Source organism: Mauremys reevesii, linkage group 26 (assembly GCF_016161935.1).
Source record: "Mauremys reevesii isolate NIE-2019 linkage group 26, ASM1616193v1, whole genome shotgun sequence".
NCBI lineage: Eukaryota > Metazoa > Chordata > Testudines > Geoemydidae > Mauremys > Mauremys reevesii.
The window spans coordinates 1,461,231-1,531,672 of NC_052648.1; the positions used below are offsets into that span (position 1 = coordinate 1,461,231).

The following is a 70,442-nucleotide window of genomic DNA, read 5'->3' on the forward strand; positions in this document are numbered from 1 at the left end:
GCCAAGTGGCGGTGCCAGGACTCAGCGGGTGCCCAGCTGCCTGGCAGCGGGGGTGGGGAGGGAAAGCCAGCTGGCTGTCACCCGGAATCCTCTCCTCACGTCCCAGCGACCCTCCCTCTGGATGAGACACGAGGGTCCTTCTGCCCCAGCCCATGTCTCCCAGTCCCCCCTGCTACCCTAGGCTGCATTACGCCAGGCCCCCCCGCCAGCGAGACACACAGCCCGCCCAGCTGCTGTCCCTGAGGTCAGTGAGTGCGGTGAGGACACACCCCTGCGGGAGCTCCAGCTGGCCCCACTCCCACCCCCAGGACGCTGCGTCACTTGCTGCTTTTTAGCAGCCAAACATGCAGTTCAGGAGCCAGACTGGTACTTGCCACCGCCCCAGGTTGCCAGCCCCATTCCCCCCCAGCTCCCCAGCTGCATGCGCTGGCCTCGGGCCGGTGGGCTCATGTCCTGAATGGGGCTGGGATGCAGCACTGCCCCCCAGGCTCCGCTGGCACACCTGCTGCTGCACTGGCCTCAGGCCGGTGGGCTCATGTCCTGAATGGGGCTGGGATGCAGCGCTGCCCCCCAGGCTCCGCTGGCACACCTGCTGCTGCGCTGGCCTCAGGCCGGTGGACTCATGTCCTGAATGGGGCTGGGATGCAGCGCTGCCCCCCAGGCTCCGCTGGCACGCCTGCTGCTGCGCTGGCCTCTCCATCCAGCCCTTTAGCGCTGGGGGGCTTGGTGAGGGCATGGAGACCACGCGCTGGCAATCAGAGGCAGCGGATCCTGTCCACGGCTGTGTCCCTCCCTGGGCGCTTGAGAGCGCCTCCCCAGAGGGGTTCCAGGCACCAGAGAGGGGGACAGTCGACACAGGCCTTCTCAGTGGGGAGGGGGGCTAGAGCACGGCAGAGGACAGCACTTCCCCCATCCGCTGTCCCACACGTGCATTGGTGACAGGCCTGGAGCCCCGAGGCAGGGCCTGTGGCACCAACCCTCCCTCACCAGCTCAGGGGGCTCGGGGGGGGGGCAGTGAGAGCGTCCTGGGGGAGCTGGGGCAGGCTGGTGCGCAGCTGCTGCGGGCAGAATCGGGGAGAGTAGAGGGGGCTGCAGATGAAATTGGGTGTCGAGAGGAGGGGGTCACACAGCCAAGAACCCCCAGTACCTCAGTGTGGCCTTCTCAGGACTGCGGTGTCCCCTGCTGCTGGCAGAGCCGTGACCCGCTCCTCTGGTTCCCTGAGTCCGAGCTTCCCCCTGGGCAGCCCTGGCACGGCTGCTGCAGCGGAGCTAGGCACACGGCCTGGTTCAGTGACAGCTGTGAGAAGGGAATGGCTCCCGCGGAGGCCATCAGTCATTCAGGGCTTGGGGCAGTGTGGGAGAATAAGGCAGACTTGAGCCTAGCCCAGGGTAGGCAACCGGCGGCACGCGAGCTGATTTTCAGGGGCACTCACACTCCCCAGGTCCTGGCCATTTTAATTTAATTTTAAATGAAGCTTCATAAACATTTTATAAACCTTGTTTACTTTACATACAGTAATAGTTTAGTTATATATTATAGAAAGAGACCTTCTAAAAACGTTAAAATGTATGACTGGCACAGGAAACCTTCAATCTGAGTGAAGAAATGAAGACTTGGCACACCACTTCTGAAAGGTTGCCGACCCCTGGCCTACCACATTCCACTGCTTGAGGGGAGGGAGCCACAGCTGGGGAAACTGAGGCACAGATCATCATCAGCAGTCAGCAGAGCTGGGAATAGAACCCAGGAGCCCTCACTCCCAGCCCCATGCCCCCCCACGGTGACTGCAGGGTCCCACCTGGGAGTTGCTGGCAGGCAGAGTGGGCCCTGCATGGGCTTCTAGCTGCAGCTAGTGCGTTTGTCCCAGTCTCAACCCAGGCAATAGGCTGTGGTAAATCAGGTGACGGGACAAATACCCTCCCGGACCCACGCTGACAGTGCTCCCTGGCACTCTCTGAGGTTGCAGCCCTTCAACCTTCCCCGCTCTCAGGCCACGTCTGCCTGCTCCCCATGCCATCTGCCTACAACCTCTGCCTGCACCGCCTCCTCCCCGCTCACCCCACTGCGCCTGCTCTCAGCACACCGCCATGCAGCCAGGGCTGGGGAACGGTGCTGGAGCAGCAGCCCTGGAGGGCGCAGGCCTCTGCTTGTCCAAGCCCACTCCCTGCAGAGCACAGGACAGCAGCAGGGCAAGTGCCATGCATACAGCCCCTGCCCCCGGGGAGCTGGAAATCGGCCTTGCCTCGGACGTGCATCTCATGTGAAACAGTCACGTCGAATCGTATTCCGAGTCCTTGTGCCCAAGCTCTGTTCTGTGCCAGCTGCTGAATGGACCTGCAGGCAGGCTCCGGGGCCCGCCCAGCCTCCTGCGATCCACGCACAGCCGACCCCCAAGCCAACAGCCACCTGAGCCGTTTGAAACTCAGCTTATGGGCAAGCGAAGAGTCAGGAGAGTGGCAGGGCGCCCCGCGCCGCAGTGGGTTTGTCTGCTGCAGGGCCGTCAGGGTTAACAGCAGTGCCACGTAGGGGAGCGAGGGACAAATTTACCTCCTGTCTGTCGTAGGACATGGTAAAAATAAGTGTCTCCCGCGAGCTGCTTTGCGTGTGGGGAGAGTCTGGCAGCGCAGAATAGAAAGGACTTCACTGGGTGCCATAGCAACGCTGACATCACCCAGCGCACACCTAGGTAAATGATTGATGGTGCAGCGTCAGAGGCTGCTCGGGGCTCAGAGCTCTGCTGGGAGCTCTGCGCTGGGAGCCCTGGCTGGAGCTGGGAGCTCGGAGCTAGGAGCCCTGGCTGGAGCTGGGAGACCAGGGCTGGGAGCCCTGGCTGGAGCTGGGAGCTCGGGGCTGGGAGCCCTGGCTGGAGCTGGGAGCCCTGGCTGGAGCTGGGAGCTCGGGGCTGGGAGCCCTGGCTGGAGCTGGGAGCCCTGGCTGGAGCTGGGAGCTCGGGGCTGGGAGCCCTGGCTGGAGCTGGGAGCTCGGGGCTGGGAGCCCTGGCTGGAGCTGGGAGCTCGGAGCTGGGAGCCTTGGCTGGAGCTGGGAGCCCTGGCTGGAGCCGGGAGCTCTGCGCTGGGAGCCCTGGTTGGAGCTGGGAGCTCGGGGCTGGGAGCCCTGGCTGGAGCTGGGAGCCCTGGCTAGAGCTGGGAGCTCTGCGCTGGGAGCCCTGGCTGGAGCTGGGAGCTCTGAGCTGGGAGCCCTGGCTGGAGCTGGGAGCTCGGGGCTGGGAGCCCTGGCTGGAGCTGGGAGCTCTGCGCTGGGAGCCCTGGCTGGAGCTGGGAGCCCTGGCTGGAGCTGGGAGCTCTGCGCTGGGAGCCCTGGCTGGAGCTGGGAGCCCTGGTTGGAGCTGGGAGCTCGGGGCTGGGAGCCCTGGCTGGAGCTGGGAGCCCTGGCTGGAGCTGGGAGCCCTGGCTGGAGCTGGGAGCTCTGAGCTGGGAGCCCTGGCTGGAGCTGGGAGTTGGGAGCCCTGGCTGGAGCTGGGAGCTCTGCTCTGGGAGCCCTGGCTGGAGCTGGGAGCTCTGCGCTGGGAGCCCTGGCTGGAGCTGGGAGTTGGGAGCCCTGGCTGGAGCTGGGAGCCCTGGCTGGAGCCGGGAGCTCTGCGCTGGGAGCCCTGGTTGGAGCTGGGAGCTCGGGGCTGGAGCTGGGAGCCCTGGCTGGAGCTGGGAGCTCTGCGCTGGGAGCCCTGGCTGGAGCTGGGAGTTGGGAGCCCTGGCTGGAGCTGGGAGCTCTGCGCTGGGAGCCCTGTGACACTCCCAGGAACTTGACCAAGATTTTCCTACTTGGGCGCCTCCCTCTCTGTCCTGAGGCCGTTCAGGCCCCTGACCAAAAGCAGCCTGATTCTCAGAGGCTCTGCACCTGCTGCTCCCACTGAGGCCCAGGGAAGCTGCAGGTGAGCAGCCCCTTTGGAAGCCAGGCCAGTTTCATTTCAGTGCCTAGCTGTGGCTGCCCAGGCGTGGGCCTGGCGCTGGGGGCTCCATGTGCTGGGCTGGGCAGTGCCCCTCGAGGCCGCTCTCACAGCGTTTTCTGTCCTGTAACATGCAGGCGAGTCGCTGTTTTCCATCTGGAAGCTGAGCTGCAGCTGTGCTCGCCTCGTCCCCGTGCACAGCCGGCCTGGCAGCTGATCCTGGCAAGTGCACTGTCAAGGGGCTGGGTGGATGTGAGACTGTATTGCTGCACCCTTGCCAAGTGCCGAGGCAGCTGCTCCCACACCCCACACACCCTGGATTAAAGCATGGAAAATTCTTTGCCTCCCCAACACTGGCCCAGCCTGGGCCCTCGCAGTGGCCCTGGGAAACAGGATTTACGTTTTGGACTGCACTGCATGAATGACATACACGATCAGCAGAGCAGGACAGAGCCCACAGCGCCAGCAGCAGCCCTGAGCGCCCCTGCCCAGCCAGTCGCTCACAAGGGAGAGTTGTGTGTGAGGGTTAAGCGAGCAGTGAGCTGAGAGCCAGGGAGCGAGGGAAAAGATCCCTGTGCACTCCAGCCCCAGGGTCCGGGGTCACTCGGCTGTGAATCTGTCCCGACCCCTGCGCTCAGGATCTGGCCTGTTTGCTCAGGGCTGGGGGGGGGGGCAGCAGCCTTTGCCAGCTGGGTGCAGAAGGGAGCAAGGCAGCCGGGGGTCCGTGGGGGAGCAGCTTGTGCTCTGCCCCAGCAGGTACTCGGGATGCTCACAGTTGACCCCTTCTGGCCCAAGACAGCATTGATGGGCTCCTCCATGTACTCGGGTCAGGCTGGGGGGTGGGACGTGCGGGGACGGATGGCAGGGGGTGCTCCTCCCCTCACGCACCACTGGGCTCCTGCTTTAACCCGTCGCCAAGTTTCCACCCACAGCCACATCCCAGGGAGGCCTCCACGGGCCCCGTAATTACAGGGGCGGGGCTGGTGCTTCCAGATGAGCAGGTTCAGACTTTCCGTCCTGAGAAAACACAGTCGGCGACTCCCTCCATGGCCCGGACCCCCATGCACATGGGAGGCTCCGCACCAGGCGTCCCCAGAGAAGCACTCGGACCCTGCCCCCCTCCTGGGAGCCAGTTCACAGGGCCAGCTCGAGTCCCTGTCCCTTTAATTGGTTTGTCTCCACATTGACGCTGTTCCGGCTGGTGCCAAGCGGCTTTGCCCACCCGAGGTGCACAGGGGGCTGCTTTCCAGGAGCCTGCCCCTCTGGTTTCCATGCCGCCCCCCTTCGCGAAGCTGCTTGCTCTATACCCCACAAATTGCCAGCTGGAGCTGCCGGCCCCGCCGATGTCAGCAAAGCAAAGAGCCCCACCCCGCTGCCTGACGTGGCTGTTCCTTGCCCTGGGTGGCTCCCTGGCTGCAGGCCCACGTCCCCACCCACGAAGAACCAGCCCTGGGCGAGCAGCATCAGGTGCCCTCCTGCTCCAGCCCAGGAGGGCACCTGAGGGGCCCCCCAAACTTCCTTGCTCCTTGTCATGGAGTCCCCGGGCGCTGCTCTGGAACTGCTCCCCACAAAGCCAGGCAGGACTTCGGGGAGCCTCCTCTCCCTGGGAGCAGCCTGTCTGCAGGGCAGGAAGCTCACACGGCTTCACCTCCTGGGTCTCTCCTTGGAGCATTCAGCATGTGCCCCTCCGTGTGCTTCCCACAGCGAGTCCACCCAGTCGGGGTCCTGGGGAAGCCGCAGGGTCCTGCACCCCCACTTCGCAGTCAGACGTGACTCTCAGCCAGCCAGTAACACAGAGGTTTATTAGATGACAGGAACACAGTCCAAAACAGGTCTTGCCAGTACAGACAACAGGACCCCCCTTAGTTAGGTCGATCTGGGGCCCCAGGGAGGCCACCGCCCCGCTGGGAGGCCCGAGCCCCCTCGGGGCTCCCCTCCATCTTCCAGCCAGCTTCCAAAAACTGCCAAAACCCCTCCAGCCCCTCCTCTCCGGGCTGTGTCTCTTTCCCGGGCCAGGAGGTCCCCTGATCTCTCTGTCTCCAACACCTTTAGCATCCCCTTGCAGGGGGGAAGGGCCTGGCCATTAGTTGCCAGGAGACAGAGGGTCGGCCAGAGCTGAGCCCCCCCACCCAGTATTCAGAGGAAACATTAAAACCAGTCCCACTTGGTCACCCCGCTGGAGTCCAGGCTGCGAGGAGGCTGAACGAGAGCCACCCTTGCTTGTAGGTGCTTTAATCAGTTCCAGAGGAGCAAACCAACCCCTGGGCCTCAGTGGAAGGCGGCTGGCCAGCAGCCAGGGCTGTGAGCAGAGCCTGGCCTGCCCAGGCTGGGGATCAGCTGGAACACCAGCATGCGCTGATTAACAGAGGCCTTTCCAGCTAACCTTCCAGGGGACGTCCACCTGCAGCTGACCTGGGCTCGGGCTGTGGGGCTATCAAATTGCAGTGTAGACATTTGGGGTCAAGCCCAGGCTCTGGGACCCTCCCCCCGTTGCGGGGTCCCAGAGCCTGGATAGCTACCCCACAATGTTATACCCCCTAAGCCCCAGGCTGACACGGGCCAGCTGCAGTGTCCACATCCCCTGAGAGAATCAAGGCAGCAGCTGGTATCCATGGCAATCGGGGGCCATGGGACACCTTGCAATCCTCTGCTTCCTGGGCAGAGTCAGGCGGTTGGTTGGGCCCGACAGGAGGGGTCGTCGTGAGACCCAGCGTCTCAACACTCAGTGCCCAGGTCTCCAGACCAGTTCACATCCTTTCTGAGAGCAAAGGTCCTGGCACTGGAGTTGTCAGAGGAGGAAAAGTCCTGGGAGTCGGCGGTGGGCAGCCCCCATGCCAGTGCCGGGGCGGCCATCACCCTCGCAAGAGAGAGAACGAATCCTCCACTTATCTGGCCTTCCCTAGACTTTGTCCACACGCCCATTCAGCCTCCGGCATCTCCACGGGATCCATCCCTGTGCCCAGCGGCCCATTGCTCCCAGGGCCTGCTCCTGGAAGGGGCAATCCCTGTGGAAGGGAGGCTGGCTTTCTGAAAGCCCATTCCAGAAGTTCCAGAGCATCATGCTGGCCCACAGCCTGCCGCCCTTCTGCTCTGTCTCTGCTGCCGCCGTACAGCTCCCAAACCGATTCCCTCGGCCAGAGACGCAGCACCGCTGGGCTATGCAGGCAGACGCTGAAGAGTGGGCAGTTTCTGGAGTTGCCCTGGGATGCAGCCATTTCATACAGACGTTCCCAGAACGTCTCATTGCTGCCAAGTTTTCATCGCTGTCGAGCAGAAATCCCATTGTCATCTGCACGCACCTTCTCTGGGGTTGATTCCCAGTCCCTGGTCTGCAGAGTCAATAGGATTTCCATGCAGGGGGCAGCTACCCAAGTGCCGCCCCAGCCTAGGCCATACCCGGTTCTCAGCGGCTTGGTGTTTTCTAAAACCTTTCTCCTGAAAAAACGACGTGCAGCCAAGTACCTGCCTTGCTGCTCTCTGTGCCTCTCACCACCCCAAGGAGACAGCCTTGTCCAGCGATCTGCAACAGGGCCAATCGGTCTTTCTAACGCTCCTTGTGGCATGGCAGACACACCCGCCTCGTAAGTGGCTTACAGGGAGCTTAGCACTTGATGTGTTTTATGAATGTGTATTTTGTTCAGACGACACTTCAGCCTGGTTCCCCAAGGGCCTTGTGGGGCAGGCAACCTGAGTAGGGCGACCAGACAACAAATGTGAAAAATTGGGATGGGGGTGGGGGGTAATAGGAGCCTATATAAGAAAAAGCCCCAAATATCAGGACTGTCCCTATAAAATCAGGACATCTGGTCACCCTAAACCTGAGCACTCCAGTGAAGGATTTTCCCAGCTGTGTTAGGGCCATGGGAAGCCCTGTGGGAGGAGCCGCCTCCTTATCCATAGACCATAGGAGCTACAGCCATGTTTGGAGTCTCCCAAATCGAATCGATGCCTCACACGCTATTCCTGGAGCCAGAGCGGCCCAGAGCTCACGCGTACCCACTTAGTCACACTTTTGCTCTGCCACCTGCCAGCTATATTTATCTCGTAGGAGTCGGAGAAGAATTCTGCCACTGCACTGAGGAGACGTACAATGGCTCTGCGCTCAGCCGGCTCCAAAACCTCTCCCCTGGGTGTCCCCCTAGTATCGGAGCGAAACCTGGATATCATGGGGAGGAGAATGGAGAGGTCTGGTTTTCCCATGGACAAGGCAGAATCTGTGGTCTCTGGCCCAGCCACTGTGGGTTGAGTGAGCACAGCTGGACCCTGACCCAACTCCAGCTGTTCCTTTGATGCTGATGCAACCATTAGCCTCCCAGCTGGACTTCCCCGTGCTTTGGAAATGTAAAGCATTCAATTACCTTGGAGCTGGCTCCAGCATGCAGAGGGTTCATTTCATTCCACCTGCTGCTGTAAACACCTCCGTTCCTGAGGGCCCTGCACCCCCAGCCCCACAGGCTCCAGCTGCAGGACAGGCTGGGGCTCACCGGGCCTGTCAAACACCCAACGCATGTGAAGAACTTATCACTGCGGGTCCTGGTGCAACACTAACAAAGGGTTGTGTTCTCGGGTGCGGTGCTCCTGGGGCAGAGGGGAATTCAGCTGCCCCTAGTGACAATCTCCTCCACCAGCTTGCAGAGTGCAAGGATGGAGCCCCTCTCGTGAGAGCCACCAACTCCAGAGAGGCCCAGCACGTGCCAATTAATAGATGTACGATGCTGGATGCCCTCTGCAAATATGTTAACACCCTCCAGGGCACCATTGTAAGTTCTAGACACCTCAGTCTTGGGCAAGCTTGGGCCCTGGTCAACCCTACTGTATGAGGCCTCGTTCCCAGCTGTCCCGACTGATCTGTGCAGCGCCGGCAGAAAGCTAGCAGGACAGGGCTGTTGCTTCCTTCTTGGGTCCAGCTGCAGAGCTTCTTTGGACCCACTCATAACCCTCCCGATCTCCCTGCCCTGGGTAAGCAGTCGCTGCAGGGTGGCTGGCATGTGATCATGGCCAAGGGGAGGTGGCACGTTTGTGATAGAGGACAGCGGCGGCCAGTTGGCAGAGCAGGGCTGTGGCTCGCCCAGAAAAGGTGGAGGGGTCTGGCTGGCGGTGGTGGAGGCCATGCAGGTATTTGCAGGCTGGACTCGGCTCTCTGCAGGCCCTAGCTCTAAGGTCCAGGCCCTTCTGCTTGCGCAGAGCAGCGCAGCTGCATAGTTAACACTGCACGTGCAGGCGGGTGGCTCGGAGGTGCTCTTTAGATCTCTGCAACCGCAACCCCTGAATTAAGCACCACAGCTCTCCAGACCAGCCCTTCCCCTGACTGAGCAGGGCCCCACAATGTACCAACCCAGCCCAGCTCGTCTGCCCCTGAGAAATGCTTCCCCAGGCTCCGCCCCAGCTGGGCGAAGAGGACTTGTTGGGATAAGCTCTTTCCCTGTGGGCCCTGGCTCAGGGCCAGGAACCCACTGATGCACAGACCTCGCTCTGGGCCATGATGCAGAGCGCTGCTCGGAGCTCAATCAGTTTAAGAACTTTTTGGGCCTTTATCACCATAGTATGGGCATCTTGCAAGCTAGAATGCCCTGGTGCAGGCCAGTGCCACTGGGCCTGAGTTACAGAGGGGAACTGAGACAGAGAGGTTAAGTGACTGGCCCAAGGTCACCGAGGGAAGCTTTGGCACAGAACAAACGTGAACTCAGGGCTCCTGAATCCCACGTTAGTGCCCTGGGCACTCTCCTTCCTCTCCATTACAACGACAGGGCTAGCAGCTGGGACAGGAGCCCGTCCATTATTCCCCTGGCCAGCCTATAGCCTCATTTCTTTGCCTGCAGGAGGGGAGGGGAAGCCCCTGCTTGGAGTACAAGGCCCGAGCGCTGCAAAGCCAGCTCCCGCAGAGAGCCTCAGCGGGGCTAAGACAGGCTCCATCCAACTCCAGCCTTTCTAGATGGCCTCTGGAGCTGGCAGGAAGGAGGAGGTGTGGAAAACACCTGCTGCTAGTGCCAGGAGGCAGGTTGCATGCAGTTGTGCTCCCCACCTGGTTAATGACTCAACTGTGTAGTAGCAGGACACCCTTAGCTTGGGCTAGTAAGCCTGGGAAGGAGAATTACCCACTGCTGGGATTCACCCACCAACACCAGCAAGGCAGGACTCAGTGGGAAGCAGCAGCTCAGAGACAGCACATGCTTTTAAATTCTTATTTCCTTCCAGAAAACACAGAGAACCTGGCTCTGAATTGTGGAGGGAAAGCCTCAACCACGATGAGCTGTCAGCCATTCTCAGCAGCCTGATAGAGACACATGGAACAATCTGAAATTTAGAAAGGAAAAGGAGGAGGATTCAAAGTGTATTTTTAGTTGCTTAACACAGCCCTGAAATATTTCTGCAGCCACTCCCTCCGGGCTGCAGGCTTCTCCTGTGTAACTATTCCTATGCTGTCTTCCAGCTGAAGGCACAGAAGTTATGAGTCAGAGCTGCTCAGAGTCAACAGAGAGCTGTTTACGCTTTGCAAAATAAGAGTTCTGCTAAAGAGAGATCATGTGTTCCTAGTGTAAACACTTGCCCCATAAATACACACAACTGTATGTTTCAGAACAAGGGGTAGCCCTGGCCACACAGCTGGGCTGTGGAAAAAAGAATAGTTGTATTTCAGGGAAAGGGAAACTCAGAGTCAATTGATCCAGGAGAGAAAGGCGGGTGTGTGTGTGGAATAGCAGGTTCCACGGGACAGCCACCACCCTAAAGAGTAGAACTGCAGGCTTTTCAGAACACCCTGTTCAGTGAGAAAGGGGGAGCCAGAGGAACAGGCTCTGACTGCACACTTCTCCCTGTGGCTAATGTGGTTCCCCACCCCCATTGTGAGCAGACACTGCCATGTGTTTACTGCTCTGGCTGCATCCCAGCTTCATGAGCAAGTCTGACAACTTCCCTCCTTTGCTGCAGCTCCTGCCCCTTCCCGCGCCCCCCCGCCCTTAGCTTTTCCTCACACTGCCATGGCCTTACTGTGACACTGTTCTGTCACACCCCTTACACCCCCATTGCAAACAAGGGAAGAAGTTAGTTTGGATAGCGCTACATGCACAGTAGAGATGTACATTGCTAACACATTACAGCTAGGCCTCCTGGAGGGAACTGCTCCTTTGCAGAAGGCAGGACATGCATATACTGGGTAAGGCCTGAAATATTCCCAACGAGAAGCGAAAGAGGGCTGGGGAGGAGGAACTCCCCTGCTGTAATGAAATGTTAGCAGCACTTCCCAATGACTTTACAGGGTCAAGCGTTTCAGGTCGGTAGGAGTCACCTAAAGAGTGGTTAGTGGGATGCTACTTTGACCTGAAGCCAAAGGACTGCCTGTTGTAACTGCGCTGTGTCTGGCCAGGCCAGACCGTCACTCCATAGGGCAGTGACACTAAGAACCACCCTTTGCAGCACTTCTTTCCTCTTTCACTGAGGCAGCTGCAGCCCTTGAAGGCTCCTGGCTCGAGGCAGGGATGGGAAAGGGAGGGGAGCAGAACGTTAAAGGGGAGAAATCGTTCAAGTGCTACAGTGACGTTTATTTCCAAATGCAGCCTAGAGAGCAGGTCCCCATTTCCCTTTGCTTGGTCTCCGTGTCCTTGGCAAGAGGAGACTTGGCTGCATTTGAACCTCTCTCACTGCTTTTGCTCCAAGGGATCAGAAGATCCACAGGCCCCAGTGATCAAACCAATTAAAGCCAATTAAAATATATAGTGGGGTTTAAAGATGGGCATTTTAGCCATCAACTGCGGCGGGGTTTTTATTTTTAAGTGATAACACTGATTTATAAAAAGTTAACCAATTGTCTAAAACAGCGACACAAAGGTCTTCACCGAGGCCCAGCTTTGTTGCAGACAGCAGGCAAGAGTCATTTTCTACAGGTTAACAATGAATTTATTCCACTCACAACTTAGCACTGGACTGGTTCAATAAAGAATTAAAAAATGTATATATAAAAGCATGTTCTTTGCTTGTTTGCTCTTGTTCAGAAGAGGTGACTGAGGGCATAACAGTGGACATGAACACAGATACCCCTAAAAAGGAAGTTATGTTCTCACCAAGAGCTGAAGGGTAAGTTACCTGTAATATTTTGGGGGGGAAAAAAAAAAAAACTACCTAAGTCTTTCGAGACAAGAAATAGCCGAGGCAAAAGTCTACAGCACCTATTTCCATACTACATGTTTGAACAGGTCAGTACAGTGGTCCCCAACCTTTTCGTGTGGTGGGTACCGGACAACTAGCTGCCGAGGAGTGTGGTTGCCGGACACGCAGCCACCGAAATGCTGTCGAAAAGCGGCGTCATCAAGAGGTGTTGCCGCTGAAATGCTGCCGAAAATCAGTGGTATTTTGGCGGCGGTGTTTCTTCACGTTGCTACATTTTAGCAGCTGCTTGTCCAGCAGCCAGTAGGCGGGCACCCAGATGCCCTGGTGGGTGCCTTGGCACCCGCAGGCACCACGTTGGGGAGCCCTGGGTCACTAGGTTTATTCTAGGACTACTTCTCATTCAGGGAACATTACAGCCTCTGGGACTGAAGACTGGGGAAAATCCTGGCCCTGCTGAAGTCAATGGGGAAATCCTGTCCTCACTGAAGTCAACGGGGAATTCCCATTAACTTCAGCGGGGCCAGGATTTCCCCCTTTTCACCAGTGGCTCCAGGATAAAAAACTAAGCACAGATTCTTACAGGAGGCTTAGAAATGCCAGATATTGTTAATGAAATTAATCTCTACATGCCAAGCAAGAAGCAAGCTGGTGGAGGGGGAGGGGGAATCAGTCTTATTTCAAAAAAGTCGGTCTCCAGAGTGAGGTTAGGGTTAAAGACTAGTCAAAGCACATCCTCCTCTTACCTCACTATTCAATCCTCTCTCAAATAAAGTAATCTGAAGACTAAGTGGTGCATCGGCATTTCAAGCCATTTACAAAGGAAAAGTTTCATCCACAGTCTTAAATTTAAAAAAAAAAAAATCAGTATTTGGGAAACTCACTTACAATGGAGAAGTCAGAATAGTGCATGTGCATAAGCCACTGAAACATTCATTTTTAATTTAAGTGGTTATGACCCAATGAATTATATATAGCATAAAAAGAGCGGTTAGCCTCTTGGTACTAGTACCTCAGGACTTCCCAGTGTGAAATTCACATACAGTAACAAAGCAGACAAAGCCAGGAATTAGTGATGTGATTTGAGAACCTGTAGTAGTAGGTTTATTATTTTCAGTTTTTAAATCACACAACCCAAGAGTGTTTTCCCCTTGGCCTATGGTCCAAGGCATGGTAGAGAGATACACAACTGCTTCATCAGAAACAGAGGGCTAGTTAAAAAAGGAGTTAAAAAAAAAAAAAAAAGAATCTCTGAGACAGCTCTTAAGCAAAGATACAATGTCCTCAATTTTAGTTTTTCTAACTAAAATATTTTGTGGATGCTACAGATGTAAGAAACATCCCAAATCTGGTTTCAAGTATAAAACAAAGAACAAAACCAAACTGTCCTCAAAATGTTTACACAAGTTCTTAAAACATACAAGGGACAACATTTTCGTGTGTATTAAAAATATAGTGAGCCTGAAGAATTAAACAGAATGTAACTCTTCTCAGGAGAGAGTCTACTGAAGTCATCTCCTTTACCAAACTGAAAAGAGAACCCAAATCTTTCCAATTATGGATTTACTGGCTAAAAAAGTGACAGCAATTACCCTAGCTTTACCAGCAGACTAGGATGTGAGGGGCTGGCTGACAAGGTGCATGATGATTCAGAGTTTGTTTAGCTTGATTAATTGAAGTTTAGAAATCTAACACCTTTATACACATGGCAATCCGGAGGTGACAAAGCCAGACAGCCTCCCAACACTGTCTCTGGCAAAGGTACAGAGTCTCATTGCTTTGCAGATTGTCTGCCTGGCTTCTTTTCCTGCTGCCCTCTTCCACTCCCTGGTATCCCTCGGCCACGACCACCAAACACTCCTGGGGAAGAAGAGCAGTGAAAGAATAAGTCAGTTGTAACCTCCAGCGTATAATCTGAGTGCAATACAGTCCCACATGCTTTGCCTGACTGGTAGACTCCTTTTCCATGGCTCTCAAATGAGATGATAGAAGAACTTTAAAACTTACACCTTGCTAATCCACTACACCACCTTTTACAATCAACCATGTAACCTCTCTTATCAGCAGAGTGCTGTCAGATCTCTCTCTGCAAAGACTGTTAGCAAGATACTCACTGCAGCAGTTACTTGTAGAATGCACTAGGATCACAAATTAAAAGTTACGATTTTCAAAATAAGTGGTCCAGTACACGGATTTAAAAACTAGACCAATGTATCAGTCATTTAGTGAGATTAGAAAATTCTACTGTAGGCAAAAAAAAGACACCAACAAGGATGCAGAAATCGACATGATGAAGAAAGTGACTCACTTCAAAGATACGCCAGTTACAAAATGGGACAAGAGTATCCCGCTGTGTTATTACCTATCTACCCATCAGACTTGCCTCAGTTCCACCCAGCGTGCTGACCCAGAAAGCACTCACAATTGGGCTGCTTTGGTCAGGGCATCAGCAACATGGAGCCGCCTTGTAGCGTAGCCCCAATTCCAGCTCTCTCCAGAGCACTGCTCACCAAGCTAAGCTAGTCCCAAATCGAGCTCCTCCGGCCCAACCTTCAGGATTACTGTGGTGTGCTGGAGACAGGGGTGCTCTGGGATTCTCCCTGCTTACACGCCTGCACAGCAACCAGGCACAGCTGGCTCTAGAGCAGCGGCTCCCAACCTTCTTAAACTGTTGTGAAGGGACACCACACTCGCATGCCACTGGTGGGGCACGTACTAGTTTGGGGACCCGGCTCTGCAGCTGGGCTCATTGCAGTAAAGTTAGCCACACTGCTGGCCTGAAAGAAGGAGCTGCCTCCTTCCCCCAAGCAGCTGAAGATGTGGACTACAGTGCCCCCTCCTGCTGGCCAGGAGCAAGAGACCACGGATTGCTGAAAGGGTCATTCTTCTCGACATTACCGGTGCGCCCCATGATACCTTTGCTCCTGCCTGCTAGCTCCTTAGCAAACGGTGTCACCCCTTCTGCGCTGCAGTAACAAGAGCCTTTCAGCTGATAGCTAATGCTACAGCCACTCTTTAAAATATCCCCTGAGCTAATTAAAGTTACACATCAAAGCAGCAGGGAACGCCTCTACCTCCAGTAGAGAAATCAACTCTGCTCTCCACCAGGTGGATACTGCGACGGCACAAGGCCTAGAGGAAATATTTCATGCAAACCACTGAATCCAGAAGCAGCAATGCCAAGTGCTGTGGTCACCGGAGTGCAGGGAAGAGAAATAAAAGGCGCCTTCAGATTTCTAAAGGTCACTTTTGCATTTTGAAGGCTTTCAGAGGCTGAGCAAGAGCAGCAGAAATCCTAGCTTTGTTCCTCTGGGAGGAGATTGACATTCCTAGGGATGCTGCTGTTACAAACAGAATCCCCTTCACGAGCTCCCCAGTTCAAATCTGAAACTGCCAAACTCACTGCAACTCCTCGTGTGATCAGTACGATAGGAAATGGTTCTGGTGACAAGCCTTTAAGGCTGCTCCATCCACATAACAGCCAATCTCTCTCTTCAGTTATTGGTGCACAGAGTGCTAGTTTTGTGTCACAGGTGGCCTAGGCCACCTCACATTTTGCTGTAACAGAATAAACATGAGGTCCAGGAATGTTCTTAACAGAAGCTTCAGACCCTGGCTCAAGAGCAACTCTTGGGCTAAGTAAGGAGCAGTACTGAGTGAATGCCACAGGTTTGACCAAAGCTGCAACTGGCCTCAAGGGTGGCAAACAAGAAGCAGGAGGATAAGGAATGACCAACAATGCTAGGATCCTGGGGCTGGGGCAACCCCTGTATGATCGTTGCAACCTACACGGATTTCTAGAGTGGTTTTCAGGGGATCACCTTATCGCAAACATGAAGCCTTCAGCAGGAAGGGTGAGAATGCTCCAAAGGTTCAGCAAGCGAAACAAAAAGTCGGCAGCTAGGTCTCTTACAAGTAATGCAAAGACTTCCCAAAGGGATGGCCAGATGGGCTTCTCTTAAGCCTCACCTGAGCCGTGCACTGGAAAGAGGCTGCCCTCCCCCACTGCAGTAATGGTCAGAACCCAATGCACATTCAGACAGAACATTCACTCGTTCCCCCAAACGGATTTGCTGACGAAGCAGATAGCACAAACCTCATGTGAAGAGAGGGACAGAACAATTACACGAACGGGCCACAGCTTATTTGGAAGGAGTCTGACACAGCCAAGTTCAGGGACTTACTTATTTGTTAAGGTCATACCCAGCTCCAGTAAACAAAAAGGAACAGTTCCAGCCCTTCCCTTTGTATTCACCTGCCTTACAGGCATGTTTGTGAACTAGGCGAAGGACTTAGTCCTCCTTAGCTGGCTCTTCTGTAGGAATCATTCCAGTGTCTCACACCACACAGCACTATTAGTTTAAAATTGCGGCACAACAACAGTTACACCTACAAGAGATTTGCTAAAGACACAAGCCTAGGCACTCCACTGCAAGCAGAAGAGCAAACAGGACCATTACCTCGCCCGGCACCGCCACCTCCTCGGCCTTTCTGTTGTTTCTGCTGCTGCATGCCACCGCGACCTCTGCCCTTTGACACCACCTCCTCCTTCACCATGTCAATGATTTCATCTGGGATACGCAAATATTTAATTGTGCTGCCGCGAATGTAACACTCTGGCATTCTCCAGAATTTGTCTCCGTCCTGTCGGGGAGAAGCACGTTAGGGCAGAGCAGGTGCACACGTGCGCTCTGACGTCTTTGGCTCAGAAATGTCTACGTCACTTTGAAAATTTTACCACTTATTTATTGTCAGAATAAATGGTTCCTCTAACACAAATACATCCCTTGGTTGGGGGGGGGCGGCGCAGATATTGTACATCTGCCACTAAAGTTTTAACACATCACTTCTGGGATAAATCACACAATATTAAAAGTGCACAAAGTCTGAGTTAAGGTGGAGGGTAAAATCCTTACATCTACTGAGCACTAGGAGGGACTGGAAGTGTACACAGGACTAAGGCAAACTAAAAACAGCTACTCAGAAAGCAGATTCAAAGGCAACAAGAAACACGACTTCCTCACCAGAGGCATATCTGCAACAGGAGATTTCAGCTCCAAGAACATGGGAGATCACCCGCCCATTTTACCCTATTGGGCCTATTAATGTGGCACCTTTAGAGGAGCCCAACAGAGCAGAATGAATGCAGGGGCGGGGTGGCCACCAGACACACATTTCAGAGGGAACAGGTCCCCCCAGGAGGAAGTGGCTCTGAAAAGCAGGTTTAAGATTCTGCGTTATGGGGCTGCCCTTTGTGAAGTGAGTTGCAGAACTTTCCAATTCTGCTGTAGACAAAACCCTGTTAGAACATTCGCCCTTAAGTGATGGATGAAATGGCGAGAAGGAGGGAAATCAGAGGAGTGTCTGAGCTGAACAGTAACCCACAGACTGACCCATGATGCAGTTGGGAGAAGGGGAGAAGAGAGCCCGCCCTGCCTTTTGCTAACTTATGCTAGACAGACAGACAGCAGCCACCAAAAAGGGCCTTTCACCACCGAATCAGCTCACCAGTTTGTCCACACATGGGGTTATTCAGGGATAGCTCCTTGGGTGGACACTTACTCTGCAATAAGGGTGCCTTGCTCCCGTTTAGCTTACTGCTTCCCCCCAACCTCGGCCTTGGATCTTCCTAACTGGACTTAGGCTCAAAATACAGGAAACGACTGAGCCAGTCTCCCTTCACTTCCTTGTTTCTGTACTCAGAGAAGTAAACAAACTAACTAGTTTAGAGCCAGATCCCAGATACAGTCCCATGCCATCTAGTGGCCATTGCCATGAATACCATTCAGCTAACCAGAGATCAGCAGGGTCAGCTGAGGCCTGCTTGACTGTATCCTGGGTGTAATTTTCTAAGTCTGGGCTTGTCTACTGATGTTTTTCTATTGCCCAACTGGAGGGGGATTAAAAAGGCAGCCAGGCAGGATGAGCCACACCCACCATGTGGGTGTAACCCAGCCAGGCATGCGCCCAGTTGTGTAGCACTCTATGGGCTCACTCTGACCACTACAAGCGTCTTTGCGGTGCCATGGGAGGGAGGGACACTGAAAACCTTTTTGCCCTCAACCAGGTGCTCTAACAGCTAACTGTACTCCAGGCTTTGCCTGTCGCCAGTGTCCTTTCCAAAGCATCAGACACCATCTAACTCCAATTTAATATAGGTAAAAAACAGATCCCAGTTCTCTTAAACAAAAACAGTTTCAGACACAGGAAGGAAGAAGAAAGTCAAACAAAACATTAAGCAAAACATGATCACATTAGTGTCTAGGAAAGGTGCACAAAGATTGGCTCTAAGCCAGTGATCTCCAAACTTTTCAGGGTCATGCCCCCTACCCCCACCAGAGCAGGGCAGTGGGGCGGGTTGCAGCTGGGGCCAGGAACGGAGCCCTGCCTCGTGGCAGAGGCTGGAACCAAGGGGGTGGGGCTGGAGCAGAGCAGGTGTGGGTGGCACTACCTCCCCATCCTCTGTAGGGCTGCCCAGGTTGGGCCTCTGCTCTAAGCTCTGTCACATTGCATGCATGGTTAACCAAGGTGGAACCTTTGAATATCGGACCACCCTGACTCAACAGCAGGCTATTATCAGTTCAGATGCAGTCTCTGTGGAAGTCTCCACAATACCTCCTCCCACTTCTCTTCCTGAGCCCCATTTCCTCTTGATTTGGAAATGGGGCACTCACTCCATAGCACACGTTTCCTCCCGTTGCCCAGCCTGGTTAATTTTGGTTCCTGTGATTCCCTGCAAACTGTTTTTCCTCACTGGTGTTTGACCATTTTTGTTTCTATGCCTTTGGTGGCAAGTACACAAACATTTATTTGCATTTAAGAGAAGGTCCTCCTCACTTCTACATAGACATTAAACACTATGACTGAGCATAATGCATGAACACCATGTCAATGGGAACAGCTCAAACAGGCTAGTTCTTACCAACCATCTCTTAAAAGCAGTAACCCACTAAACGGAGAACACAGAATCATGGCCAGGCAGCAGCAATCAGACAGCCAGAGTAAGACGGGGGGTTCCTAGCATGGGGCACCTGACAGTGTAACCTAAAATAGCCAACCTTACCCTTGAGGTGCAGATGACTTCTCTAAGGTTGATGTTCATCCAGTTATCGCAACTCACTAGGTGACCGTTGTACGTTTCACCATTTTTCAATTCCACCAACTGAGAGACAATGGAGAAAGTCAAATACAATAAACCAGCAACTGTGACATTCTCAAGAGCAGACAATATTTGAATCAATTACCCCTTAAGAGCGTATATGGGCAAGTGCAGTCACAGTGCAAGACTGTACAAGAGGAAGTGAACTTCCGAATCAGGGTATATGCTATAATGTAGGCAATAAACAAGACAGGCAAAGAAGTATATCCACCCCACATTACATGCCCATATAACAGCTACCTCCTCGCCTGTTAATGGGAGTTGTACAGGAACAGGGAGAATAGAACCTGAGGTGTGCTAGGAACTTTACTCAAGCTTTAGGATAACAAGCTGCTACCACACTCTAATCCCACCTCAGAATTCTAGTGGCCCTGCCTGTGTTATTACCTGCCACCCGAATTGAAAAGGACTCTCTCTCTACAGGACAGAAACAGCTTTGTGTCCAGCACCACTTTGGCCCTGATCCACTTGGCAGCAGTGACTTGCAGTTGTGCCAAATTGCTTGCACAGTTTGGCACAAGGCGTTCCTGCCCACAGGGACCTGTACTGGGACCACGAGGTTCATTGAATTTAAATACTTCGGGTTACATTTTAAAGTGACCAAGAGACTGTTTTCCTCTGCTGCTTGGGGCCATTTAGACCCAAGTCAGTAAGACACACCAAGAGGTACAGATACAGAAACCAGAGGGTAGGAGACCCACTCAGAAACCACCACCCCAATAAAATAACAAGGAGAGGAAAGAAAACAGGATGAATAAGAGTGCTACTGGGACAAAATATCTGGCCCCTAAGTTTTGTGAGCCTCTTCCATCTTCCCCCACTTACCCTGAGAAGGTGAGGAAAATGCCCCCAAAACACAAAAAAGAAAAGCTAAGTCTAGGCAAGCGCCAAACGATGCTGCATGAGATCAGCATTTATGTAGCATCTCTTCTGTTCTCTCTGCAAACGAGTTTTGCTAACAGAATTTTAGATTTTTATCTTCTGCATTCCAGTAGCACCCACAACGTGCCTGATCTCTCCACATACATACAAAGATGCAGATTCTGCCCTGAAGAGCTCACAATCAAAGACAAACATACAAAGGTATTAAAAAACAGTCAGCAGAGTTGGATAATAAGCAACAGCTGCCCTATCTACACAGCCATAATTACTTGACCAATTCTTGTGTTAATTTTTTAACAGTGACCAGGCAGTGACTACTACAGGCTCTAACATTCATATACAGACTGCCTTTCTAACGTAAAGGTACTTGGGATATTATTGCGCAAGCAGTTCCACAATAGCTGCAATGAACCTTAGAAAGCTCTGTGCAGTAGTTGCTGCACAAACACACTAAATGCTTTGTTAAGTTACATGACTATCAGTTTTAAATTAAAACAAGAGACGAGCGAGAGCCCAAAGACTTGCCTTTAAAACAGTGAGACTTCTGTTAAGTTGAGTGGTGAAAAATGCACCTGATGCTGCTTAGAATCTCTGCTATGTCTGATTCTAATATTATTTCATAAAAAGTCACTCACAAGATTCGGAATGTTTAACTTTACACTAAGTTAATAAGAGAACGAAAAAAGGGCCACCACACTACATTCTGGCTGCAGCATATGGAAGATACAGAAAATACATCTAAGGCACCTCACTTCTTTAGAGCTTCCAAATTCACCTCCCTACCGGCCAACACAGACGCTGACCTGGTGACCGAAGAAGCTTTATAGGGATTGCAAGCATTGCTTGTAGGAAATACCCTTGTTACTCACCATAGGGTGGTTCTGTGCAGTCTTCAACAGGGATAAAGGAAGCTAGAACAAAAGGAAAGAGGATAAGCCTGAGAAACATGTCAGCAAAATAGAGGATAAAACAGTCCATTTACAGACCGAGTTATTTCAGCCACGAATTTACTAGCAAGCACAAGATGACTCTGTTTCACTTTGCAGGGAGGAGTAAGAACCATTTTTCCAGATATATGCTACATGAGCTCCTACCACTCAAATTTACCTTTGAGCTCAGGTAAAACACCGCAGGAACCGTCTCTCACCCAGACACTCCCTCCCCCGCAATCAGCACCACATGCCAGGCGCAGCCAAGCCACAAACCGCTAGTGCCCCCAGCATCTAGCGCACCACACCACAGCCCCGCACACTGGCCTGCCCGGTGCATCATCACAGTAGCCTCTAAGAGCCCACAGTGCTAGGGGCTGTACATTTCAGTGGTTTAGGTGTATTACGGTGGCACCCAGGACCCCTCCAGCCACAGCCCAGGGGCCCATTATGCTGGGGGGGGGGGGGAGTGTACGCTATTAGGTGTACTACGGTAGTGCCGCAGAGCCCCTGGGTCAGGACTCCCCTGGACTAGGCGCTGCGCGCTATTAGCGCTATTAGATGTATTACGGTACCGCTTGGGCAGCCCTGCACCAGGGCCACGCGCCTTCCTCTTCCCTTACCCCCCCGCCCCGGGCCGGCGCCGCCCCGCGCTCCCTTTCAGCCCCCCCGCCCGGCCCCGCGATCCCTCCGCCCGACTCACCATCCTCCCGCTCCGGCCGCGCGGGCCTCGCCGCTCAAACCGCCTCCGCTGCGGCCCCGAGCCAATAACCTCTGAGCTAACCCGGGGCCAGCCCAGTCCTCAGCGCGAGCCGCAAAGCGACAGCCGCCGTTTTACGACGGTGCCGCAAAGGGCGGCGGGCGCAAAGGAGGGAATGGCGCGGGGCGCCGGCCTTACCCACAATCCCCCGCACCTCCAGGAGCCGGTATTACCCACAATCCCCTGTGTGGCGCTCCAGCTAGACAGGGGTTCGCAAACGTTGATGCTGGTCACGTGACCCCTTTCCCACAGCGAGACTCGGAGTGTCGCACCCCCCCCCCTTGTAAATTAAAAACTTGTTTCTGTACTTAACACCATTATAAACGCTGGAGGCAAAGCGGGGTTTGGGGTGGAGGCTGACACCTCGCGGCCCCCCAGTTTGAGAACCCCTGATCCAGAGAGCCCCCAAATGCCCTGCCCAGCTCATATTCCAGTAACCCGCTCCTGCTTGTTCTGCGCACCTCACCCCCTGCCCCCTGCTAGACTGGAAGGGCTCAGTCCAGATCCCCGTGGGCTGTTCTCCGTTGGAAGCCGTGTGTGTACAGGTCGCTGGCTGCCCCCATTGTCTAAACATCTTGTTTCCCAGCCCTGCTTAGAGATCTAATCAACACAGCAGTTAAAATTGTGGCAGTCCACCACAGCTCCTCTGATGGAGATGAACCATCATTGGCAACCATGAGAAACTACAATCATCTCTCCCATCTCGTTCTTTTCTCGTTTTCCTTCCAGTCCTGTCTATGCCAGTGTTTACAGGCACTATTGTTAGCAATTGGGCTCTGGGCAGGTGCAGAAGTCCACCTTCTCAGAGCTTATTGCAGGACTCGGGCCTAAATTTCCTAGTGATCATCCAGCCTTCCTATCTCCTCTCCTCCCATTCCCCTGAACATTAGCCATACAATACTGCATTTTAGTAGCAGGCGCACAATCTAGAAACCCAGAAACAAAGAACTATGCCCCCTAGCGTCCATTTCTCTTTCATTTTAAAACATTAGATTACGTTATTGAATGAGTAATGCTACCCCAAAACCATTCACTTACATGACTGACAAAGGGTCAGGTGAAAATTGGACACACTGCATCCCTTTAGTTTGAGGGCTGCACATACATTCTACATACACTCATTTGGCAAAGCTGCTTTATTAGCATATCTCCCAGTGAACTATTTAGCCCCTTTATTTATTTATTGGAACAGTATTAGCAACTTTCTGCTTACTGTGAATGCATTTGGCCAGTCTCAATAAGTGATGTTTAACCATGTTAAATAGGTGTGAAATTATAAGCCTATATATTAAAACACAGAAGCTATCAAATGAAGATCTAGTGTGGATGAAATACAGTAAATATTATTTTTCTTATTGTATTATTCCCAGTATTATATTTTATTTCGTTACATATTTTCAGTCTTATTTCTATCTTTAATGGCCTGTTCTCTTCATCAAAACCATCACTTAATTGGGAAAATATGTTGTCCAACTAAAAGTCCCCACTGAGAAACTTCTCCTCTACTGTACACCACCCTAAATATGTATTTGTTTGGCAGGTGGTCTGCAAAACTTGCAAAAATGCAAACTGTTATACAGTGTCCATCTTCAGAATTAACAACAGTATCATGGAAGTCTCTTTCCAGCAAAGAATTATAAAGGTTTATACTATAGCTTAATAAATATCCATGGATAAATGACAAAAATCTGATCAAGAAAACCAGAGTGGGTTTTCCTTTTGCATAATAAAAGCCTGATAAAGCAAGATGCTGAGCTTATGGGAGTCAAGAATGCTCAGTACCTGCAAAATTTATAAAAACCCAAACTTCCTTGTTATTTAAAAAAGATCATGAATCAAAGCCTTGGGGAATAAAACCAAGATTGAAGCAAGCTGACCTGGAGAGAGAAGGGGGGTGAGCAGCTCCATGGTTAGCCAAAGCTGTTTCCCACTGCTCCACCATGAAACTTTCACTGTAGCAACCAAAAAAGATTACATTGGACTTTGGCAAGAACCAGACGTAGCCTGCAAAGCTAGTCAGCATGAAATGCCATTATTACATTAAACCGTATCTCCATTGAGGTTTATTTTATTATACTCATGGCTAGGCTGCTATAACTGGCTGGCATGGTTCACCTGTCCCCGATGCCTGCCCCTTTTGCAGTGAGGGAGACCCTAGCACACGCCTACCTTGAGTGCACCAGGTTGCAGCCCCTTTTCCAGCTCCTCCTGGACTTACTTTTGCGTTTTTGGCTGCACTTCTTGCCCCACCTTCTCATATATGCACACCCCATCCATGGCCCCACAAAGTCACGGGACCTCCTCGTCAACCGCCTCCTAGCAATGGCCAAAGTGGCCATCTAGAACACCAGGGAGAGGATGTTGACTGAGAGGCTGCTCTGTGACTGTGGGACCTATTTCCGATCCTCTCTCCGCTCATGTATCCACGCAGAGTTCCTCTGGACAGCATCCGCTGGCTCCCTTGACATGTTCAGTGGGCACTGTCCAGGGTTCTCTGGGTGTCCCCTTCAGGTTCCCTACTTTTGACCCTTTGACCCTCACACCTGTCCTTTTTTCTTTTGTTGTCCCCTGTATTTGAGTCCCAGGCTCAGTGGATCCTCCCAGTAGGCTAGGGGAGGGTCCTTTAGCCATGAGTGGGCTTCTGCCCACCCACTTCCCAGAACCCAACAGGATGGTTCACCCAAAACACCCCACCTGGTTTCCAGGTGTTGATCCTGCAGCTAAAGGGTTAAGTGGGCTGTACTGACTCACTGAGGCAGGTGGTTCACTTCCCAATAGCATATAAGGGAGGTAAGAGTGACACTTTTTTTTCTTTCAAAGAGAAGGTTTAGTATGTGAGCAAAGCAGTCCTGATGTAAGATCCCCCACCAACAGGCAAGTCTAGGTAAATGTTTGAGGTGAACTTTATTAAATTCTTTGTTAATAAAGGTAACACCCTGAGGGGATGACTTGGCTTTACAGTGTGGACTTTGGAACGTGGCTTAGAGTAGGCTGAGAAAGGCATATCCAGGGCTATCAGTGTGATATGTGGGTGCATTTTACATGGCTTATGATGGTTTATTCCCCTCTCCTAATAAGACTGATCATGTTTCCCTTTAATTGTAAAGAAAGGGACTTAGCATTTAGCCAACTAACTAATTCAGGACTTAAAATTCCCTGGATTGCTTGGACAGAGACAGTTTGTATTTCTTCCTAAAAGTTGTGACCATGGTAATGTCCTTATGGTGACAAAAACTGAACTTGAGCACAAACAGATGGATAAATATTGAAGAATTTACCTCCAAATGCAATCAATGACTAGGTGGTGTCACATCATATAGCACAGCAGTATGGTGACCAGACAGCAAATGTGAAAAATCGGGACACAGGGTGGGGAGTAATAGGAACCTATATAAGAAAAAGACCCCAAAATCAGGACTGTCCCTATAAAATTGGGACATCTAGTCACCCTACACAGCAGTAATAGCAGACCCTATTGTTACTGTAATTCCCAGATTCTAGTACAGGGGTGAGGAAGGGGAAGCTCAGAACAAAGCAAAAATGGGTCTGATGAGAATATCCAACCTTGCTAGTGATCACCCCAACCAACACTCAACTCCATTACATGGGTTGGTTTGGTGTATGTATACAGACCTTTCTGCTGGTTCAGGTTATGTTTCATCCTTTATAGCCAAGACAAATCCTTGGATTCCAGTAACTGGCTGTTTTCAAACTCCCTGGCGTGTATGGAAATCAAATAGCAGCTCAAAGCAGCATTTTTAGTGCCTTCCTTGTTAAATTCTTAGTTATGCAATTGCTAGCGGTAAGATGTTGTTAAACTAAAGGTACTGGAAGAGTGAGGGGAACATGCAGTGAAGTTACCAGTGCACTCTGTACCACAGCTTATCAGCATTCCAGTTAGTAGGAAAAGCAAGAGAGTCCAAATTCATTCACAAGGCCCGTGTGGGATTTCATCACGAGAAGCTCAAAGGTTCAAGTCCATTGGAAGAGCACATCGCAAGGTGTGCCTGGGCCAACGCTGAAATCAGGAGGGGGCTATCTTAACCTGCTAGGGCCATAGGGCTGAGTGTGGAATCAGGCTGTGCAGGGTGTCTCGGCCCTGGGGGCTGGAGAGGGGAGGGGAGGGTGACCAGATGTCCTAGGGAGGGCGGGGGGCTCGGCCCTGGGGGCTGGAGAGGGGAGGGCGGGGCTCGGCCGTGGGGGCTATAGAGAAGGGGGGGCTCGGCCGTAGGGGCGATAGAGAAGAAGGGGGGCTGGGCCCTGGGGGCTACAGAGGGGGCTCGGCCCTGGGGCTATAGAGAAGAGGGGGCTGGGCCCTGGGGCTACAGAGAGGAGGGGCTGGGCCCTGGGGCTGGAGGGGGCCTCGGCCCTGGGGGCTATAGAGAAGGGGGGGCTCGGCCTTCGGGGCTATAGAGAAGAAGGGGGGCTGGGCCCTGGGGGCTACAGAGAGGGGGGGGCTCGGCCCTGGGGGCTACAGAGAAGAAGGGGGGCTGGGCCCTGGGGGCTAGAGAAGAGGGGGGGCTGGGCCCTGGGGGCTACAGAGAGGAGGGGGGCTGGGCATTGGGCAGAACGGGGGGGGTCAGTTCGGGCCCCGGGGGCTCAGCTCGAAGGGCCCTGGGTCCGAGGCAGGGACGCTCCGCTACCGGAGAGCACGCGAGGACACGTGACCTATAGTCCGCCGGCGGCGGGGAGCATAAAGAGCAGCTTCCGGTGTGTAATCCCAGACCTGACGGAAGTGTCCGGCTAGGGCCGTTCTGCCCCTGGGCGGCCCGCTCTATGCCCCTGGGCGGCTGCGAGCGGCGGGCGTGGTCACGTGGGGGGCGGGGCGTGGGGGCGGCTCCCAGTCACTCTCCGGGCGGCCGCGGGCAGGGACGGAGCCGAGATGGAGCTTCCCCGGCGGCCGGTGGTGGTGACGGGTAAGCGGTGGGGCAGGTGCAGTGCTTCTCCCGCCCGGTTCGCGGTGGGGGGAGGTGGGGAGCTCTGGGGGTGAGCCTGGGGGTGGGGGTGGGGGTGAGCCTGGGGTTGGTGGGGCTGAGGGGGTTGGTGGGGGTGGGGTGAGCCTGGGGTTGGTGGGTGTGTGTGGGGGAGCCTGGGGGTTGGTGGGTGTGTGGGGGGGAGAGCCTGTAGGGCTGAGGGGAGGTGGGGGGGGAGCCTGGGGGGCTGAGGGGAGGTGGGGAGCCTGGGGGCTGAGGGGAGCCTGGGGGTTGGTGGAGCTGGGGGGCTGAGGTGAGGTGTGGGGGCTTTGGGAGTGTGGGGGGAGCCTAGGGCACAGTGGGCTCTCCACTGGAGGGTGGGAGGCCGGCTGTGCAGTCCAGTCCTGCCGCTTTCTTATTTGGGGGGTGGCCCTCGCTTTTCCAGCCTGGGCTTCCTGCTCAAGGTCTTGCCGCAGGTTCGGGGAGCAGGGAGAATAATCTTGTGAATTACAAGTAAATTCACCCAAAGCGGCATGGGGAGTCCTGGAAACCTGGTGGGTGTGAAGAGACATTTACACCCAGGCATGCAGTCCCCTGGGGAAATGAAACCAAAAGTGTTACTGAAATAACTGTGCCTAGGAGAGTAAAGTGGAAGTGAGGAAGCAAGCGAAGGAATGAAAGGCCCTTACATAGCAGGAGAGAGCTTGTCAGAGCCTTTCCCTAAGTTACAAAGGGGAGGGTAGCTTGGTTTGTGGGGAAGGCAGCTCTGTGACAAATGGGGAACTCGATGAAACTATTCAGTGCTCCCTGTGCAGCTGAAGTTGAGATTGTTTGCCTTGGGGAGGTGGTAAGGGGTTTTGTTGATGCACTGGAGTGATTTGAATTGGAGTTATGTGTTTCTACAAGGTATCTTTACAGAGATCTAGGAAGGTGGCAGTTCTGGCTTTGTCAGCCGAGTCAGTGTATGCAGCAAAGTGTCAGCATCCACCACTCATCGACTCCTTGATCAAAGGCCTAAAAAGAAAAGTTTTGTTGGTAAAGTTTCCACATCTTGCAGCACTTTCTGCTTTGGTCTTACACATCTGTGGAGTCCCGTTTTGACAGTCAGATGTTAACTTGCCTTAGACCCATGTTTACCACTGGGGTAATCTGTGTACAGCTGTCATGTTCACTTTTTAAACTCTTTTTTTTTTTTAAAGTCTGGGAAATTATATTGCTTCCGCCTCCTTCTGTTGGCGATATGTACTCCGCAGGGGGTGTGTGTGTGTGTGTGTGTGTACTTTTTTATTTTTTTAGAACTGTTTAAAGACAGAATCCCATAAAGATCTTTGCAGCTGGTGGCAGCTGTTTCAGTGCTAATTAGCCTTGGAGGAGGCCTCTTCAGTGTGGATGTCAGAGAAGTCCTGGACATGCTCAGTTGAGTTATCTTCCATAAAGGACATAGGACAAGAGAAGGAATCCCCATACACCTTGTATAGTGGCTCAGAAGAGCAAAGGGCCAGCGTGGCATGTGTGGGCAACAGACACAGAATCAAGAGCGTTAAGCTACACTGCGAGCACCTCTAGAATTGCCACTGAGCAGGGAATTTGGTTTGAGCTGGACTTGTTACAGAACTCAAGAAATGCAACAGTCTGGATTATGAACTGTTTCTGGTCATCTTTGGATAGTAGTTTCTTTGAGTGTCATTGAGTTGACTAATGAAATGATTTGTCAGCACTGTGCTGCTTTTCACTATTTGCTGGTATGCTACTGTGTCGGATAACCTTTATCTTATGGAGGTTAGGCCTGCACGAATAGGACACCTTCATGTCAGTCTTGTGGAAAGCTTAACAAGATTTTAAGAACTGAGGCCATGGCTACACTTGCAGATTTGCAGCACTGCAGCAGGGTGTGAAAAAACACCCCCTCCAGCGCTGCAAGTTGCGGTGCTGCAAAGCGTCAGTGTGACCAGAGCCCCAGCGCTGTACATTAATCCCCATAGGGAGGTGGAGTACGGACAGCGCTGGGAGAGCTCTCTCCCAGCGCTGGCGCTCTGACCACACTCGCGCTTCAAAGCGCTGCCGTGGGAGCGCTCCTGCAGCAGCGCTAAGTGTAGCCATAGCCTGAAATTTCAGTTTGACACTGGTTAGATTATACATGGGTGTTTTGGGTTTTTTGTTGTTTTTTTTTTTAATAGAATTTCTGTTTGAGCTCAGAGAGCTAATTACTAGTATAGCTGTATACAATATAACCTGAAACCTATTCACAGCAAACTGAATACTATCATAATAATGACAACGTTCTTTATACCCCTATGGCATTTCCTTTAGCTGAACAAGACTTCTTGTGTGTTTTCACAAGCACTCTAGGATCACAAATCAATTCTGAAAGTTAATTTAAACTATAGTGGTATAACTTTGTATGCAGCTTGAATTGCCTAACTTTTGTGGTGGTATAAGAGTGAAGAAATGCTTGCTCAGTAAAAACTATTGTGGGTTACTAGTTAACCATAAGTTATTCATTAGAAAATTTAGGCTCCCTGCAAGTATTTTGCATAGAACTATCATAACCTTTGGTGCTTATTTGTGCAGGGACCATCAGCAGTATTCTGTTTAGTTTCCTGTTAAAATATAACAATAATAATGGAAATCTTAATTAAGACTTGCTTAATGGACAGGAGATACACTTAGCAGACCTACTAATTTGCTTATATATATTGTAGAGGGCTTTGTTGTCGGACGGGATGATTTCAACTGGGAACGAAGAACAGAAAGTTTGTAATTTTGTTAGGTTTTTGTTTTGGTTTTTTTCCTCAGACCATGTCAGAAGAGGGAGGGAGTCTTTATTTAGACAACCTATTGAATTGGAATCTTTAATATTTTGTCTATTTTGGATATTATATTATGTAAGTCGCATACTTTTGGATGATGGAAAGGATTTGAGTACTTGGTTGTAAAAGAGCAAGAATTTGGTATTCAAAGAAATCATTGTAGTGTCCATAAGTAGTTTGCCATGGGCACATTTAAAACAGAAAAGCGCAGATCAGTTTGCATCTCTGTGTCCAGTCAAGCCTGCGGTAATGATTTTATCACTAACTCTTTATTTCTATTTCAGGGTTTGGCCCATTTGGAGAACATGCTGTTAACGCCAGCTGGATTGCAGTTCAGGTAACAACACAAATGAAAACACATGTGGCATGTTCAAATAAAGTGCTGTGCTAATGTGTCCCCTTTTTAAAAAAAAAAGTTAGAATTTGCGACTCTGTTATAGAGCCTTGCAGAAATTGTTCCTGAAATGTATCAGTTGAGGCCCGTCCACCCACCCGCATGATCACTCATCAAAAAATAATGTGTTCTGGACAAGTCAGATTTTACAAGGCTGAGTTAATATAGTTAAGCAAAACAAAGAATTCCCAGGATAACTCTATGAACATTGTAGAAGTTTTCCTGTTATCTTCCCCCACAGAGGGGAAAGAGGTAGATTTTTATAATTCCTCAAAAATAACCTGAAATCTTCCTTGGTGGTTGCAGTGTGCAATGGAGTGAGCACAGGTTTTGGTTTAAGAAATGCATGAGTTCTGCCATGAATAATGGCCTTGGGCAAATCACCTAACCTCTCTGTTTTTTTTTCCCATTGTGAATGAGGATAAGATGTAACTTCCCTTTGGAGAAAGGTACAGAATGAGAGTGGTTTTTAAAGCTCTGCTATTTATTGATGAGGCACAAACTGCTCTCAGATCAAGTCATTAGGTAGAACACTTATGCCATTCATGGTCTGCATATCTTCATAAGCATGTGTTCTTACACTCATCTCACTGTGTACTCTTACAATGCTGATATATTCACACTAGATGTCAGCAAGAAATCAAACTCTCGCTAACGGTGAATTAAGTTATTTCTGCATGTTTTGCAGTATCCCATAACAGCGTTAATTTGTGACAGTACTACTGCATTATCCAAATTCTTTGTTATTGGAGACAGTTGACAAGTCAAGTGGAAGTTAGGGATACATCTCAGGGATTCCTTTGCCCAAGGAATTAGACCTGTTTTTCTCACCAAGTCCCCATTCACCTGAGTGTTCTGGGACTAATGTATTCTTCAGAATGCTTTTAAATTAAATCACAAACTAAAATCAATTGTAGCCAACTAATGGAGGGCTGGCCAGATGTCGGATGCTCTGCACTGTTATAAGGAGATCAGACCTTTGGTTCCTTGACTGTTGTGGCTGGATGTACTTCTGAGAGAGGATTCACTCAACTTCAGATTGTAGAAAAGGTAGAAAAACTGCAGTTACTATAATTTGATGTTAGATAGTAGGGCTGACTGGTCCTTGTCCATTTATCGTTGGCATAAAGAATTATCCCTAATAAAGTTAGCTTGTTATGGGGGGCAGAAGCTGAGTAATGGGGATCTGACATGAGAGAGAACAGAATTGGTGGCCACTGTTCTGTGGCTTGTAGTAAAAGTAAATACATAATCTGGGTTAAGGGAAGAGACTCTCCCTCAGTTTAAGGCACTGGTGATTTTGATCAGTTCCATTGTTGATAGGCAGAGTAATCATGTACATTTTTATTAGAGAATCTTTTTAATGTAGATTAAACTTATTCTGAATATTTAAAATTATCCTTTGAGTTTTACACACACACTGCTGAGTTATAGCTGTACATGTGCCGGCTATACTGTAAGCCTGTTCTTTGACAGGATTTTTTAATTACTTGTGGTAGATTGTGACTAAAAATCCTAAAAACTTAAACTTTCAACCAATGTGTAGGGGATTTGCATTTCCCAACCCTATTCCAGTCCTGAGAGGCCCAGACAAAAAAGGAACAGCATGTCTTTGAACACATGCAAGTTAGGCATTGTGCGAGTTTCAGACAGGGGACTTCATGGAGCTGAGTGGACACAAAGACATGTGTCTGAGTTTCTGAATCCCAGACAGTGTGATCTGCATTTTAATAGAAGAAAAATCAATTAAACAATCTTTGTAAATCCTCCCTAGCTTTAGGGCTAAGCTAGTTCTCGTTTATTACATCTTTTATTATCCTGCATCCTGAGGATAAAATTCTGTTTTTCTTCTATCCAATCTTTTTTTTTTTTGGTATGTTTGTGTGTTGAAAACAAATGATTTTTTTCCCCTCAGAATGCAGTGACTTTCTAATATGTTCACTTGGTCTTGAAAGCTAAACTATTGCTTACGTTCGGTAAAATATGGATATCTTGAAACTAGTCACTGCAGCATTTTAATAGTGCTAAGACTTAATTGTTTTGTGCTTTTGTATGCACAAGGAAAGGCTGATCCTATAAATAAGATTATAGGACAGAAATTAGACACTAGACCATATGCATTTGAAGAGTAGTAACTTAGACTCTGAGATTTTTTTTTGTTTGTTTTGTTTTCAAAATGCGTATTTTTTGTTTAATGTCTTGAGACTTCATTTTAAAACCTGCTTTCTGTGTAATACAGGACTGATCATGTATATAGAACACTCTGTACTAAATTGTTTGAATGAACATTTACTTTTTGGATTTTTTTAATTTCTCACTTTGCGTGAGAGGTGAAGGCAAGGTTTCATTCAAGGGCGCTTTAAAAAAACAACTGTCATTGACATCACTTTCCTGTTTACTTAAACATACTGGCTTTCTCCCTGGTATAAAATAGTCTGTTTTCTGTACAGAGATGTGCAGATCAGCTTAGACACAGGTGTGCCCTATGGACTGTGAAGCTAATTGGCTCCTGGATCCATCCCATTGAAGTGTTTCTGGCTGAGCTGGAGGATGAGAAGAAGGGTCAGAGTGCGTTTTGACATTACTAGGGACAATTGCTGTCAGCGTGTCTAGACAGACCTGATAAGGATATTAAAGGCTCACAAAGAGCCCCATTGTTGAGGGGTCAGGGAATGGGTCAAACATGTTTTTTTCTATATTTGTCAGGTATACAAGGCTGTAGATAATAAGTTGTCTGGGGGCCAAAGGACATTTTTTATTATTGAATAGAAGTGTGTGTGCCCTATTTGGTAAAATGTTAGTTGTGAATTTGTAAAATTACATTTAATAGAAATGCAGCTAGAGAGCAGAGAAGTTGGACTTTAAAAGCTTCCAGCTGCAAGTTACGGCCTGGAGCATTCAGTCTAACACGTAGGGTTGAGTGAGAGGTGCAGTATGGCACATCTCATAATTGTTGAGACTCAGCATCTAGTATCTTTCCTTACTCTTAGAGAGAATTCCTAGGTGTGTGTTAGAAGACAGACTTATTTCAGTATTACTTTAATATTATGTAGTTACTTATTTCATTGATGCACCAAGTAAAATACCTACAATTTTGAAAGTAGATTAGTGTAAAGAAGATGTGATGAAACATTACTTAACATCCGTCTGTAGTAACGAATGTCTGCATGCTTCAGACGCTAATCAATACAGCAAACCTTTAATATCAGACTTGCCCTCAAAGCTACAGCAAGTGATTTATCACTGTTCTTGCTCAGACTTTCATGGACCAGCAGGTCTGACTCTTATCTTTTCTGGGTCTGTTAGTAATCTTGTTTGGCAGCCGCAGGGAGGCGCGGTGTCCGTCTGTCCATCCATACAAGCGTAAATGTTCTCCATGTGCCTAGAACTCCAATAAAGGAAGCGACAGCCCTGATGGGGGGGAAACTAGGATGACATTAAATGTTGACAGTCAGGTTACAATATAGGGGAAATACTGCTGTATTATAAAGCAGTCTCTCTATAAACTTCACAGTTAATGTTTACACTAGCTTCCTATTACTGGCCAGATGTTTCAAATGCTTCTCCACCCAGGTTTTCCCAAAGAAACTGATCTTCCTGAAATTTTACATGCTTCATCTCATCCCTGGTTAGAATTTTTCTGGCATGTTTGGTAATGATCAGAAAAGGAGTTGTGAAGTTAAGGAGCTTTGAAAACTTTCCTAAGGTTTTATGGCTCACATCTCTAAAATGACTTGGCCTAAAAAGTCCAAGTCGAGTTTGGAGCGTCATAAGAGCTGTCAGAGTAGCACTTCCCTGCTGGGGGCCCTATATGCTAAAGTGCTCACTCAAAACCCCTTATTAAAGAGTTTGGCTAAGACCCAAACAATATTGCTGTCTTCATTTAAAAGAATCCAGACATTTTAATGTTGGGGTTTCTAAGTGTAGAAATAAACAATTAAGGTATCCAGCCTGCTCCTTGCTGACACATAATCCTTCATTCACTTTACCTGGCCCAGTTTACAGTTTTCTCAAGCACAGCTTTGCCCTTGAAAACTTGCAAGAAATGTTCAATGATTAAGATGAATTACCAGGCATTATTGAAAATAGGATTTTATAATCTCAGTAATTTATCTTTAACTTTGTGTATATTTTTGCAAATTTTAGGGGCAAAGCTGTTTGAGTGGACTGTGTAAATTAATGGTTTGTTTCCAGAGATATTAATGTTTGTTTTTTTTTTACAAAGTGCAGAACTTTTTGAAAGTAATATTGGTTTGAGTATTAGACTCCACTGAAACATGGGTTTAGCCAATCTGTTTGAAAATAATTCCTTGTATAGACACTATTCAGTCTGCAGATAAGGTTAAGCAGGAAGCTACCTGCATTCTGCAAATGGCCATGATTTTAAAAGCAATTAACAATGTTTAGCTTCCCACAAGAGGCACCATCTAAATGGACCTCATTTCAAGAATACTGTGACCACTCACCCCCTTGCCCATTTAAGGAATTTCAAGTCAGGCACACAGAATCGATAGTCACTCGTGAAAGTCTGGGCCAGCAGTCTTATTCAAAGCATGTTTTAGACTTAGCCCCAAATGTGACAGAAGTGTGAGTGCTTAGAAAAACAGCTGTTTTAAAAAGCACACACTTCATAAAATGGAAGAGTTTGCAACTATACTTGGGGAGCAAAATATATAGATATATATTTAAAAGTACCCTAGAGAATAAGGCCTGGAGCCTCCACAAGAGTCTGCCCTCATTGCTCTGATTGCAGTGTCAGGAACTAAAACAGTAAAAGGATTTGGAGAGTGAAACTGCTAAAGATGTTCTTGTATAGTAATCCTTAAATGTGTAACCCGTCTGTTTGAGAGCAGGTTGGTGTTGTAAGAACAACAGCGTGGACTCCTGACAAGTAAAATAATAGCTCTTGGACTGTGAGTGAGTTGAAAGTTATTTTCTTGACATGTAACTCCTACTCTGACACTAATTGGAGTTAGCAGTATAAGATCTTGGCAAGAATACCCATCTGCAGAAAAGCACAGGAATAGATGTTTTTAACTGTGTATCAACTTTTGAAAATCTAAGGACCTAAAAAGTCAGTGATCTTTCCATGCAAAATACAGGATCAGCAATAAAAACAGATGTGGTACAAAGTATCTCGCTACTTGTAATTGTGTTCCAAAAGAAATACTCTGGTCACCTCATTCTTGGCGGGGGATGGGCGTGGGGGAGGAGGAAGAAGGACCTAAGTCTAAAATTCTGGGATGCTGATGACTTGTCTGTCTGTCCTTTTGTTATTTAAAGAGCAATGGGTAACACTATCAAAAGTGCCTAAACCTTTGTCATTAGGGGAAAGATGTGTATTCTTAACTCCAGTTAATAAGATAAAGTCCCAGTACTGACAAGGCAGCTTGTAGACCGGTTTCAGAGTGGTAGTCGTGTTAGTCTGTATCAGCAAAAACAACGAGGAGTCCTTGTGGCACCTTAGAGACTAACACATTTATTTGGGCAGAAGCTTTTGTGGACTAAATAAGCTTATGCCCAAGTAAATTTCTTAGTCTCTAAAGTGCCACAAGGACTCCTCGTTGTTAAGGCAGCTGGTAGTTACCCTTCAACTCACATGGGAACTCATGCAAACTACAAACTATGTTGTCTGCACTAGGATTGTTCCTTGAAGTAGCTAACTTGAGTTATGAGCACTGACTTTTTCCAAATGAAGATGCCACCTAAGTCCTACTGAAAGTCAGTCAGATTCAGGAGACCCTTAACAGCTTCTGAAAGTGCTCCCCAGTGTAATCTGTGGTAAGGCTCCTAAACCAAACATACAGTATAGGTTTGGAGCTCGGCTTTTGAGCTTGCTTACGTAAATCTCTTCCTTTTTTCAGAGGCTTCAAATCTTGTGTGTGTTTCCCTCCCTACAGTTCTCAGGATGTTTGGGGTTTGAGGGCTCTGGAATTGATGGTTTCACTTCTGATGAGCCAGTCCCATTCTGGGCTAAACTGTTAAAGTCTGACATAGCATATGAGCAAGCACCTGACTGAAATCTTGCTGGTAAGACTGGAATGCATCAAAACGGAAGTGACAGCAGAAGAGCAAGAGAGAAAAGAGGCCAAACTAGTGTGTTTGGCAATTGACCATAGAGTAAACTAGATGGATGGAGATACTGCGTTCAGTAGCTGAGCTATGGAACAATTTCCACTATAAAGGACTAGATAAAAGTAATCCTACAACTATGAGAGCTGGAAAACAGGCAAGACCTTATGCTGGGTTTGGAGAGAATTTTCAGTACAAGCTGTATTGAAACAATACTATTCTCTCTTCTTTCATTGAAACATTCATTCTCCCCCTTCCCTAATTAACCTCAAAGAAGCCTCTGGCCAGGGGTCCAGCTGGTACTTGCAGAATTTCCCCCAAAGGTTTAAAAGAAACTAGCCAGAGCACGCTTTTATTTTCTATCCTTATGAATCCCCTTGGAAAACATCTCCTAACTTCGACTTGATAGTGTCTTAAACTGCAATATGTAGGCTGCACATTATGTTACCAAATAAATGCAACTTCTGGGGTGTACGGTGAAACCCTGCACTACCTGCATACTCCACCCTTTACTGAAATATTGGGTGAACTGGAAACAATACAGATTTCAGATATGAGGATTCCTTCCAAACCCCCTCATCTTTTTGATTCACATAATGAATAGTTTCAGAGTAGCAGCCGTGTTAGTCTGTATCCGCAAAAAGTACAGGAGTACTTGTGGCACCTTAAAGACTAACAAATTTATTTTAGCATGAGCTTTTGTGAGCTGCAGCTCACTTCTAGTGAATAGTGTAAGTGTTAATGTTCTGTGCCCACTCCTCATGGCACCAAACTCGGAAAAGCACCTCTGCTAGGGCGTAATTGGTTAATACACAGGAACTGCTGGAGTTCACCCAGATAGAACAGCTTCAGAATAATGTACTGAATCCATGCTGGTGCTGCGACTTCTGCCTTCCTGGCCCTTGCTTTGGATGCCGCTGAACACTCTAGAAAGGGGACAAGAGCTTCAAAAGGAACTTCACAGTTGCCAAGATCAAGAGAACACAACTCATTGATCTGCCTTAATAAAACCAAACCCAACTCCAATGGAAACGTTTAGTAAACACCTGCTCTTTGAGGGAACAGTCCCTCGAGAAGAGACAGGTTCAGTATCCCATGCTCCATTGAGGTATTGGAGAAAACACACCAAAGCAAACTGGGGCCCCTTTACCTGCACTGGCCACATATTTGTTTGAAAGAAGAAACAAGTGGAGAGACGACCTACCGGCCTAGTGTCGAAGAAAAACTCGTTTGTCCCTCCTAAACCAGAGAAGCTGCTCAAGGCCTGTTCAGCCAGGTAATACTAAGACCCTGTAATGCTGCTGGGGTCAGCAAGGCCAGTGGTGACCTGCAGAGTAAGTGCAAATCACAAGGTAATGAGAAGCTTGGGGGCAACGTGAACTTGCACACTCAGCTTCTCCAAGGTTTTCAACTAACGGTTAGAAAAAAGTAACTTGCTAGGCTCTTGTGTACCTGACAAGCCTTCTCTGAGGAACTCTAAATTATCCGTTTCCATCCCTTTCCCCAGATTTCTAATGTCCTGGACGTTTTGCATAGAGCCACTTCTGTGTATCACTTTGGAAATAACTAAGACCAGACTAGAGCCCCAATTCTCTGCTCGTTGTATTGAGACGGTTTTAGTATCAGAGTTCCCAATGTATGTCTTCGGTCAGCACGGATCTCTCACTTAACCAATTGTATACACAGGAAGAAGCAAGCAATGACATGCAAGAGGTGCAGTAGATCCCTACAGCCCTTTGGAGTATTGTTTGATGCAAAGCCAGTGATTGTCAACTCCGTGAATGTCTTATGTTATAAAACTGTATTCTTTGTATTACCATAGCACCTTGGAGCCCTAGTCATGGACCAGGATCCTGTGGTGCTAGGCGCTGTGTAGACACAGGACCCACAGGAGTTTACAATCCGACTCTAAGACAAGAGATGACAGATGGATACAGACACGCTGGGAGTACAAATAACGAATGAGTGTGAGTGTTGCTTATGAGCAGTTGTTGCACTTCACCCTGTAGCTGTCCTGCCTATCTGGGTTTCCAACTTTCATAATACCCCGAGATAAATGATCAAGGCTGTATTTCTAAGCCTCAATATTTAAAATAACCAGAGTCAGTCTTTCTTCCTTTAGTAGCTCACTAAGCATGTGGAGGGGGTAGTTACCCTGTGCACTTACGTACAAGTTTTAATACTGACATCTTAATAATACATGAATAAAGAATTCAATGAAGTGTGCAACTTTGAAGAATCAGTTATTACTAGGATGTTGCAAAAAGTAGCCATAAATTATAGTGCAATATTACTCTCTCCCAAACTACTAAAGCCTCCATGTGCTAAGCTGCTCTTGGGGGGGGTGGGGGGGGCTCATTGGGTTGCTCCCACAGGTTTAGTGTCTTTGTGCTTCAAACCAAGTAGTGTGGTACTCAAAAATAAATAAATATATATATATTTCTCCCTGCCTCTGGGCATTTGGGAAGGTTAGTGTGTCTCTGGTGTCTGAATGTAGTTAGTCTGCTGTCTGGCTTCTGTTTGTCTGATTAAGATTGTCGTAGGACAAAGTTTTGACTACAGCAGAACGTCTATTCCTGCATTTGAATAAATAGATTAAATTCAACTGAATTTAATGTTTTATTTTAGAATATTTATTTCACCTTGCAGATGAGTAAGGATCTCAAATATTACAAAAAAAAAAGAAAAAGTAAGCAGTCACTTTATTTTGCTGCACAGAGCGTATAAATCGGGGGTTCTCAAACTGGGGGTTGGGGCCCCCAGAGAGTTGTGAGGTTATTACAGGGGGGGGGTCACGAGCTCTCAGCCTCCACCCCAAGCCCCGCTTTGCCTCCAGCATTTATAATGGTGTTAAATACAGAAGTGTTTTTAATGTGTAAGGGGGGTCGCACTCAGAGGCTTTCTGTGTGAAAGGGGTCACCAGTACAAAAGTCTGAGAACCCCTGGTATAAATTCTGTAAAATTTTATGACTGCATACATGTTTGTATTCTGCGCTATTCATCTTGGCTAAAATTATAATCCAAATACTCTAAATTCAGAAGATGGGACTCTAGCCAGCTGTCCAATTCAGCAACAATGCTGATTCTATATGGGTTTGTGGATATATAATGTCATTGATTTACAGTAAACCTACAAATCCTACGGAAGTATGGAAAACACCCTTCTGCATGCTCCTAAAACTAATCCCATAGCCAGCAGATGGAACTCCTTTTTTAAAACTCATTTCAGTACGTTGTCTTTTTTTTGAATTACACACTTTGTATGTGGAAAAACCAATTCATTTTTGTAGCGCCCAGATAAGCACAAAGCAACCACTTTTATTTGAACTCCAATACCCCTCCCACACACAACCCAAAATGCACAAGTTTGATATGGTGAGAAGTGAACACCACAACAGTAGTCAGTGAAGTCACATTCTAACTTTGCATTTCAAAAACAGTTAAATAACCACCATGGGTTAGAATGCTTTTGAACATGTTAACTTATGAGTAAAGGGATATTCACTGTAGCTTCTGGGGAACTCCAAGCTCTACCATCCGCTCAGATTCCTGTTTAAAATATGTATACGTCCCACAACACAAACAATGTGTAGCTGTCTTAAGCAAACCTGTGTAAAATTCAGTGCAACAAGTCAAAAGCTGTGCAAATAGTGATGCTTATTCTTTTTATAAACATGTCAAAAGGGATACATTTACAATGCATTAAATGATAAAATAAATGGGCATAATACTCACTTATCCTAATCTTTTATTTAATCTATCAAACCAAAATCTATTGAAACAGCAGGGCCCTCTGAAACAATACCTGTTAAAGCAATAGGGTTATTAAAGTGTTAGTGCAATCAGGATATTGGTTTTTATGGGTTCTCTATTGTCCCAAACAATGTTGGGACAAACATGACAAGATCCCTTCAGGCCACTCAGTATCCAGATGATGATCAGAGGAGGATGGCTTTGTCTTTAAAACTCTGCTAGTTGTCCAGTGAATTGGATTCTACTTAGCATGCTAAGTGAATTGCCCAAGGTTGCGTATCGCTGCATGAGTTTCTCAGTCTCTAAAATGGGGACCTTACTTCCCTTCCACATGTCACAGGTGGGTTTGTGAGACTGAATTAATAGTTGGTAAAGTGCTGGGACCCTTGAGTGAAAGATGCTGTAGAAGTACAAGCAAAACATTAATTAAAGTGGTCCCCATGGCTCAGGTCTGGATACATATAGAGCAGTCAGATATACCAAGAGGATGGGCATACACCTTGTCTGTTTGCCTTGGAGCACCACTAATTGCTGTCATACCCACTGGTTGAATGGGGGGGGGCATATGTAGCCCTTCATGCTTATGGGAGGGGGATGGTGGAAATTTAATGCATACCAACACTTGTATGTGTACTGATTGGTTAGGCGCCCGTGGGATGTGTGTTACAGCTCTCGCTTAGTGGGCTGGGGGAAAGATACATACCTGAAATCCTAAAGTAAATGATAATTGTTTCCTTCAAGTGTTGAATGTCAGCATGTGGCTCCATGTGTCTTATGCTCCAAGATTTTATTTTTAAATGCTCCTAAAGGGTATATTCTCTGTTGTTGCATAAGGATTTATGCCGTCTAATCCTACTACACAAAGTGACCAGTTTCCCATTTGTGTTATATAATATTTAATTTAATCATCTGGGAAACTAGTTCCTGTTGCATTTAGCCGCAATGCTCTAAGTTTTCTGTTTGTCTTGCTCTGATGGCTCGGGACACTGCTTCCCAGTGCAGCAGGCTATATTTCCTAGCTAGCTATCTTCTCTTTAACGGAACAGTCTCTACTTCAACACAGCATCATTTTAGCTAGTGTTAAGCATGCCACAGAACTGCCACTTTCACTTTTGTGTAGGAAAAAATGTGATGTTATATATTTGTTCAGCTGAAATACATTTAGTGTCCAAATATTTAAAATAGAGGGGACTCTTTTAGTCATTATTTTTAAAAGAGGAAGTGACTTATTGCAGTATTTGAATCAGAAATTAAAAGTCGCTGTTGCAAAATTAAGTACAGATATGCTGGATGGTACAGTATAGGTAAAGCCATCAAATGAAACTCCTTTTCCATTTTAGAGTTTAGGGCTGTATTTCTGATCCTGCCAAAGTAAAAGTAATAACCCATAAATATATTGAGTGATCTGTGCTGATGCTGCTTCAATTTTCCATATGAGGAGTTTTGTAATTCCCTATAAAGATTAACAAAAAGGTAATCTGCCTGCTGCTACTTTTAGCTAGAGATGAGAGTTGCTGACCTTTTTACATGCAGGCAGGCATGAAAGAATATGCAAGTTTTCTTCCTATCTAGGGTGACCAGAAAGACTTATTCTGTGAATAGAATTATCTGTGGTGCTTTCCATGTATAACACAAACAACTTGAAAGAAGCAAGATGTCATTACAAATTCTTGAAAATAATATAGCTAAGAAAAATGGCACAGACATGAAATTATTTTTTTGATGCGAGGCACTCTGCAACCTTTCCAGGTTTAAGGAATTTAACTTTCTGCATAGGTCAGAATCTGCATGATGAAAGGTCCTATCCATGGATTTTTGATATGGTTTATGTAAAGAATCTTTTTCTCACTGTCCCTTGAGCCCAGTTATGATTGCTTTCCCCCTGCCCAGCTAACTGCTATGGAGAGAGCCTCTCCCCAGGGCAGGTGCAAGGCTTGCTCGGGAATGCTGCGTCACTTCTACAAATAGCCAGCAGAGGAGGAATAGAAATGTCATTTCTTTTGTCTCACTATAACTTGGTAGGAGAACCACCATGAGGTCTCCAATCCCTATCTATCCAGAGGCAAGGAAGCCAGGCTCAGTTCTCTCCTGCAGGATAGCATAAAGCACGCTCGAAGGCTGGCCCAGCAATAGACTTTCCAGCATAAGTGTCTGATATCTTGATATTTCCTTTTTTTCCTGTTCTTAGGAGCTGGAGAAGCTGGGCTTGGGAGATGGTGTGGATCTGTATGTATATGAAATCCCAGTTGAATACCAAACAGTACAAAGACTAATTCCCGCATTGTGGAAAAAACACAGTCCACAAGTGAGTAAAATGCAAAGCAAGATGGAACAGATGATAGTAAACTGACGGATCCTTACAACCATGGGCTGATGTTCCTAATGCAAAGTCAAACTTCTGATGTATGATTAAAATGTTGATGATATGACAGATCTTTCCTTTTGACAGAAACTTGTGAATTTGGACAATTATGCAACTTAAAATAACTAGAGTCCTGGTTAGTAGTGTCAGTTCCCGAATCCCTGCACCATTGATGTCTACATGGCCTCCTCGAGGGTGGCCTGCTTTGGTCTCAAGCCGTCACTGTTCTCAGGGCGGAATCCTGCAATCTGCTCCTGGGCTGCAGATCCTTGCAATTCATTAATCACCTCCACAGATCTGACTTCAGCTCATCGCTTGCAGTTCCATTCTCTCAAGGGCAATGACAAAGCTATCCAGTGATTAGCCAGCTTTCATAAAGCCAAGTACTGTTTGTTCAGAACGAAATCATTTTGGAGAAAACACATCTGAAAAACAAACCGGTTATATGCATGCCTGCCCTACCAGGTGATCACCCATCTTTCACATGGAAGGCCTAGTAAATTCTAAAATACTGCCGGTCCTCCCACAGGACTTGATTCTGTTGGACATACCTTCATGCCCGTCAGTTCACAAGTAGTGTCTGTGGCCCTTTGCCCAGGCCAGAGCTGACATCCTGCACAGCTCCAAGTCCTTTCTCTGTTAGGCCCTTGAACCAACTCAAAGCAGTCGGAGTGCTATTTCCCAGGAGACGAAATGCCACAAGTGTTACCACCTGCTCTGTTTCAGCATTGGGAATTTTCATTAATTACACCCCAGTACTTTGTTGCTTTAGGAAACTTCCTATATCTTACCCGTTTAGCCAGGAATGCCATCACTAGGCAGCCCATAAAGATACCTAGAACATTTATAAAGTCAATACAGAGGCCTTTGGATAGTCCATCGTTTCCAAAGCATCGCTTTTGTTTGAAGAATTCTACACCTCAAAATAGAGCCCTACCCATCAGATGCGCTTGCTGGGCTGGCATTGAAAAGGGCTGGCTAAGGCTAGGCACCTCGGGACTAATCTGTGCCATCTTGGCTCTTCCAGGAGCAAGCTTCTCCTGAGCATATTCTGCCATTCATGCCAGCCTTCCTCTTGCCTGGCATGAAATAAAACTCTCACTAGGAGCTAGACAGACACAAGTGGAATTGTTTCACATTGGACCCAAGCCTTCGTTGGCTTATGAACTACGGTAGAACCTCAGAGTTACAAACACCTCGTGAACAGAGGTTGTCATAACTCCGAACACAACATTATGGTTCTTTCAAAAGTTTACATCTGAACATTGACTTAATACCACTTTTTCTTCTGCACAGTAAAGTTTCAAATGCTGCTTTTAACCATTTTAATTTAAATGAAGCAAGCACAGAAACAGTTTCCTTTCTTTGTCAAATCTTTTTTTTAAATGTTCTGGGGTTTTTGGTTTTTGTCTTTAGTAGTTAACATTTAGCCCAGTACTGTATTTGGGGGCCTGATTACATACTTCCGGTTTCAAACGAAGTGTGTGGTTGACTGGTCAGTTCGCAACTCTGGTATTTGCAACTCTGAGGTTCTACTGGAACTCTCTAGGTTTTAATGTGGCCCCATCAGCATAGCATTAGAATGACCCCGGGGTTACTGTCTTCCCTCTCTCCTCTTCCCTTCCACCACCCTAATTTTAGCTAGCTCTAATTTTTGTTTTTTTTTCTTTGCAGTTGGTGGTTCATGTGGGTGTATCAGGTATGGCCACAACCGTAACCTTGGAAAAATGTGGGCATAACGTAGGATACAAAGGCTTGGACAACTGCCGTTTCTGTCCAGGCTCTCAGTGTTGTGTAGAAGGTGGCCCAGAATGCATCGATTCGATTATTGACATGGATGCAGTTTGCAGGAGAGTCTCAACACTGGGACTTGATGTCACGGTTACTATATCCAAGGATGCTGGCAGGTATGGGATCATAGTGATCAGTGGTGTACGTTCCATTTGTGCTAAACTAATGGGGATGACAGAGTTCCTGGGCCTCTCACTTTTAATGGGGTCAGCGCTTCCATCCCTTCACACAGGGAGTGGGGGTGGGGAAAGAACTCCTAATTTGTCTTTTAAAATGAATTTAATTTTATCTGGGACCATAAAGAGAAAATGTCATACTCCTAGGCCTGTGGTTATTGCATGGTGTCACTAGAAGATAGAGATTGTAACTGTATTTCCATTTCTGAATGTGTCTGCATTTTAAGTTTTAACCTTAACTGTGAATTTCCTAGGTATATAATTGAAACATCACTGTTTTTAATTTGGGGTAAAATACTGATATGTGCTCTCAACCGTAACTCCATTTGAACAGTTTTTATCTGAAGCATCGGAACTGGACTCGTTTTCTATTGTTGTGTTAAACATTCTTGTTAGTTTCTTTTTCATTATCTGGAGATCTTGCAACAGTTGTTGCTACCACTAGGTTTATGCCAGAAAATTATCCACCATTCACAGACCACACACAGCCCCTGGGCTGGAACTGAGACGCATTAAAATGTTGTAGTAGCCAGACAAGTTGCATGCAGCCACAGGCTCTTATCACCGCTGTTTTTTATGTCTGTGGGATGTATTGGGGCACTTACCTTGTGTTTCCTGGAAGGCCACTTAGATAATGATCACAGTGTTCTTATTGTGGGAGTAGAGTTTCTGAAAAGGGGTTAAACCAAAAAATACAATCTGGCTGCAGCAGAAACAGCTATCATGTGGTTTTGCTTTACTGTTAAACATTGTCATGACTTTTTTTTCCCAGAATAGCAAAAATAACTCCTTCATTTTAACAAAATATATTCAGAGAACTTCTGAAATACTTGTTTGAAATGACTTTCTGAAATATCTGCAGCTGTATCTTTATCTGCATTTTGATATTTTCCACTTCAGCTTTCCTTACAGAAGGCAAAGCTATAAATTCAATGTTTGCATGCTTTCTCTCCCCCTCTCTTCCCCCCCCCCCCCTCTTTAAAAGTGTTCCAAAGGTAGGGATGGTCTGGACTCCGGAGTGTAGGGCCCTAGCCTGGAATTTGTGAGATCTGTGTTCAGTACCCTCTTCTGCCACAGGCTTCCCACGTGACCTTAGGCTGTCTGTACCACGGTTCCCCATCTGAACGATGGGGATAACAGCCCTGCCGCCCAGGAGTGTCGACAAGATAAATACACTAGACTGAAGCGCTTGCGGGCACTATTGTCTTCCTTAATTAGAAATGTGCTAATTTTTCTCATGTCTATCAGTTGTCTAAAGTAGAACTCTGAGACCATAGAAATGCTTAGGAACAGATTGTCTGCAGAGCAGAGGAATGCTTTAACCCTTTCTATGAAATTATTACTTGGATCTAAAGTGTAACATTGAAGGTTAGCAATCAACTATGCCTCTTGGGCCTGCCTTATTTCCATGTGTGTCTGTCTCAGTTGATACCATTGTAATCCACTCTGCACAACTGTAAGTAACTACGCATGGTGTAGGACAGCGGAGAGTTGGGTCTTGTGACCTCCCACTATCCTAATAAAGAATATTAAGGAGACGGGCTTTAGGTAAAGCAGCTACAAAAATGATGTTTTTCCTGTCTGGGGAGAAGTTGTTTGGTGCTTTAGAACAGCTGGCATGAGAATGATCTGAGAAGCTCTGAAACCTGTTTGGCTGCTGCAGAGACAATAACTGAGACCAATACAGGATTAATTTAACCATTCTTCTGTAACAGCTTTCCAGTTCTAATTAGCAGAAGCCATTGGTGCTGGGCTTCCCACATTCCATTTTATTCGTATCAGTTTGCTCACAGTACTTGTTGCTTTTCACTAAATAAACTTTTTTTAATTACAGATATCTCTGTGATTTCACTTACTATACTTCCTTATACCAGAGCCATGGCAGGTCTGCGTTTGTTCATGTGCCTCCACTGGGAAAACCATATACTGCAGAGCAGCTGGGCCGGGCACTACAGGCTATCATAGAAGAAATGCTTGATGGTTTGGAGCATTCTGAAGGCAAAATCAATTGTCGCCATGAACACTGAAGCTGAGCAAAACTCCTACCACTGTTGCACTTCCAAAATACTCCCCGCTACGAAGTACTGGGGAAGCAGCCTGTCTGAAATGCACAGAAAAAGAATCAGAGACTTCAGAATGAAAGTTAATTCCACTTCCAGCAATTCTGTGACATTCTTCTTCTCTTCCTGTGAATTTCATCTGAAACAAGAAAGGATTTCAAGTCTTTCTTTTAAACCACCTGCAACTACTTATTTCCTGAAGTGGCTGAAAAATGTGTGCTGTGTTTTCTACAGAGGATATCTGTAAATCAAGTGACAGCTATTGAGCAGTCTAATACAGTGCAGATGGAAAGGTTTACACCTGGAATCAGAGTTTGTGTGCAGGGAATCGAGAATACCATCTTCTGATTAAAGTCCTTAGTTTAAAAGATTTGCTGATTTAAAAAAAAAAAAAGGTTTTAATGTAAAATTATAGCTATAAGCAGTTGGCATAGAAGACTGAGCTTATTTGGGCTTTAAACAGTTCTTGTTTGGGATGGGGAGTCATTTATAATTGTTTTAGAGGGGCACTGAATCTTTTTTTGCCAGTCCTAAAATACCAGTGCATTAGTGTGGACTCCTGTTAAGACTTTAATAGTGCTGCAAACAGAAGGGGTACATGGTTTTGATTTCTCATGTTGGGGAGTACTTGAGGTACAAAGAGGAGATGGCTTTTTGTATGTGGGAGACACCCAACCTGCACCAAATATTTCTGAAAAATGATTTTTATTGTGCTCTTAATACCACCTTCCTTGCTCAGATTAACCATATACCTCCTTTACGAAACACATTGTTTCATGTGTGTATAAAATAAAACTTACAGCGGTTCGAAAAGCTTTGCTAGTGACCACTGTTTCCACAGGGGTCTCTTTTCCCAGAACCTCAATGCTAGAGCTTACCCTGCCCCTGTACCTTAAAAACAACTCGGCACTCTTCTTTTTTTTTTTTTATTGTAAATGTTTGTTCTGTTTAGGGATTGAAGGAAGAGTAACATCTAAGGACTTGTCCGCACAGTGCGACAAAGCGCTCTAACGGCTTGTGCTCCAGCTGTCCCTTGAAGACCCTGCTGGTACGCTCTAACAGGTTCCTAGTGCGCGTTGATAGAATCCTGCTTCAACACTGAACTCCTGCACAGCACGTTACCGTGCTTTACAAGTCACACCCTCTAGAGTGCTTTAGTGTGCCATGTAGACAAGCCCTAAATTAAATATTCAGTTACACCATCTTGGTTTATTATAGACCTAACTATGCCAAAATGTGAATGAAAGGCAACCCCGCCCCACAGCTAGCAGGCACTCAGTCCGACCCAATGCCACCCTCGCTGCAGACCCAGAGTTGCAATGATCTTGTTTGCTCTGTGCTTGTGCTTCTCCTAAGGCACTCCTGGGGCACCAGGAAGGAATGACCAGAAGGTACCACGGCTTCCATTATTATCTGTGGGGCGCCACTGGGTTAGGTGCTGTGTACACGCACGCACACACGTTCCTGCTGCAAAGAGACTCTCCTGCAGCTTTGATTTCCAGTCCTGTGTCTCGGTTCCCAGCAAAGGTAACAGAGAGCTCCTCTAGTGGCCTACAGCCAGGAGAAAAGGAGTCTGATTCTGCACTACCTTGCCTTTCTGGCCATTACCTACACCAGTGCAAACCAATTCTGATCCATCTACACTAGGAAAATCAGGACCCAGGGTTCTCTGCTGGGGTCATTCACCCCAGTGGTAGCAAACATGCACTTTTCTGACTGGTCCATTCTAGTCTCAAAACCAATTGTAGGGGGCATGACGCATCGGGGGCAAGTACACGCCCCCATTCTAGCTGCAGCCTCCTCTTGGGCAGCAGAACTTTCCGCACGAGCGGTGTTGTGGGCCTGGTCCCATTCTAGAAGTTTTTAAGAAAACGCTTCTCACCATGTGTAAACTGAGACTTGTATTTTAAAATTTCACTCAAAGGGGGCATTTCTGGGTGGCCTCCACGTGCCCTCTGTTTGGTGAGATGATCTCATTTGTAACATTGAGGCTAGGTCTGCTTGCTCTGCAGACTTTCCAAATGCAGCACTTGGAAAGATAGGTGTAGTGTTCTAGCCAAGATTCAAAAAGGTCTTTGAACTAGTAGTATGTGACCTTGACTCTAAATTGTGTTGTAAGTGAAAGGTATGTAATGCCACAACAAAAGTAACAGTTAAATTGGTACTAGCTAGCATGTCTTTTTAGGGAGCCATTTAAATAAGAACTTATGTGACTAGTTCTAATACTTTTACTAAAATAGATATTAAACTACATTTTGAAACCTGTTAGAAATATCTATAACTGTTTGTTTTAAGTTCTCTAATTATGAATGATTCTACTATAGTATCTCTCAATGAGAGCTGCCACTTTATTGCTACTGCCCACCAGGAAGTTCAGTGACAAAGAAAATACCACTTAACATTTGAATGCATGAGAGAGTTTGGAGTCTTGCGCAGTTTTGTTAAGGCAACTCTTTTGCTTGGGAAGCTAGTGCACAGAGATGTTCAGATATACTTTTGGGTTACTTAAGATTGGTTTTCTGTGGAAATATCGCCATGTTTTCTTCACAGCTTTTCTGATTGATAGAACTTGCTTTAAAAGTCAATGTACAGTCTCTCCTGTGCATTCAATGCAGAGTATCGCTTCTTTGTCAGGCTTTCAGCAGGCAGGTCAGATCACAATTTCCTGTTTAGTAATTTATTATATTTAATATTTTGTTTAAATATTGGTGATTTTACTCATTTTTGCGAATAGTGGAGGTAATGATCTTGTGGCTTTCCCTTTAATTGGTAAGCAGGTTCTGATCATCAAAGTGCATCTTAACTGCTGAACCTCTTCAAAAAGAGAAATATATGTTCCATTAAATACAGCAGCTGACTTTTACATAATTTCTGAAACCATTTAATTTCTACTTTAAAAAGATTCCTGGCTATGAACAAAATGGAAGCAGAGCTCCACAGCTGAGTGAGATAGAATGACCATAGAGTCGAAACTCCCATCAGGTGGTCTCATAAAGGGCTGCAGATCAACAACCACATATTCCTTGTAGTGTATGTCCTCAAAGTCACAGGTGAGGCTGCCCCTAAACAGAGACACTAAAGCTCAGCTTGTCTGCAGAACTTTTATTGGTTCATCTTGTGTGGGCCATCTGTCTGCTGAACATGCCTCCTGATTCAGTAAGGGAAGTCTAGCAGCTCTGATCCTCTAGATCGTAGGCCAGTTTTACATCTCATTTTGGTCAATGTTTCCAGTTCTAAATTGGACACTGTCAACATCTTCCTGTTGAATGTTCAATTGTAACTTTGAGTGCAGATAGTCCTTAAGGAGTTTACAGATGGTCAGCCTCAGAGCCCCCTACTAGTGTTGATACTGCACCATGCTCAGTGGAATCCACTCGAGTTTAAGAATGGATTATATTGTATAGAACTGGAGGAGGAGGAGTGTACAGTTCTGTGAGCAGAGAAGGTAGGAGGGAAGCCTCTTCTAGATTCAGGATTAGTCTGCTCAGTCAGTGGAGTCTCCCCAGCCAGGCACCCTTTCAGAAGTGCATTTTGGGTTCCTTTCCGCAATCCTCCTTTGAGGGGAAAACTTCACTGATTTCTGAGAGTGGGAGCGTGGGATGTGAGCGCTGAATGTCAGTGTCAAAGTTCTTATTTCTACTAATACACTTCACTTTGTTGTGAGCAGTGTTTTTTTTAATTGTTTGCATTTCCTCAGTCTGCTTTTGTAAAGCTTCATGGGATTGGTTTTATTTGCTAGAAAATATAATTTATTTTATCTTTTGTTTTGAGAATAAGTAGTTGGAGATCACCTCTTTAAAGAGCTGGTGTCTTGTTTCATTAGTGAACTTTTGTATAGTGATTTTTTTTTAATTGTGACATTAAACTAATTTTATTTAAATCTGACCTAAATTAAATACTTTTGTTGGTTTTTTTGCTGATTTTTTTTTAATTTAAATTCATTAACTCGTGTGTTCTCTAATATAGACCTATTTTGTTTGGAATTACACCATAAAAATGGTCAAACTTTAGTTACTGTCTTGTGTAATATTTGCTGCCTGCTTCATCCTCAGTTCATTAATAAATAGAACTTTGCCTGGGAGACCCATTGCCAGCTACAGAATTTTTCAAACTAGCAAGTAAATGTGGAAACCCAAAAACTGAGTTAGTTAAAATTCTGATACCTATAACTAGTACACCTTGTAAAGTATGTGAAATTCTAGTAACAGTCATTGCAGCACTGTCTGTATTAGGTGACCAGACAGCAAATGTGAAAAATCGGGTGGGGCGTTAATAGGAGCCTATTTAAGAAAAAGACCCAAAAATCAGGACTGTCCCTATAAAATCAGGACATCTGGTCACCCTAGTCTGTATTAACACTTTGCTGAGAAACTGGGTAAGAGAGCTTGGTGGATTTTGTGTTAAATGAGAGATCAGGTTTGCAGAATGGGGGAGAGAACTAGGGAGGTTTTGTTGTGTTGGTCAAGGTGTCTTTATGTACTCACAGCTTGTGGGAGGTAAGGAGTTGGTGACACTTATGGATGAGACTCAGTTGTTTCAGTTAATAAAAACTATGGAGGATTTTTGAGAAACTCCAGATGCGCTCAAACTCATTCAGGGATTGGTGACCATAGTGGCAGGAGAAATTAAGCTTGAATAAAAATGTGGTAATATCCATTGAATCAGGGAAGAGAAGTACTGACTGACTCTGAACTTGAAGGCTTCTCTGAAAATAAGGACTTGGGAGCCATGGTGGGTTGTACTAGTGAAGACAGATACCCAAGGCTCAGCAGCCATTTGTGCTTGAGTGCATTTGAAAAAAGGAGAGTGAAATATTTGGGGGGGGGGGGGTGAGAATATAGTATTGTCCAGCATTGGCTGCCTCCTCTGGAAAGACTGAAAAAGGTAATGAAGATGGTTAGAGGTATTGAGCAGGGTTGTGACATGAGACTGCAAAGACTAGAATTATTTAGCCTGGAAAGAACAATTTTACAAGGAGGGGACTTGGTTGAGAGTGTTCAAAATTACAAGACTTAGTGAAATTAAAGGGAGTACATTTAGAATGAAAAAAATTAATACCACTTTATGCAGCTCAGTGTTTGCAATTCATTGCTGCTGGTAGGCCTGGCTCTGTGGCCAGTATCACTGGTACCATGTAAACTAAGAATCCTAACCTTTAAACTGACTGCTTGCCGGCGTTGAGAAGGGATTTGTCCCCATGCAACCTGGCATGACAGAGTGCGGAGGGTTGTCACTCTTCCTCTGAAGCATTGGTATTGGCTGCTGCCAGGGTCTGATATATGACAACTTCTCTGTATCTACTTAGGATTTGTACTGTGAGTGCTTGGCTTATAATAAGTCAAGTAGGGAACTATAAATTGTCCCAAATGTAGCATTTAGACTTCAGTGATGTGTATTTTTTTTTGTCTGCCTGATCTTCCACACAGTGTTACCTCTTTGTGCCTCACTCAGCTGGCAAACAGTACCCCGGACACTGTCACACAGTGAATCCATGGTACAGCTGGGATAAGAACCCAGGAGCTTCCAGGCCTGGCTTACAGCTGATAGCACAGCCTCCCAGTATTTTTTTAAATGAAAGGTTTAAAAAAAAATTGTAATCTCCTAAATGTGATAAAACACCAATAATCCTCATACTGTCTGAATGTGTAATTAAGTGAAACGTTACATACAAGCATATATATATATATATATATATATATATATATATATATATATATATATATGAACTGTATAAAGGAATCGCAGTGCAAAGGCCTGGCTGGACCCCAGGTTGGGAAAGGTTAGGTGGGAAAGAGCGATTAATCTGGCAGGTGAAAGCCTTGTTTAAAAGAGGAACCGTTACGCGAAATAACCCCCCCCCCACCTGATTGTATTCTGTCACCGCCTGCCCAACGATGACCTGTGAATCGGTTTTAAATTGTAGCATAAGTGTGTTTAATCTTTCTAACCATGCATTTTTGTGATACAGCATTGAGCTCCCTTAAGAGTTAGTTGTAGTGTTAAAAACCAACTGTCCAGGGGTAACATAAGGGAGAGTAACAGGCAGGTTTGTGTATATTCATATATGGAGTTCAGTTTTAGGAATCATTCTGCAACAGGATGTTGTAGCTGAATTCACAATAGCTCTAAATCCATTTGTTTCTCGAATGGGCTTCCATAGAGCAGCTTCCCTCCAAGCGCCTTTGACGGTTTCACTTCTGGTTCGTAGAAAGCTGGTTTACCGTAAAATCCAGGGGGGGCGGGGGGCAGTTTGATAGGGTTTCATTCAATTTAACTTATTCTAGGTTTTGTTATATTTTCAAAACTTTATTGAAAAGCTTGCATAAAATGCCCCTAATTGCTCATTTTTATATATTGTAGAGTGTATTGCATTGCATTTACCAGAAATCCTACCTAATATTTTGCAGTGAAGAAATGTCCTTTTTCCTTTCAAAACTAGTATTTGCAGCTTGACATAATAAATGTCTTATCAGTGTAAAAATAAACAGCAGTTTCACTGAATCTCCACAGCAGAAACAAAGCTATATTCAAAAAAATTAAACCCACAGGATACTCTTGGGCTGTATTGTTAATTCCTCACCCTATTGAAATGTGGAAACGACGTCTATTTAAAGAAATATTTTAAAACAAAATGAAATGCAAGGTGTCTTGCTGTAGACAAGAATTAAATATGGGAAATGAAACTCTACACTGCCCTGAAGTTAAACCCTGGGCTGTTTAAATACAGGCTCAGGTCTTGTATTGCACCAGCTTATTGAAATGCCTGGGTTAACTTTGATTAAACAGGGAGTGCCTCTCCTTGGGCTTTGCTCCCTGGGAATGCAGCCTGTTGGTGTGTGGGGATAGATGAGCCATTTGCACACAGGTGCGGAGGGAAGAGGCAAGACTGGACTCCTGTAACTGGGAGAAACCAGTGATCACTTGTCAGTGTCTCCTTCATCTGAGGGGATGTTCTATAGAAGCTCTGCATTGACCTGAGCTCCTAAGACCTTCCCAGAGCACATCCAGGCCTAGTAAGGGAGAGCAGAGTATGTGCTACTAAGTGCACTTACATGCACACACACAACATTCTTACTGTTCACTGGGCTTCAGCAGGCTGGCTGAATTATTGGTCAGATTTCTTCAGATCGTGTTCTCTTGTCCGGACGTCTCTTGTTTATGCATTTGCAGCATCACTCGGCCTTTCAGGATGGGCACTTTTGAACCTCCTCTGTTAATTGTGATCAGATAAACATTCTCCTCTCTCCCACCCCCCAAGTCTCTCAGGGGTGCTTATCAGGACTATTGGCACTACAGTTTTATACATTTGTTGGGGCTTCTGTTTTTCTCAGTACTTTCTTGCAGTGCCTTGTAAAACCAAACAATCCAGCGTGTCACAAAAGGGCTGTGTTGTAATGACCAAACAGTAACATACTTTCAGCTTGCCATTGCTAGACTGAACTCTGTAACTGGAAATTTAAAACTGATATTTCAAAAGTCAATAAAATGAGTTGATTCTTTGCCGTGTCGTGTTCTTTAACAAATACTTCAGGAGCTTTCTCTGAGATGCCTCTTGTATGGTTGGAATCACTTTGTTTTTAAACTTCCATTGCATAGCTTAGATTTTTGTGCAATGTTACCGGGAAGAGTGCTTGGAAGTATTATTCTGTCGTGTGTATTCAGCAGTGTCTGTGCGCCCCATTGTTCTAGGCACTGCGCAATGTAGGACTTTTCAGAAAACTTACATTGGCCTTCAAGGGAGTGATATAGGACATAAAGCTGGGGGTCTATAGAACATGGTTCTGGCATGTGATATAGCAAACATTGTGTACTTTTGTTTACAATTTCCTAAACATTAAAATGTCTCCTGTGGCCACTTGCCAGTGTGGTGTCCTTCCCCTCGGCGGGGGGAGGGGGGTGTTATGGAGATTCTTGCACAGGTTTGGCAGCTGGATCAATTCAGTCAGAGTAGCAAGTGTGAAATCTTAGCAGAGAAAATCTAGTCACACAGTTCTCTGAGCCCGAGACTTGCAACACGTCACTCTGTGACTAATGATCCCGGGAAGCAATAGGTTCTAGTTATTGCATCCAGTTATGCAACTGATGCGATGTATTCAATTAGGAGAATTGTTATTTACAAGGCAGTGACTTGATGGACCTTTTTTGGCAGCTGACCAAGGTTTTTAGAGCTCCCTTCCTCAAGTTTGGAATGTCCACAAATCTCACATCTTTGGACCAAAACGTAAGATTAATCTCTCTGCCTTAGTTTTCCTAGGATAATGCTTTAAACAAACACCACACCCTGACCCCTCTAACTATATCTACCAATACACCTCCACTGAGCACCTGCTAGTTCCCATCTTCTTGTAAATCTCTCATGGTGAGTGCAGTATAAATACCTAGATAACGTTCTGCACCTCAAAGAATGCCACTGAATGTAATATTAGATGCCCTGTCTAGCATATCTAGACAGATATTTATAGAGAAGATACATAAAGGCCAGCCATGTCCCCTGTCTGCCAGGGTTCAAAGAGCTTCACAAAATGAATTCAGAAGCATTAATGTGGCAGGAAACTGGGGAAAAAAGGATTTGTTTCAGTCACCTTTTTAACTCCTGTCTGAAATTAAAGTGTAGGACCATCCCAAAATATGTGGTGTGTGAAACTTCTAAGGAGACACACACCTCCAGCTCATCCCATCAACCACAGATCTTGCCTTAAGCTGAATATAAGAGTATACTGTAAAGCATGCATTAAAGAAACGGGCACAACTGAAAACTAGACACAGTGAATTTAAATATGGCTCTTTGGGCTGCAACTTCTTCACAATGAGTTTACCGAAATCTGAGAAGCTGCTATGGTTGGTGGTTGGTTTGCTATAATTGTTGGTCAGGTTTTCTCAGAACACTTGATCTGACAAACTAGTCCTGGAGTAACACCTCTGTGGAGGTTGAATAGCCTGTTAGAAGAGCTATGGTATTGCAGATACTCAAACAATTGGTTAGATGCCTGCCTCCAATTGACCATGGACTCCAACTGCCTCTTGTGCCTTTGAAAACAAACTGCTAACGCTGGAAACTTTGAGGACTACGGGTGACCAAATGGGCAGATCCTACTTTAAGCCTTGCCTGCCCTGAGCTCTCTTCTTGACTCTGACTAACGCCACAGCAGCTATGGGAGCATTATCGTAGACAGGTCACCAACCTTCTTACCTCTGGCCTGATCCCAGCAATGTTAGACAACATGGCAGTCAACACACTACAGCTGATCCATGTAGGGTGACCAGACAGCAAGTGTGAAAAATCGGGACAGGGTGGAGGGTAATAGGAGCCTATATAAGAAAAAGATCCAACAATTGGGACTGTCCCTATAAAATCAGGCCATCTGGTCACCCTCGATCCATGGGAGTGCTACCACCACTGCAGCCGCGCATGGAGCTGCCCCAGCAGCAGCGGCAGGGCCGCCCAGAGGATTCCGGGGGCCCGGGGTCTTCGGCGGCGGGGGGCCCTTCCGTTCCTGGACCCGCCGCCGAAGTGCCCCGAAGACCCGCGGTGGGGCCCCCTGCCGCCGAATTACTGCCGAAGACCGAGCTGAACTTCGGCGGCGGGTCCCGCTCCGTCTTCGGCGGTAATTCGCCAGCGGGGGGTCCTTCCGTCCCGGAGCGGAAGGACCCCCCGCCGGCGAAGACCTGGAGCGGCAGAAGCTCCTGCGCCCGGCCGCACAAGAGTTTGCCAGGCACCCCGGAGCGAGTGAGGGACCCCGCTCCAGGGGCCCCGAAAAACTCTGGTGGGGGCCCCCGTGGGGCTCGGGGCCTGGGGCAAATTGCCCCTCTTGCCCCCCTCTCTGGGCGGCCCTGAGCAGCGGAATGGTGGAGGCTTTATGTGCAGGGTAGTGAATCTGTAGACCTAGCCTGACAGTGTTGATAGCTTGTATGTTGTGGTAAAGCCACTAGATGGTGCTAACGAACAGCTAATCCAGGGATGCGGGTTAGGCGCAGGTGCTGGAACCTCCCCACTGTCAGTGCCAGTTTCGAAGTCACATGAACTGAAAAGCTGTCTATGCACAAGATCCCAGCTCTCCGTGTTTTCACGCAAGCTAATACTGCCTGCGTCCAGCCTGTGGTCAATCTAAGCAGGTTCTGCTGGCCTGACAGGAGAACAGGGTGGGTCACTCATCAGACTGATTCAATCAACTATGTGAAAATATTTCTCTTGCAGGAACCCATGGCAGCAGTGCCTTTTTCTTCTGGTAACACGGCACAGGCACGAGGAGGAATGCAAGGGCTACCACGTGTTGTCTGGAAAGTGAACTGCTTTCAGCCTGAAGAACGTCGTAAGCTGGAAAAATCTCTAGCTATTACTAAGATCCCTGTGATGGATGCTGACCACCTCTTGTACAGCACTTTGAGATCTGAAGATAAGCGCTTGGTGGTGGTGGTGGTGAATAGGCATAGTTAGTGCAGATCTGTTACCAGAAGAAACTAGAAGCAATTGGCAACATCACTTCTTCTGTCCCTGCCCAGGCAAACCCTAGTGCTGGTCAGGGTTACTAGGTCAGCCATGGTGAGTCTGCTAGGACTTCCATGTGCATTCCTAAGGCCCCAGAGGTAGGGGAAGCAAATTTAACTAGCTCTGAAGAGCATTGCAATGGTCCATTATAGTAACATACAAAAGCCAGTAGGAGAATGCTTCAATTTCTCTGGACATTCTATAAGAGATTTAAAAGTAGCCATACTTGAACAAAAACACTTCAGAAAGAGACTTCAAAGAGAAACAGCAAAACTAAAATTTATTTGCAAATTTAACACCATTAATTTGGGCTTGAATAGGGACTGGGAGTGGCTGGCTCATTACAAAAACAGCTTTGCCGCTCCTGGAATTGACATGGCCTCATCTATTATTGGGAGTGGACTACATCCATCTTGATCAAACTGGCCCTGTCAACACTGGTTCTTCACTTGTGAGGTAGCTTCCTTCTCTTCATGTGTCAGTGTATAATGCCTGCATCTGTAACTTTCACTCCATGCATCTGAAGAAGTGGGTTTTTTACCCACGAAAGCTTATGCCCAAATAAATGTTAGTCTTTAAGGTGCCACCGGACTCCTTGTTTTTGTGGATACAGACTTACATGGCTACCCCCCGATACTTGGCATTTATGTCTGTGACTCCCTGAGGTCCTTGGATGAAAGGTGCTGTGCAAGGACCAAGTACTGATGGACCTACACATGCCTTTCTTAGCATCTGGCTGACTTTGCCTCGTCTTCCTTTTGCAAGATCTATGAAAAAGTGACCCATCAGCCTCTGAGCTGGTATGCGCTTCTTTTATAAAGACAGTGGAAGTTCACAGATCTCACCACTCTTGGTGGGTGTCAAGTCTGGGCTTTATTCTGCGATTTATTTGCTGCATGACTTTGGGCAAGTCCCTTCCTCTGCCTGTGCCTCAGTTTTCCCATATGTACAATGGGGTAATGATGCTCACCTTCCTTTGTAAAGCAGTTTGAGATCAACGGTTAAAAATTAGTGTTTGTGGGGCTGGGAAAATGGCATATACACATATCCATCTTTTGAAGTTCCCTTTAGAGTCTTCTCAAACTACTTGCGCTAGGTCACTTTGTTTTAATTCTATCCACATCTCTTTCTGAGATGTGTCTTGAGGTTACCCATTTGCCTATATTACTTCTGCTAGTGACATACCTTTTTAGGTGCTTCCAGACTGGTCTCTTCTTGTGGGTTGTTGATGAGAAACCGCCTTTAATGAGTTCATCATATACTGTCCAAGTGACTTCCCCTTGCTGCAAGTGAAAGAGTAGGTAATGGAGAATGTCAGCAGTTTCCTCAAAATACTTGGGGTTACTGGAAGTGCTCTGGAGAGGAGATCACTAGTTTGCAACTACTTCTAGCTTTAGCCCTATCTATATGCGGTCAAGTCTTCCTCTATTCCAGTCTGTCTCGAAGCAGTGCCTCAGCAACCCCACAGCTAATCACAGACGTTGGTATGCCAGCCAGCCAGCCGTCCGTCCGTCCATCCATCCATCCCGTTTTGGGTCTTCCAACCCTTCTTTTACCCTCCACTTCTAAGTTTAGCACCCTGTTTTCTATATGCTCTTCTGATCTTCCTTTCACACATCCAAACCATCTAACCCTGGATTCCCTCAGCTCTTTCACAGCTGGTACCATTGTCCCACTTCCCGACTCGTTCATTCTGAGCATGGTCCATCCTTGTGACTCTAAGCATCCATCTTAACACTTTTTCATTTCCACTGTATTCAAGATCTGCCCCTGCCTCTCAGTGCCCAGCATTTAATCATAGAATATCAGGGTTGGAAGGGACCTTAGGAGGTATCTAGTCCAACCCCCTGCTCAAAGCAGGACTAATCCCCTGACAGATTTTTGCCCCAGATCCCTAAATGGGCCTCCTCAAGGACTGAACTCACAACCCTGGGTTTAGCAGGCCAATGCTCAAACCACTGAGCTCTCCCTCCTCCCATAAAGTGAAGGCCTAATTATTGTCTTGTAGATCTTGTCCGTTTGATAGGCATTCTCCTCTCCATTTTTAGTCCATGCCTTTCCGGTTCTGCTTGTAAGTTTGTTTGTTTGAGTTCACCATTATCCTGTACTATCAAACACAGGTACTGGAATTTCTCTACCTTTGGAGTGGCTGGCCCCCAAAATTTAGTCTCGTCTCTCTGCAAGGTATCCTCAAATCTACAGACCATATAGGAATTTAGTGCTGCTGATTGTCATGCCCATTTCTTTCAAGTGTGCACCTCCATCTCAAAATCATCTTCCACTTCCCCCTTGCTTCCCCATGAACACATCCGCAAAAAGCCTGCGGCCATGGTGCCACTCTCTGGATGTTTTCTGTAAGTGCATTGAGCAGCAACGTGTGCCAAGCCTTGATGTATTCTGGCTTGTACTAAAAACTGTTCAGTTTCTCCACTTGGCCTTCTACCTGTGGGAATATACCACCTTTGTATATGTCCTGGATGAGTCTGAGATGCTCTTCAGAAATCTTTCATTCTCATGCACCACCAGATTTATTTTGGAATGTGGTCATAAGTCTTCTCACGGTCGATGAACACCACATGCAGGGTTTTCTTCTTTTGTCTTTTTAAGCCATCTTAATGCAAAGATAGCAGCTGTTTTTGCCTTGTGCGGCACAAATCCAAACTGATTGTCACTGACCTTTATTTCTTTTTGTAGTCTTATCAATAACTTTCTCCCAGATCTTTGTGTTGTGGTGTATGAATTTAGTGCTGCAGTAGTTACCACAACCTTGTACGTCTCCTTTTCTCTTAGATATTGGTATTAATGTGTTGTTTCTGTAGGCATCAGGCATCTTCTCATACCTCATGAAGCAACCAGGCAGTTGTCTCAATATCTTCACACCTATTTGCTCCATTAGGGCTGAGAGCTTTCTTATTTCTCATTGTTTAATGCCTCCCTGCTGCTTCTGGGACTGGTATCATCAGACCCTTGTTTGGTTTTCTCCTACGGCATGGTTCTCTTGGATTCTCCTCATTCAGAAACCTTTCAGAGTAACTTCTCCACTGCTTCCCATTGGGTAATGTATTTCTACTTTGATCTTACCAATGTCTTTAGTTTTCATCGCAGGTCTTTGCCAATCTATATTTTCCTCACCCTCCTTCATTTCAAGATGGCATATAAGCCTTCCATGGCGTTAACCTTAGCAGATGCCACCTCTTTCTTGGCTACCTTTCTGACTTTTGAATACGCCTGAAAATCCTTCTGTTGGAGTGTTTCTTGCCAAAGTTTAAAACACTTTTCCTTGTCCTTCACGGCCATCTTGCAATTCTAGTCTGTAAATTATTAACTTGTGCATGCGCAGAGATCACTCTAATTAAATTGCTTGATAAAATGATAAGCCATTCCTGCAAGATGTTGCTTCTGGAACCATGTCCCAGCACTTGAGCTGAGAAGGTCAGATTACAGTCAGAACACATCTTTGAGGAAGGAGTGACCCAAGAGCAAGCCACTAAAGATGGTCACTTAGCTGGGAAACTACTTGGATTTTTGGAGTGCATCCTGAGCAGCTTTCTAGACAGCAGGTGCGGGGAGCTAGTGGAAGAACTCCTTGCGCAGTGGTTCCTGCTGGATTTTATTCTGTTAGCTGAGGGTTTTTATCGAGAAGGTTTTTAAACTCCACTGGCTTTAGGCAAAGGCGCGAGAACCAACCCTCTTTGCAATGTAAGAGAAGAGCTCCCCAGACTTCAATAAGGCCAGTGCCGCTATAGGATCTGGGGTTGGGAATGGCAGGAATTTCCTGCCTCCTGGGATCCCCGGCTTCTGATAAACCCTTTCCTGGAGGTATGCGCACGCATGTGCCTCAGGGAACAGAGTTTAGTCTGCAAGTGCTTGAAGTGCTGTTCAGTCCTAGCAAGCCGGTCCTGTTTCACAGGTCACTGGCTCTGGACCCACCCTTTGCTCAGCCAGATGACTGACAGATTTTGAAGCACTGGAAAGGAATTCCTGGTATTTGCTTCCTGTTCCAGAGGGTTGAGTGTTCCTGAGCTCATCCTGGGGAGACAGGTTTTGACTGTACATTTCCCACTTCTGCCTCTTCCTTGGCTCCGTGCAGTGACATTTCAACAGCCTGTTCATTACTTTACTGACGCCACTGAGGTGCCTTCATTGTCTGGCTCCTGTCCTCTCTGAAATATAAATACCTCACCTCTCTGCGAGCATGTGTCTCTGTCTCCGCCCTGGTACCTAATGGTTTGGTGCAGAACTCTCCTGATTTCTGGGCACCGGCCTTCTAAGGGCTCCTGGCGTGGTTCGTGTTTTCCGAAGTGCTCGGTGATGGTCCCTTAGGAGGGCGGCTCTTGCTACCTGTTGGCCCAATCAGTGTTCTGTGTTGGGCCCCGCTCCCCAGATGCGGGCTGGAGGAAATATTTCCACCTTCTGCCTCAATCCAGCTGAAACTAAAGGTGGAGTCCGTGTTTCAGCAAGAAGCTGATGCCCTGGAAGTGCTTATGCAGTCTAGGGGTTAGAACAGAGGCCTTCCCCTGTGTGACTTGCATAAGGGTTTCTGTAGAATCCCCCTAGCATCCGTGTGCCTCGCATTGCTTAACGACTCTGGCCTCAGTTTGTTCATCTGCAAGAAAGGTAGAAATTGCCCCTCTAGGAGCGAGGCAAATAGAGCCCAGTAATGACAGCAGAGGACTGGGCATCAGGAAACCTAGGTTCCAGCCCTCGGCTACTAACCTAACCCAACCCCTGGGAGCCTGGGTTTCCCCCATCTCTTAAATGGGGAAGATATTGGGGTGGCCGAGAGTGGAGCATGCCGGAGATGGGCAGAGCATGGGAACGGGGGTGTTGAGAATTGCTGATCTAGGCCATGTGCCAGGTCAGGCAGAGTCCTGAGACTTCCTACCAGTTCGACCAACGGGCGAGGGTTGGGATGTGCTTCCCTCTCCCAGTCAGCCAGGTCTTGCTTGGGCTGCGTTTGTCAGCTGCTCTCCAGCCAGGTGGGGTTCTTGGCATTGCGAGATCCTTAGGGAGGTGGTGAGAGAGAGACGGCTCGTTACACTGAGCGGCACCGGAAGCTGCATGGGCTGATGAGTCTACTAAGCACCAGCCGTTCCAGCTAACGGAGAGACTCATTAACTGTCCCTTTGTTTCCTGATGGAAAGCCCCACGCAGGGCCCGGCACAGGGCCATGATGGGGGATGATAACTAAGGGGAGATCGGGGTGGCTTGTGCATCTGTGAAAGGGGCAAGCTAAAGAGACAGCTAGGGGAGACCCTGAGAGACCTTTTGGGTAAAGGGCTGGCTGGAAAGGGGCTTGAACCTGGATCTTGCTGCCAATTTCCCTGAACACAGCAGGAATCAGGCCTTTGTGTGCATTCTTTGGAAGTAAATCAGATTGCATCCAATGAACACCTGACTCCAGCATCCACTTCTAGCCTCCAAAACCCCCCAGTGCCAGCTAACTGCTCAGGTCCAAAAGGGGTAACACCTGGGGGCGGGGAGTGAAGGTCTCATGTAACAGCATATCCTAAGGAAGGGCTGTCACAGCCCAGCACCCCTTTTTGTATAGTCCTGTCCTAAGTCAGAGCCCAGGAAGGATGTTCATTGCTGACTGTGGCTGCACAAGACTTCCTGTGTGAAGGAGTTAATATCAGAAAGGTGTTTCAGGAGCAGCTGAGGGACACGTTATACGAGATTTCTATTTTTGGTGGTTGGAAGCTTGAGCATGCTTCTCTGCATTGCATGGACCGGGAACGCTGGGTGTTACTGTGACAGTGAGTGTGGTTAAGTGAGAAATGTTCCACTGGGGAAAAATGTAAGCTTTGTCTTGGACAAATGCTGTCAACCTGCTGGAAAGGAAAAGAAAGCAGACAGATTCCTGCTGCAGCGAGATAAAAACTATTCAGCACCCACTTTGATTCATCTTGTGTTTGGTTGCTTTAGAACTACCTAAAGGTCAGCGAGGATTCCATTGTGGAGATTCATCATGACTGAGTCAGCACTAGAAAAATCTCAAACATAACTGTCTCCTAAGCTGGCAAAGGAGGAAGAATGTTCTGTTTCTGAAACCTTCATTCTTTGTGGACAGTTCTGGAGAGAAGGTGAAAACACCTCCTCCTTTTTCCTCGGCTTTATGCAGGATGGCAGAGAGCAGGGCCTTCGCTACCCTTCACTATTCTGTTCACGAGCACTGAAAGATCAACCAGTTGCAGACTCAGATGTTCTTTAATTTGTGGGTTTTTTAAAGAAGAATTATAGTTAAGGAATCTGCTAAAGCCGCCTCCAGTAAATTAATCCACAGGACAGTAAAAGACCAAGAAAACTGCTAAGTTGCGTCTAGCCCATGAGGCTTATCTGGGGTCTTGTTAGGCAAAGCACAGTCTTCCTGGCTCTTGGCAGTGTGGACTTTCTTGTATGTTACTTGCCTCGCTACTTTTGGCTTCAAGCACTACATGAAAACGGCTTTATTCCTCAACTGAAACATCCTTCCTCAGGGGAAGGTAGGGTGATGCCCCAGGAACCCGTGAGTCTGGGGTTTAGAATATTCATTAGGGCCTCAAGGTGAGTATGCACTAGTGTGTATCTGTTCCGCTATAGTGGGGGGAAGGGGGCTTCCATCTGAATTCCATCCATCAGGCGCGGCTCTCGCTGAGGAAGGAGTGCAGACTGATCGCTTCCAGGCAGATGCAATAGAGTACATCTGCCTTCAGTGCCCAGTCCTGGTGGGCTTGCAGGGAAAATGCCCATTGACGGGACCCTACATTTTCTACCTGGTCAACACAAACATGCAGCCTATTTCTGAAAGCGTGAAAGGAAAGAAAATAGAAAATGAAGGGCCTGAGTCCAAAGAGGCCTTGGAAGACCCAGATCACAGACATTCGAGCTGCAAGAGGTCTTGTAGGTGGTCTGGTTCCTCTGCAAGTCAATGCACAACTGTTATTGCAGCACGCTTCCCTTGGCTTCGCCCAGCCTGTTTTTAAACATCCTGTGCCCTATCTTTTCCCTTGAGAGACCATGCCACAGCCTAATATCTCTCGGTGTTAGGAAGACTTTCTTTATGCTCCTCATAAATCCCGCTGCCAGAGATGCGTCTTCCCCAGGAGGCCTGAGGCACTCGGATGCAGGCTTTGAATAAATGCTCTGAGGCCAGTGGTGCAACATCCCCCAAGAGTCAAAGAAAATAACGTTCCTGTCACTGAAACTACAGCAAATCGGTGGCGCTGGAGCAAACATTTCTACTGAATACATGCACCTTCCAATTGGTGCGGGTCAGTGCAGGCCGCGACCCTTTGCTTTGTAGATACTACAACCGCGTCCTCTTGCCCCCGCGTCCTCCCCGGAGATTTGTCACTGGTGTGTCACTGTGCAAGTGGAAGAGGTTGGAGACAGGTGAGAATGGGACTAGACAGTCTCCTCTTACAAGACCTTTTCCAGCAGAAAGAAACCAAATGGATGTTGAAGTTTAGAAGGAGCCGTGGGAAGCCCAGTTGGTGTCTCTGGGCGGCCCTGTGGCTGGCTCCTGATCTTCCAAACCTTTTAACTGCCCACAATGCACGAACCAGCTGCAAGTCCCCAGCACGTTAACACACGGACTTTTCCTAACTTGTGCCGCTGACAACTCGGGGTCCCCGTTGAGCTTGTGGCAGCTGAAGACCCTGTTCTTTGCATTGACGTAAATGGCTGTTGGTTGCACGGATACGCAGCGTCTGAATGAGCTCTCCCCTGATGTCTAATGATGAGCCTGGGGGGCGTTCAGACGGTTTGCATAGACATGCCTACTCTGCCTAGTGCGCAGCAGATGCAGCCCAAAGGATCAGCGGTAGCTGTTTGAGTTACCAATACCCTCGTACTTGAATGCAGGGTAACAAAGTGTACAAGCAAAGGGCAGGAGACTGTGCTCAGCCTGTCTGCCTGCGGGATTCCCCCCGAGCTGAACTCCCAGGCTGAGCAGGGTGTAGGGATGCCAAACGCCAGTGGATGGAGCCAGGTGTTTCTGCCTGGTGGTGGGGGCTCTGCCACAGGAGTCCTAGACACTAGTGACCCTCCCGCTCCAGCGTGACTCCCAGTTTGTGGTTGTTGGCTCTTGGAGCTGCCATCGCTGCTGAGCAGGTCTGGGGGCTCCTCCCTGGGCCTTCTGTGCGGACAGCGTTGCAGCAAAAGACCACCCAGGAGCTGCACTGGCGGCAAGGTTCCCCTCTCCCTGAGAGATGGGTTCAGTGGCAGAGAGATGGACTGCAGCAGCTGTGAGCCAGGTGCAGAGGGGCAGCGGCAGAGGCATTGCTCTGGGAAGTGTGAACGCACCTCTGAGCTCTGGGTCTGTGCTAATCTGGCGGGGGAGGGGAAGTGGTGTGTTGAGGGACATTCATTTGTTGGACTTTCACCCTGCAAGGTGAGAAACTGAGGCAGAGGGCACTGCCCTGCGGGGTGGGTGTTGGTTGTGGGCATGCCCGGATCACTGCTCGGGCCTTTTTTCCCTTTGAATAAAAGCCGTATTGTGTTGTACCTGACCTCGGTGCTTGTACGAGGGGTGGTATCGTCTCTGCGAGGGGCTCATTTCCCCGGTCACTGGCTGGGGTTCGAGCTGGTTGTGTTGGGTATTAAGAGGAACACCTAGGTATTGACCCAGCCCTTGCTCCCCCACTCAAGCCCAGCAGAAGTTACCCATAAAACCAAGGGAGTCCAGGCTCTCACTGTTTCTGGGGAGTCTATTTGCTAGAACATCTCCGTCTAACAGGGCTTCCTGACTGTCTGCTGGTGACTGGGGGAATGCAGCGGTGGCCAGACCGTGCGGACCCAGTGATCCTCTCCGGCCAGCACCCTTTGTGCCATCGTGCTGTAGCATGCAGCTGCAATGAGGGAGGTTCCCAGCTTTGGGGATGACCAGGTTTCTCTGCTTTTTCCCTCATCCGAGCGGCTCGCTGAGTCCAGACCACCTGTGGCGTGGCTTTGGTGGGGGCTGCCTGCCGTTGCTGTTCCTGTCCCCTCCTGCCAACTGTCGCAGCCATTGTTCCAGGGCTGAGCACTTCTGCGCTGCCTCGGGCTCTCGGACGTTCGGAAGCCGGCCAGGCAGGTCTCTTCTGCATGGAGGTTCCAGGAACAAGCTCCTTGTCCAGTCATGGAGCTGGTACCGAAAGTTGGCAGGTGCGTGTCTCCTAGAAGCACTCAAGGAGGAAAGGTGCCCTGTGCACGTGATGGGCGTGAAGGCCAGAAGAATGAAGCCCTGCTCTCCTGGGCCTGCCCACGGCACTGGTACCGCTGGCCAAGTGCATGAACGGCTTTATGTACGAATGTTGAGCTCTGCTCTGGTTGTTTAGTGACGGTGGCTGGCTGGTTTGTTTCATTTAACGGGGAAGTAGTTACGTGTTTGTTCCTATTGCTGCCTGTTTGGTATCTGAACATGCTCTGTTTAGCACGGCCCCGCTCAGAGCGGATTCGTCGTCCCAGCGGGCCGGGGGGAAGGGCAGGGGTTGGCCCTGAGCAGTATGTTTAGGCACACAGGTGGGAGCAGTGAAAGGTTCAGAGAGAGGAAGGTCTCTGTGGTGGTTCACGCAGTTGTCAGTTTGCACAACCGGCGCGGTCCCTTGCAGAATGTTCCTGTCCAGTCAGAACACAGGCCCGACCAGCTCCCTGCACTGTCTGATTGCACCTGCTGAATGAGTCAGGCCCCTGCTCTGCGAGCTGCTGGCACCTCTTGCGTCTGTTGACCCAGTTAAGACCTGGCCAGTTTCCCTGCCAGTAAATAGGGTTTGGTAACGGGTCAGCAGCCGCCCTCTCCTGCATCGCATGCCGCATCGCTCGGTCCGTGTAGCTCTGGGCTCTAACGCATGTGCCAGGGGAACACTCGGCTGGAGAGGGGCCGGATAAATGTATCTTGGGGGGGCACACAGCTCATTGGAGTCCTTCCCTACTCGGCTGGTGCTTGAAGCCCTGCGTGCGGTGATGTATTTCTGAGCGCACCCTCTGAACCTCCCTCTCGTTGCTCGCTAGGCTGTTCACCTGGGTGTACCAGACACTCCACTAGGCTGTTCAATCAGAACAAAACTTGAGCCATCTCCCTACTTCCACGACCTACTTCCCCCAAAAGAAGGCAGGGCTTTAGCCGGCCCTGCCCGCAGCACATGCACGTGGAGCCAGTGCACTGGCTGCAGAGCTGCTTTCTTCCAGCCCTTTCCCCGTCACGCTCTGAAGATCAGGATCAAAGGAGCGGGGTTTCTTGCTTCCCGTGAGCAATGGTGTTGGGTAAATCTCTGACTCCCGGATACAAACATCCGATGCCGCTGGGCCCCAGAACGGAAGGAAATCCAGGACACTAGGTTAGTTACGAATCGCAGAAGAGGATAACTCAGCTTCCAGGCTGGTCAGGACAGACACGGGAATTTCTTCACTGGTCCCTGAGCAATTGCTAATGCTGCTATTAAAACACAAGAAGTTTTATTGCTGTTGCTGGATTGTAAATCAGCTTCAGCGGCTGGAGCTTTTCGAAGGAAAACAGCTGGCTTGGCGTAAACTTTGAAGTGCCCCAGGCTTTAGTCACCAGGCGTCAGTCATGGGACAGGAAGCACTAGGACCAATGGGCAGAGCTCAGGAGCCAAAAAACTGTTTGCAAAACAGAGCTAAAATGTTTAGAGCGCGTCACCTCCAGTGGCTGAGAATTTCCCATGTTGCACATAAACTGCTCCTGACCCAGGGTCTGTTTGTACCCTGGGGAGCTGGGTTGGTAACCCAAATTCTTGACCTCCCGCAACCAAGGGCTTGCCCCTCAAACAGACTTGGACTTGGTGTCTCGTGGAGATCCCCTTTCCAGCCTCCCTTTGACTCACCCAGGGATTTTGGGAAGCCTCCCTGGCTACATGCTGGCAAAGTTCACAGCACTGTCTGCTATGCAGTGCCGCATACCAAGCTGTGCCAATGCTACAGCTGGCAAAACTCAGCTTGGTTTTGCTGCTGGGGTTTCATGCAGAGATTCCTACAGGTTTGCTCCATGGGTGGCTCCTGGCCCCCTTGCCTTTGTGCTAAGATTGGGGCTTTGAAGGAGCAAAACCTTTCTAAATGGAAGCGGGTGAAGGTCACCAAGCAACCCACAGAAACCCGAAGCTTGGCAAAGGTCTCCAGGCCAAGGCATCAACTCCCCAAGCTTATGCCAAACCGGGGCCTGCTTTGCCTGGAAACTGCATGCTCCTCTGAGAGCCAACTGCCAGGAAACGTGGGGAGCTTTGGGGTTCCACTGCCACCATGCTACGGGGCTTGAGCGGGAAGGGAGGCTTCCCCTCATCTCATCCTTCGCTTGCGTTTATGGCCAAGGCGCTGGGCTTCCCCAAGAGGCTGGACGGCAATGGAGCAGCCAGTGCATGAGGCAGAGGAGGAAGGGACAGTTGCTTGTTCTTTACAGATGGCCCCACCCTGTCTCTCTATCTCAAAGACCCAAGGTGCTGCCTCTTCTATTTGGGGGCCCCCTAAGCAGCCAGGGCTCTGGGTGCTCCCTGTGCTACAGATTCTGCCATTCGTTTCCTTCAGTGATCAAGAGCAATGAACCCTCAACTGTCCAGTGTCTCCTGAACAAAAATACTGGAGGGAGCCCCTGTCCTTCTTTGGACCTGTTCTCCATCCCTCTCTGCCAGCAGCTCCTTGGCCAGCATTGTCAGGGACCTCCTCCCAGTACCTGCCCTTTGCCTTCGAAGTGTGAAGCCTGTGATGGGTTCGGTCACAGAGACCCCCTTGGGACTGTCACCTGATGTGTTGAGACTACCTCTGAGCCTGTTCTCTCTGCCAGTTTGGGCCTCCAGAACCCTGCCCTGTGGAGCCAGACACACCAGCCTGCTGCAACACAGACCCAGGTCTGGGCCACACCCCCAAAGCTGCAGACTTAACTGAAAATGGCTTAACAAGTGCTCCTCTCTGTAGCCCCCAGACACCCAGCTCCCAGTGGGATCCAAACCCCAAATAAATCCCTTTTACTCTGTATAAAGCTTATACCAGATAAACTCATCAATTGTCTGCCCTCTATAACACCCATAAAGAGAGAGAGCTGGGGGAGCAAACAGCTGTGCATAAATCACTTACGCTGGGTTCATTAATAAGCAAAAGTGATTTTATTAAATATAAAAAGTCGGATTTAAGTGGTTCCAAGTAATAACAGACAGAACAAAGTAAGTTACCAAGCAAAATAAAACAAAACCCACAAGTCTAAGCCTGATACAGTATGAAACTGAATACAGGTAAATCTCACGCTCAGAAATGTTCCAATCAGCTGCTTTCACAGACTGGACTCTTCCTAGTCTGGGCCCAGTCCTTTTCAGACCAACGTTGTAGTTTATGATCTGGGCCCAGCAATCACTCACCCCCGTAGTTACTGTCCTTTGTCCCAGTTTCTTTCAGGTATCTCTTTGGGGTGGAGATGCCATTTCTTGAGCCAGCTGAAGACAAAATGGGGAGACTTCCGGGACCTTTTATATTCTCTCTCTCGTGGGTGGAAACCCCTTTGTTCTTCTGTGCAAAGTCACAGCAACAAGATGGAGTTTGTAGCCAGCTGGGCAAGTCACATGCCCATGAATGATTCAGCTTTTTGCAGGCCGACACCATTGTTTACATGTTAGTTTGAATGTTCCCAGGAAAGCTCAGATGTGGATTGGTGTCTCCCAAAGTCCAGTGTCAGCTAAGTGTTTCCTGAGTGGGCACTTACTGAGAATACTCCTTTCTCAAGAAACTCACCAAATGCTTCACTGAGGCTATTTACAATCAAACACATTGAGATACAAGTACGTAGCCAATATTTATAACTTCAAATACAAAAATGAGACACCCATACAGACAGCAGCATCATAACCAGCAAATTACAACTTTTCTATAGACACCTCACTTGACCTCCTTTGCCCAAGATTTGGTGCAACTCTAGGACCTTGTTTGCAACAATGATCTATACGGTCGCAGTTCATGTCAATAACCTCACAACCCCCCTCGTCCCTAAGGGACGTACCTGGTGCTAAGCATAGCCCCCCCCCCCCCCCCCACAAGCGCCATCACTTAAATCTCCAGCCAAATAACACTCCCCAAGGGGCTGGGAGCCCAGCCGGCGCTGCTGCTGGTGCCGATGGCCGTGGAGCAGAGCAGCCTGTGGCTGGGAGCTCAGGTTCCTCTCACTTTAACTCACCAGAGTTCAGAGAAGTTGTGGCAGGGGAGAAGCAGGCTCTGTGGCTTTACCAGCAACCACAAATTTAGCTCTGCCCAGAGGAACTAGAACTGAAGCAGCTGGATGTTGAAAGCAGGGGGAAGAGGCCACTGCCTGGGCTGAGGGAAGCCCCTGACAGTGTATTTCCTAGCAATGTCTGGTACTAACCTGTCAAGATTTCTGCTCAGATCAGTGTCTGTCTTTTAGAGTAGTTCTGTCCCATGTGTGAGCTGAACTGAGAGATTCCCCCTGTTCACTGACCTCTCCTGCTGCTTGCAAGTGCCCAAGCCGGGCCCCTGGTTGATGCAGGCACACTGCACTGCCAGAGGGAGCAGACCCTCCGAGTCCCATCCCAGCCATCTGCACTGGTCCAAGCGGTGGGGAGCCGGGCTGGACTCATGTTTTGTCCAGTTCAGTGCGATCTCTGTGTAGGGAATTGTCCGGCTCCATCTCGGCGCATGGCAGCTGGTGTGGGCCATGGCTTCAGTCACAATCCTTTGCCTTTCAGCAGAGTCTGATTAAATTGCTGCAGATTCCCCTCGTCCCCTGAGAACAGGCAAGTATCCTCCCCCCGCACCTTCCTGACGTGCCACAGTTATTCAGTGAGGCGGCAGGGCCAGCATAGAAGCCAGGAGGCACCAGAGATCATCAGGCTTCTCCTACAGTGTCAGAGGCGAGGTCCTGTCCTGAATATGCTCCAGCCAGGAAGCAGCACAGAACAGCAGAATCCGCCCCACAGCAGA

At 48.0% G+C, this 70,442-nt stretch overlaps 2 protein-coding genes across 5 annotated transcripts; one reads left to right on the forward strand and one right to left on the reverse strand.

Moving 5' to 3' along the window:
- Positions 1-13,074: 13,074 nt before the first annotated feature.
- Positions 13,075-21,868, reverse strand: LSM4 (LSM4 homolog, U6 small nuclear RNA and mRNA degradation associated). The gene is made up of 5 exons (XM_039516116.1): positions 21,679-21,868; positions 20,916-20,957; positions 19,069-19,167; positions 16,466-16,649; positions 13,075-13,865 (listed from the first exon to the last, which is right to left on the reverse strand). The coding sequence occupies exons 1-5, from the start codon at positions 21,679-21,681 to the stop codon at positions 13,777-13,779; spliced, it is 417 nt and encodes a 138-aa protein (XP_039372050.1). The 5' UTR covers positions 21,682-21,868; the 3' UTR covers positions 13,075-13,776.
- A 2,732-nt stretch (positions 21,869-24,600) lies between these two features.
- Positions 24,601-50,235, forward strand: PGPEP1 (pyroglutamyl-peptidase I). 4 transcript variants are annotated; one of them, XM_039515624.1, is made up of 6 exons: positions 24,601-24,619; positions 29,743-29,795; positions 37,747-37,891; positions 41,866-41,982; positions 43,714-43,946; positions 45,841-50,235. In XM_039515624.1, the coding sequence occupies exons 3-6, from the start codon at positions 37,886-37,888 to the stop codon at positions 46,031-46,033; spliced, it is 549 nt and encodes a 182-aa protein (XP_039371558.1). In that variant the 5' UTR covers positions 24,601-24,619; positions 29,743-29,795; positions 37,747-37,885; the 3' UTR covers positions 46,034-50,235. The 4 variants fall into 4 exon arrangements, with proteins under 4 accessions (XP_039371558.1, XP_039371555.1, XP_039371559.1 ...); XM_039515622.1 differs by lacking the exon at positions 24,601-24,619 and adding an exon at positions 26,579-26,651; XM_039515621.1 differs by lacking the exons at positions 24,601-24,619; positions 37,747-37,891 and adding an exon at positions 26,522-26,651.
- The last annotated feature ends 20,207 nt before the right edge of the window (positions 50,236-70,442 follow it).

Bases quoted from the DNA above. Each gene is read 5' to 3' on its own strand.
- LSM4 (XM_039516116.1), bottom strand. The intron at 16,650-19,068 runs GTAAGGTTGGCT...TCTCCCCGACAG, and splicing joins AAGTCATCTGCACCTCAAGG to GACGGAGACAAATTCTGGAG. The intron at 13,866-16,465 runs GTAATGGTCCTG...CTTCTTCCCCAG, and splicing joins AGGTGGCGGTGCCGGGCGAG to GAGTGTTTGGTGGTCGTGGC.
- PGPEP1 (XM_039515621.1), top strand. From the start codon at position 26,618: ATGGAGCTTCCCCGGCGGCCGGTGGTGGTGACGG. The intron at 29,796-41,865 runs GTAACAACACAA...TCCTGTTCTTAG, and splicing joins CCAGCTGGATTGCAGTTCAG to GAGCTGGAGAAGCTGGGCTT. The intron at 41,983-43,713 runs GTGAGTAAAATG...TTTTCTTTGCAG, and splicing joins GGAAAAAACACAGTCCACAA to TTGGTGGTTCATGTGGGTGT.